Source organism: Mustela nivalis, assembly GCF_964662115.1.
Source record: "Mustela nivalis genome assembly, chromosome: 6".
Taxonomy (NCBI): Eukaryota; Metazoa; Chordata; class Mammalia; order Carnivora; family Mustelidae; genus Mustela; species Mustela nivalis.
This window is the reverse complement of record NC_139025.1, coordinates 75,069,219-75,140,738: the sequence shown is the minus strand read 5'-3', so window position 1 is coordinate 75,140,738 and position 71,520 is coordinate 75,069,219. Positions and strand designations below refer to the sequence as shown.

Genomic DNA, 71,520 nt, shown 5'->3' with positions numbered 1-71,520 from the left:
TCTGTAAATAGAGTGGAGCACTGCGGTTTCAACACTTGAAGCAAATCCTACCAACTATTGATCATTGCATAAAAGATTCATTTGAGCCAGTATTCAAGTTCGAGTATGTACCAATGCCAGTAAGACTACTGAGGCGAAAAACATCAACATATGCCTCCTGGTTTCTGAGTCAATCTTGTGTATCACTTTCAATAAACATGTAACACCTACTTCATCTCTCAATGATAATATCAAATGTTCCAGGGTACCTGACCTTCTTCAGAGGGAAATCAATCAAACTATGACAATACGGGGATTAATCATCTGCCTTTGGGTCATGCCTCAGGTCATGATCTTGGGGTCCTGGGATGGAGCCCTGCATCAGGCTCCATGCCAGGTGGGAAGCCTGCATCTCCCTCCCCCTCTGCTGCTCCCCCTGCTTGTATTCTCTCTCTCTGTGAAATAACTACATAAATAAAATCTTAAAAACAACAACAACAACTACGACAATATGGGATGCCTGGGTGGCTCAGTCAGTTAAGTGTCTGCCGTCAGCTCAGGTCCTGATCCCAGAGTCCTAGGATTGAGCCCCATGTTGGGCTCCCTGCTTGGTGGGAAGTCTGCTTCTCCCTCTCCCTCTGCCCCTCCCTCCTGCTCTTATTTTCTCTCTCTCTTTCCCTCTTTCTCAAATAAATAAATAAAATCTTTAAAAAAAAAAAACTACGACAATATAATAGATATCTTGAAACAAAAATAAGAACAGGAGAAAATTTTAAAAAGTATTTATTATGCTAAGAATTATTTCCTTTCCCAGAATTTTGACCCTCTGATTTATCAGACAAGAGAAGTCTTAGAATAGGCTGTGAAATAAAAACAAAGAATAGTTTCAAAATTCTGAATAAGGAAACATTTATTTTGCACATATTAAAGTATAAAAATCATATTAGAGAGCCAAGACTAGCAACAGGAAATAATTAAAAAACAATGCAAGGTAATATTTAATCAGAGGCCAAACTTAAAAATCAAGAGACCAAAATGGTAGATACGATGCATGGATGGGGGTTTGCAGTTGGAGTTTAACTCGTGATTGAAAGTAAAATAGCAACTATTCATGTTATGATAATTATATGCCAGGTACTGTTTAAATGATTTGAATATATTAACTGATTCAATTCTCATAGCCTACCAATGAGATAAGGTTTTGTTGAACTCATTTTACAGATGAGAAAACTGTGGCACAGATCAGTTAGGTAATTTTATGTCATACCTGAAGTAAAGCTTCAGGCGTGAAGTGAAATACAAATATGCAGTCCCTGGTCTTAGTTTCATGATAAGCCACATCCAGAACATCCAGCTTCCTGTCTCCCAGGCTATAACGGACAGAAGCTATCAGCAGCGGACTCATTAACCATCTCGTGTAGGCAAAACCCCAACTTGTTTGTAGGTCCACAGCCTATTTGCACGCCCACCGCTGCTTCCTCAGAAACCCAGGTTGCATCAGAGGCCTTAATTTGTGCCATGGAGACATGACCCACCACCCCAGGTGCACATCTGCTCGAAGACAGCCATCTGAAGGCTGGCCAGTGACCTATGGCTGGCCTTACCTGAGACCTCTGGCCAGCACTGTGGTGACTGGACCAGTCAGACATTCTCCCTTTGAGACTTTAAATTGAGAGGCAGAGAGGGGATGCTGAATGAGTGAACTGGTGTTGAATGAGACAGAGAAACGGAGAAAAAAGCAAAGAGGAATCATGAGGTGGTAAAAAACAGGAGAAAGCAGGAACTGTGAGATGGATGGGGAAAGTAAGGGGGGGGTCAGTCCACTGGGGGTGGGAGAGAGAGAACAAGTGATGGCAGGCTCTGGGGACCTGTCGCAAACTTGGCCACGGAGGAGGGCTTCAGCTGAGCCCTGAGATGATACTGGATTACGAGAGCCACATTTGAAATGTCATGAGTGACATTTTCGTGAAACCAGGAATGCAGTTACAGAGCTGGTTCCTAGTCCCCTTCAGGTTTCCATGTAGTCTTATAATCTAATTCCATTCATGGAGGTATTTTGATTATTTTCTTGCATTTTGCAACCTGAAAGAATCCCACTAATCCAGGGGTTCATAATCCCAGACTTTTCTTTGTTCCCTCCCCTTTCATAGGCCATTACCAAATCCTGTCAAATTTGTTCTCTGACCCCTCTCTCCATACCTACCTCTTGACTACAGCACCTTAAGTCTCCTACCCACATGGCTGCAGGGGCCTCCTGGCACCGCCTGCTTAAAAAATTCAGAAGCATAATTTTCTAATTTGTTTAAATATGGTTCTGATGAAGAATTTCAATGGGATTTGCACTTGTTTGTTAAAAAAAAAACAAAACAAAGCAAAACCAAAAAAACCCCAACCCTGTAAATCAGCCCCTTCTGATTAGTATGCTATCACCACTGATTGAAATCAGAGAACATGGAAATTTCCTAGCTGAATTTCAATAAAAATGCTTGCATAATGAGTGTGTAGGATTGAAGAAATAATAATTATCATGATTTATAAGCACACTTCTTCCTCAGTCTGCTTTACTTTGGTGAGGGATTTTTTTTTTTTAAGATTTTATTTATTTATCTGACAGAGAGAGACCCAACAAGAGAGGGAGCACAAGCAGGGGGAGCGGGAGAGGGAGAAGCAGGCTCCCTGCTGAGCAGGGAACCCCAGGACGTGGGGCTCAAACCCAGGACCCTGGGATCACGACCTGAGCCACGGCAGATGCTTAAGGGCAGAGCCACCAGGTGCCCCTGAGGTATCTTTTTTATTTTTTTAAATTAAAAAAATTTTTTTTTTATTTTTAAAAGATTTTATTAATTTATTTATTTGACAGAGAGAGAGAGATCACAAGTGGGCAGAGCGGCAGGCAGAGAGAGAGAGAGAGAGAGAGAGAGAGAGGAGATAGAGGAGGAAGCAGGCTCCCCGCTGAGCAGAGAGCCTGGGATCACGACTGGAGCCAAAGGTAGAGGCCCAACCCACTGAGCCACCCAGGCACGCCACCCCCACCCCCAGGTATCTTTTATAAGCCACGACAGCCACTAAAACCAGAGATCAAAATATACCCATCTTGTGTAAGTCCAGCTTATCGCTCACATAAATTTTTTTAATTATTGTTTTTAAGAACAAATATTAAGAACGATTTTTAAGGCATATTTAACTCATCTAGATCAATGCTATCTGGCTCATCAAAAATTCCTTTTGAGTATATGGTTTATAATGTACGAATATTACATACAGGTGTACAAGCTCCAACAATACTAATGGATGATGTGTGTGATGAAAAATCCCGGAACCCCTGTCCTGCGGGATAGAACATTAGGTTTTCAGGGTTCTCCCGCCGCCATCCTCCCCTGCCTTACCTCCAGCCATTCTCAGCCATCGCTCCTTCCCTGCCAGCCAGCTAGCCATTTCTGGAAGCTGGCACTGCTCCAAGCTGTAAGCCCAGCTGCCCTTGCATCAGGTCACCTCTGATAACATACCTTTATCCTCCTCGCATGAAGACAACTGGCTAAATTGTATTCTTTTAAGGAAACTCGGGGTTCCTAACCTTTAATTCCCTCCTCCTAACAGTGAGGCTGACTCTACTGTATACCAGTAGCCACCATGTCAGTCACGTCTGCTCTGTCTCATGTCGAACTATGATGTCGATGCTAATACTCTCATTTTATGCTAACAGCATCTGTCTAGATGGATCCACATGTCATTAGCCTAGCGGCTCATTATTCTTCACAACTTCCCCTTGCACAACTGTAGTGCAGTTTTCCTGCAGTCCATGGGTGGTAGGCTTTGCCAGTGGCCCTTCGGTATCCCCTCAACCAGTCCTGCTTCCAATCCTTGGCATCTGCAGGTCTGCCTACTGCATGCCCTTTGCTCCTGCCGGGTGCAGGCAAGAATGTGGAGGAATAATGCCTCCTGGGAGCAGCACCCCATTCTGAAGGGACGGGTGGATACCCCGGCTCTCCTGCCCTTTGACCTCCTCCATCTGACACTGGCCCCGGGGTTCCTCAGTGGGATGAAGCTTCCGTGGCTCATGGTGGTGACTTGCTTGACAATGCACCTTTTCTGGCCTCCTTTACTTTCTGTCTCACTTCCCTACTTGCCTACAAATATTTCCTGGGATCACCTCTCAAATCAACTTTCATTTAATAAGACTTACTTTGGGGGAGCCCTAGAGAAGACAAGATCATTTTGAAATTCTCTTATTGCAGGCTTAAGGATAGCAAATTCAGTTTGGTTGATCTGAAAACATCTTCATCGCATTCTTATTCTTGGGAAGTGGTTTTGATGGATCCACAGGCCTGGGCTGTCAGCTGTTTTGTCTCGGACTTTGAAAGTGCTATTCTGTGGTCTCCTGTCATTCTAAGTATTATTCCTTTGTAGGTGATCTGCCCTTTCTCTCGGAGAAAAGATTTTTTCTTCATCTCTGGTGTCCTGCAGATTTCACTATGATGTGACTAGGTTTAGATATTTAAGAAATTACTTTTCTTGGCATAGATTGCTTTTACTGTATCTTTAAATTCTTGTCTCCCACCATTCTGGAAAAATCCTCAGCAATCATCTCTTTAAATATTGCCTCTCTTGCATTTTCTCAGACCTCCCCTTTTGAGACTCTAATTAGGCATATGCTAAACATTTTCCTCTTTTCTGTCTTATCTTTGCTCCCTGCACTACATTCTGGTTAATTTCTGACGCTCTTGCTTTCAGTTAGCCAATTTTTGCTTCAGTTGTTTCTAATCTGCTATTTAATCTCTTTATTGAGTTTTTAAAAATTCTGTACTTATATTTTTTATTTTAAAAGTTCTATGTGTTTCTTTTTCCACTCAGCCCCATCATTTTTTATTGTTTTTCCACCCATTTTTGTGATTCCAACATTTATTTATTTACCATGAAGGATAGTTGGAAGAAAGGCAGGCAGAGTCAAGGGCCCCTGCCTTAAGGGGAAACCACCCTAAAAGGATTTTACACCCACCCTGGAAGGACCCCTCCACACGTTCCCACATGACAGGCAGATAACAACCTAACTGGATGCCAGGTGAGGGAGGGTGAGTCAGATTAAAATAGCCCTCCCTCCACAAGCCCATTACAAACTCCTAGACATGGAAACTTTGGTGGCAACCCTGTCAGGGTCCCTCGCGTTTGGGGAGCTTTGTATCTATCACTCATTAAACTTTGTACTTTCTGCTTTGTACTGTCGCTTTTTATCACTCGATCAACTTTGCTTTGCTGCCCACCACTCTTCGTCTGGTCTACCTCTTCGCTCTTCAGAACCGCGTGACCAAGAAGGAAAAGAAATCCTACAGCCCTTAGATGTTTCCTATATTACTATTTTATAGCCTTTATTTGGTAATTCTAGTATTTAAAGTTTGGAGGGTCCTCATTCTTCATAGTGGTGACTTACGAGGAAGGTTTTTGCTGATTCCCACTCATGGTGCCTTTTTTCCTTATTGATCTTTTTGGTAATCAGTGAATATTTGATCTTAACCTATAGGAACCCTCAGGGTCTAAACTGAAGTTGCTTTTTCAGAGGAAACTTTCATTTTTATCTGCAGGCAGGAGCCACTGCCTTCAGGGACCATTTGGCCCCTTCCAGGATCCTTGGCTTAATCTAGAGTTTAAGGTTCACTTTTGTGACACAAGATGTAGGCTCTGTTATGGGCGGAATTGTCTCCCCCAAATTCACGTGATGAAATCCCAATCCCCAGTGCCTCAGATCGAACCCATAACCATATTTAGAGATAAGCTCATTAAAGAGGTGATAGCTTTAAAATTAGGCAGAAGCCCTAATCCAATCAGGGTCAGCCCTTCATCCAATAGGACTGGATCCCTTCCAAGGGAGGCAAGAGCACAGAGATGAACATGTGAAGAGGCAGTGTGATGGTGACAGTCCTCAGGCCAAGGAGAGTGGCCTCAGAGGGATCCAGCCCTGTTGGTGCCTTGATCTTGGAATTTTAGACTTCAGAATTGTGAAAAAATGAAATTCTGTTGTTTTAGCCAGCCAGTGTGTGGTATTTCATGATGGCAGCCTAGTGGACTAATAGAAGCTCCCTAGTGCAGTTCATTAGGATTTGCCCTCAGGGTAAACTTGCCTCCTGCAACTTGCCTCCTGTGTGCTGATTATTCATCACCCTGGTTTCAGCACTCACATTTTAATCTCTGTCCCTGGGAAATGTCCCTCACTTCCTACAAGCTCATTGATGCAAAGAAAATACGTTTCATTGCAGATCTAGCTGTTTTGTGGGGGCATCTAGGCAGGGCCTCTGGTCAGCCAGGCTGTTAGGAATGCTACATATTCTACCGCTTCCTTAAGTACCACTTTAACTCTTCTTTTATGACACTGTCCTGAGTGACCTTCTCCTGTGGCAATCCTTTCCCTCCTTAAGACCTTAGCATTATATAGATGTCATTTACTGCCACTCAGTAATTCATTTAGAATTAGTCACCGACTATTTCCTTGAAAACAGAGGTCAAATCCTACACTTCTCACACAGCTCACAAGGCACCCCAAAGCACCATAGACCCACATTTCATGTTTATGAAATGAGTGTATATAAAATGAAAAACAAAGGACCAAAACTCTTTTAGCTGCCCATACTACACCAAACAGACCGCATGAACCACGGAGTTGAGTGCGACTAGGAAGTGACCCAGATGTGCTTTAGCTACCAAACCCTCACGTCTGAGGCCAGATTCATAGACAGCCTTTGAGGAGTGAGTGAAAAGACCTTCCATTAGAAAACACCGCCGAAAGAAACGAAAACTGAAGTGAATCAGATCAGCCATTCTAATGTACTTTGCAAACCCTGCTCTTCCTGAGAAACAGCAAAAATAATAGAAACTAAATTTATCTGGCAATGCCTCACACCAGAAAGGAAAATACAGTCACCTGTTGTGACTCATGCAGCCTGTTTGGCAATGATTTCCAGATTATCTTCCAAGTAAGAAGCAAGACGGAAGATCTAAGATTGTTTAGTTAAGTCTGTGTAGCTACAGATATTAGACTGCAACCACATGGAGGTACTTACAATATGGGGATTTAATCTGAAAATAAATTCTGATCTCTAAAGATTGTATTTATTTATTTTTGTGAGAGAGACAGGGCATGTGCATGCACACAAGGGAGGGGGAGTAGTATGGGTAGGGGTAGAGGGAGAAGGATGCCAGGACTCTGGGATCATGACCTGAGGCAAAGGCAGCTGCTTAACCAGATGAGCACCCAGCTGCCCTGAATTCTGATTTTTAAATTTACTGAGATTTCAGGTTTCTTCTATTGATTGTGCCATGTTGTGTGTGTGTGTGGGGGGGGTGGCTCCGTCAAAAGAGTGTGTGACTCTTGATCTTGGGGTCATGAATTTGAGCCCCATGTTGGGTGTAGAGATTACAAAAAAATAAATTAAAAAATTTCCATGTCATATACTAATAAAAGGGATTAAGCAGAAAATAAAGATTTAATAGCTATATAACCATATGCTCCCAAATCCTTTGTTATTCTAAAGTTTGATTTTTATTATTTTCTTACAGTAATCTCTACACCCAACATGGGCTCAAACTCACAACCCTGAGATCAAGAGTCACACTCTCTACCAAATGAGCCCACCTTAAGCTCCCCTAAGTCTTGATTTTTAAAACGCTAAGAAAGATGCAAAGGTAGAAGAGGGAGGTGGAGCTGGGAAGGAGAATTGGGTGTGGGATGGAGGGACGTGCATGGCTGAGAGGAGTAAGGAACCAAGGCCACCTTTTGGGGTGACTCAGGAATCTGGATGTGGGTCTCTTCCCTTCCAGTTCTGAGGTGCTCCTGGAGAGGTTCAAAGCAGGCACTTGGAGTCTGGGACAAGAGGGTCAGCTGTAAACTGTATGTTACACGTCCTGTCTTTAACTGGGGGCGTTCTGTGTTAGTGATACGGGACCGGCCACTTCTTCCTTAGCTATGACCTGAAAGAATAATGCTAGGAGCGAGCTGATTCTTAGGTCAGTGCAAACCCCCAAAAAACTGGACTAAATTTGATGTAGATTCTTCAGTGGACTCCATTTTCTGAAAGGCCATGACATTAAAAGATGATGTAGCATTCTAATCAGAATTTTGATGGTCTCTACAGACTTGTCTTCCTATTGTGTGTGTGTGTGTGTGTGTGTGATTGTGTGTATTTGAAACAAACTCACAGGCTGCTTACATTTACCTTCCTTTCTCTTAAGGGAAGGGACAATCATCCACCAACAGGCCCAGACTAGTTGCTTTCTAGCCCAGCACTCGCATAGCCGGTGATATGGAGGGATATCTATTTACTTAAGTGATATGTCTGTATCCCTCTTTTGTTAATAAATCGATATCCCTTTATACTCATTTCATGAAAAAAAAAAAAAAACAAAAATGAAATCCCCGAATTTCCTACAAATTTTTCTGTGTCGCACACATATTTCAACATCTGTCTTCACCTCATGAAAACACGACAATTTCCTGTTGACTTGATTTGTCTCATGCACGTGCTATTAGATCTTATGACTAACGCACGCCACCTTCTGAAGAGGACCTAAATAACCTACCTGTAATTCTAGTTCTTTTGTAATAGACCAACAACTGGTTTCTCTTCCTGGTCTAGTTAAGGCAGGTGATGTGAGGTAATTTTTCTATCCCCTTCCCCATGGGGGTGGGGGAGGTAGTGGGGTGAGCTGCCTGTCCCCACAATGCACGTCTGTGTCAGAAACAAAAAGAAATATGATATCCAAAGGGTTTCTGGGGAACCGTAATAAATAGTTTTCACTTATTACAGCTTTTATAGTCCAATCCTGCAAGGTGCATAAAACCAGCACATTGAGGTAGGGCAAATGAGTCTAAGCGTTGGAGCTCAGCTTTCTTGTCTCATAGAACGCCCCAGAGAATACCTGAACCTCTGTGTAAGCCAACACCAAGGTTAAAAATACCTCTCTCTGCTCTGGCTGAGGGAGAGTGGGGCTTCACCTTGAAGACTAGCAGTTAAGGCCACAGCCACTGCTGCCTGACTTGGGCATTCTGCTTCTGGAAAACTGCTTAAACACAAGGGTGGCCCACCACACACTTTCCCTAGAAGCATAGTGGGGACAGTCTTGAGCTGTCATAGAAATTTCAGACGAATTGAGAAAGGCTTTCTCCTGGGCAAAAATACATTCCCTATTCTAATAAAGAGCCACCTAAAATTCTCTTTCTGGTGGATGCCTATAGACAAGTGAACAAGTAGACAAGTGAAAATGCAAATCCTCCCAAGAATGGTAACATACATCAATGTGTGAAACAAACAGCAGCAACAAAAACCTTGTAGTTGTTGAAAAAGTCCTATGTGCAGGGCACCTGGGTGGCTCAGTGGGTTAAGCCTCTGCCTTCAGCTCAGGTCATGATCCCAGGGTCCTGGAATTGAGCCCCACGTCAAGCTCTCTGCTCAGTGGGGAGCCTGCTTCCCCCTTTCTCTCTCTCTGCTGGCCTCTTTGCCTGCCTGTGATTTCTCTCTCTGTCAAATAAATAAATAAAATCTTAAAAAAAAAAAAAAAAAAGAAAGTCCTACATGCATATGCTTAAAAAAAAAAAAAAAAAAAGCTCTGATGGTACACAAGGCTATACATTAAAATTAGTTTTCTTCCCCCATAGCTTCAGTCTCTCTGCAGTCATACTCATCAGAGTCAGGCAGATGACAGATGGGTGTCCCTCTAGAGCGGTTCCCTTTGTTTCTTACCTAGAGTTGTGGCTCCTCCTGTCCCTCCAATCCCCATTTTTTTTTTTTCTTCCTTGCTTTCGATAGATTGATTTAATCTGAGGGTTACTTAGCACTTGGAGCATTTCCTTCCCAGCTGCTGCTCCATAGTCCATGATCCTAACAACAGGTCAAAGCTAACCTGTCTTAAGGATGATCCTGAGGCTGGGGCGCCTGGTGGGCTCAGCTAGACTAGCATGTGATTCTTGACCCCAGGGTCATGAGGTCAAGCACCACACCTGGCAAAGAGATTTCTTAAATAAAAACTTGGCGCCTGGGTGGCTCAGTGGGTTAAGCCGCTGCCTTCGGCTCAGGTCATGATCTCAGGGTCCTGGGATCGAGTCCCGCATCGGGCTCTCTGCTCAGCAGGGAGACTGCTTCCCTCTCTGTCTCTCTGCCTACTTGTGATCTCTATCTGTCAAATAAATAAATAAAATCTTTAAAAAAAAAAAATTTACCAAAAAACTTGGGAGGGGGTGGGGAAGATGATCCAGAGGTTCTGCATTTCCTTGAACAGAAGAAATAGCTGAGATCACTTTAAAGGGGCTTCTCTGAGTAGGTCACAGGTTCATAGAACAAATTCCTTATTCCACAAAACATGGTAAAATATTTAGGATTTGGGGTCAAGTTTTAAAATTAGTGGCTCTTATAAACTTTGACAACGAGGTAAAACTTCAAAAGTCCCATCTTCTTCTACTTCTTCTACAACTGGATACTCTGTTGTTACTCTTGATTTGTCAGTTATGGGGTTTGGGCAAAGGGAAGGACCAGGCAGAACAGGTAGACTGAGATCAGAACCAGCAGCGGGGGGCAGGCTAGCGCTGTGCTTCAGAAAGTGGAAACAGATCTTGCTCCCAAGGAAAAAAACAGGTGTTTCCTTAAATATCCTAATTTCTTTTATGGGGATTTCTTTTTTTAAATTTAATTTTATTTTTGTTTTATGGGGATTTCTTCCAGGCCGTGTCAGGGCTCCTGTTTGTGACTTATGAGATTCCAAAGGTAGACTTGTAAGTAGACTCGGGTCCATGTAACAAGTAAGTAGGTTTTGGGTTTCATAAGACTAAGATACATGTGTTCAATCAGTTGATATGTGGGCTATATTCTATGCCATTGTCATTTATGTCCTTCAGCCTTTCTGTGAGACGCTTTCTCCATTTTATAAAATACACTAAGAATTCTGGCACTTTAAAAATGTTTAACCCAAATCTCTATTTTAGATCTAATATGCAGGTTACAGGAAACTTAAGGAACAGAGAAACTAGCTAAGCTCCATCCACAGGACGCCATCACCAGGAGGCTGGTATTCTACTAATCAGCCCATCCTAGTCCCCAAAGAGCCAGTAGCAGGAGAAAAGGGAATGTTGCAGATGAAGAGACAATCAAGACTTAAAAAAAAAAAAAAAGGTGTGATGTGTGCTCCTGCTATTAGAGCCTAGTTTCTTTCTCTCTTTATTTTTAAAAAAGATTTTGAAGTAATCTGTACACCCAACGTGCCCCTTGAACTCAAACCCCAAGACCAAAAGTTACATGCTCTACTGACTGAGCCAGCCAGGAAACCTTGGGATCCACTTTCGACGAACAACTATAAAAGGACGTTACTGACAATTTGAGAAATTCTAACTGGGAATTGTATATTCAGGCATGTAATTAGGTAATTTAACTTTGGTTCAATGAGAAAACGTTATTTTGACTGTAAAAAAAGTTCCCATTTTAAAAAAAGGGTACCCCGAAGTTAAGCAAATTGTGTTGTGCTCCCCGCCCGCCAAAACTTTGAGTTCTTAAGATATAAGATGAAGGTTGTCAGGTCAGGGTAGGGTGCAAGGCTGTGCGACATTTTCATTTTCCTTCTGGTTAAAACCAAGTGTCATCCTGGACACCAGTGTGTGTGTTGGGAGGGTGGGGGGGTGGGGGCGGGTAGGTGTGTGGGGAGGAAATTTCAGCAAATGGAAATGTTGACAGCCATGCAGGTCTTTCTGAGTTGCTTCTTTGTGGGCAGTGCGTTCTTGTATGAAGTTTTGCTCCATCAGCTGAGTGGTGCCTGTGTTATGTAAAGCTCCGGGTTTCTGCATCACAGTATTTAAGCCTTCTTACCCACATCCTGTCACATTCAGCCGCAGATGTGGGAAGAAGCTCCAAGCAGCACGAAAGGCCTACCCTGATATACCAAGTTCAAGATGAACTGCAAGGACTCTGGGTTAGGAGGGAAGGCAGAGGTAAAGCCGGTGGGTACCTGGGAGGGCTGGTTTGGATTGGCCCTGTGGCTCGCACACTCATATAGCTGCCTGCAGTGGTCCCCCCTCGCTGCCCCCCCCCCCACCTGGGCCTCTACCAGAAACTCAGGAACAGCTTCCCCTTGGGACTTTTTAAGCTCATCTCTGTCAGTCGTCTATTTCTCAAGGCTGGCACGGGCGAGCCCTGCTGGGCCTGGCTGATGCTGAAGGCCGTGTCCTTCTACACATCCAATCTGCGGCTTTGATGAATGGGCTAGGGGGGCGGGAAGGGGGAAGGGATGTCTGAGGATGCCAGGCCCTGAGTGTTAACTGAGTATTTGAATGTTGCTGGGGAGCTCTCTGAGCCGACACCACAATGCCCATCTGTCCATTAGCAGTAGGCTATGGATTAGAAGTGGTAGAGGGGATATCTTTAAATAGATTTCTTTTTTTGTTTGTTTGGTTTCAGGCCTAGTGATTGAGGTCACTCTGGGAGAAGCTTCAGAAGTAGCAGGAAGCTCTCTGGTCAGAAGCTTGGGGTTTTACATTTCACAACCATTATCCTCCCTCCCACTTCAATGGGAGAAAGAAAAGTTAGGTGGGTGGGGTGGTGGAACGAGGAACAGGAGTCCTCAGTCTAGGAAACTCAGAATTATAAAACATTACAATACATATTTTATACGACCGAACCGCCGTGGGGGAGGGTTCCGCTTAGCACAGCTCACCTTCCTCCGGGCACCCTCGGTACCCACCACTCCCGAAGTCAGCCCGCCTCCCAGGTCCCTTCGAACCCACTCACTTGCTGGAAAAGGCAGGAGCTCAGACCTGGTTTCCGCTCCGTGGAAGGACTGGACTTATCCCAAGTCTTAGCTTTCATTCCTAGCTCCGACGCTTGCTGGCTGTGCTGTTTTAAACATGTCTCTCCCTGGCGCTCAGCAGCTCGCAAAGACCGCTGAGATCAGGGCGTCCGACGTCAGACTTTGCTGGGGGCAGTTCTGGGGTGGGGAGACAGAGGAGGAGAAAGACGGAGAACCGTGTGGAGTTTCTTCCAGGTCTACAGTTCCTCCCCTCCGCCCTCCAAGTTGCTCACAGTCATATTCAAACCTTATTAAACTTCTTATAATATTGATAATTACCGTTTCTTTGTAATTCATTCTTTTGAAAGTTTAAATTTGCAAGTCATCCTTTGTTATTCTTTCAACATTGTGGCATTAGCACCCGGTGGAAGCAGTGCCCTGGGCTCCTTCCTGATGCCCCGGGCTGGGGTGGGGGCGGGGTGGGGATAGGGCGGGGTGGTTAATTTTGCCTCCAAGCCTTACATCACTGTTTACCAATTCTTTCCTCCCTGCCTCATCACTTAAGCGTCCTTAAAAATGGCATCTCTCTTTAGTGACTGTACTTCGAATAATGATGTTGTTACCTTCAGCTCCCGGGTCGGGGAGGTCTGCCTGTTTTCCCTCCCTCTTTGCAATCTCGGGCTTCTTCCGGCGTTTTGCGGAAAAGAACCTGGTTGGGTGCTGCCACCTGCTGGCCAAAGCGCATATAACTAAGGAGCTGTGACCAGGAAAATGTTAAAAACCTGAGGTTTCCAAAGCAATGCGCTGTGATGTCACGGGGTTGCTGCTTTTCACATTATTCTGTTAGCAACCTATAAGGCAAAGAAGGAATCCACAACTGACTTTCAGAGAAAAATAACGTGACTTTCAGAGAAAAAAACTTTAGAAATAGCCGCTTAAATCAGAGTTTTTAAACTTTTTATGTTGAAATAATTTGAGAAAAGTGATAAAACAGTACAGAAAGTTCCATTCACCCTTTATCCAGCCTCCCTTAATTTTAACAGCCTATTTGACCATAGTGCCATTATTGAAACTAGAGAACTAATATTGACATGATACTTTTAGGTACATTACAGACCTAATATGATTTTTGAACGTTGATTTTTGAACATCCGCTCGAATGTTCCTTTCCTTGTCCAGGATCTAACTCAGGAGCTTAACTCAGGAGCTTATGTTGTCACGTTTCTTTAGTTTTCTCTGATAGTGACAGGTCCTCTCCACCTTAACATTTTTTTTTTTTAGGTTTTTTTTTTTTAAGATTTTATTTATTTATTTGACAGAGATCACAAGCAGGCAGAGAGGCAGGCAGAGAGAGGAGGAAGCAGGCCCCCTGCTGAGCAGAGAGTCCGATGCGGGGCTCCATCCCAGGACTCTGAGATCATGACCTGAGCCAAAGGCAGCGGCTTAACCCACTGAGCCACCCAGGTGCCCCTCCACCTTAACATTTTTGAAGAGTACTTGTCAGTTATGTTGTATAATGTCTCTCATTTTGTCTGACAATTTCTTACGATTAGATCAAAGAAACATGTTTTTGTCAGCCCATCATATAAGGGGATACATGATGTTAATATGACTTATGAACAGTGATGCTAACTTTTTTTTTTTAAAGAATTTTTTTTAAGTAATCTCTATACCCACTTGGGGTTCAATCTCATGACCCCCAAAATCAAGAGTCACATGTTCTGGGATACCACTGGCTCAGTTGGTTAAGTGTCTGTCTTTGGCTCAGGTCATGATCCCAGGGTACTGGGATGGAGCCCTCGGGGAGCCTGTTTCTCCCTCTGCCTCTCCCCCACTCATGCACACTTGCTCTCTCTGACAAATAAATAAAATATATATATATATATTTTAAGATTTTATTTATTTATTTGACAGAGAGAAATCACAAAGTAGACGGAGAGGCAGGTAGAGAGAGAGGAAGGGAAGCAGGCTCCCTGCTGAGCAGAGAGCCCAATGCGGGACTCGATCCCAGGACCCTGAGATCATGACCTGAGCTGAAGGCAGCGGCTTAACCCACTGAGCCACCCAGGCACCCAAATAAAATTTTTTTTTTTTTTTAAAAGTCACATATTCTGCTCCCTGAGTTAGCCAGGTGACCTCCCCACCACCCATCCCGTGATGCCAACTTGGACTTCTTACTTAAGGAAGTGTCTGTCAGGTTTTTCTGATGTAGAGTTATTATTTTCCTTTTTTAAGTTGATGGGCATCTTGTGCCAAATACTGTGAGATTTTGCACATGTCCTGTTTACCATACTTTCAACTACTGCTATTAGTATTCATCAGTGGTTCTCACTTGGGATTATTACTGTGATTTTGCCTAGCGGGGACTATTACCATCATTCCTACATTTTGAAATTGGAATTCTACTGTAAGGTAGGGCTGTTTCTACCTCCCTTCCTTCCTTCCCTCTCTCTCTCTCTCTCTTTCTTTCTTCCTGCATATTGGTATGTACTCTTGGATATTTATTCTATTCCATAGGTTAGAATCCAATGCTCTCATTTTTTATTTTGTTGTTCATATGGTCCAAGCTTAGGCCTTTTGGGAGCTTTTAAAAGTCTGCTCCTTTGCTCTTTGGCATGTACCATCAGTTTTTAAATAACAACATTACTGAGATACAATTCACCTGCCATAAAATTCGTGCTTTTAAAGTGTACAGTCCCATGGTTTTTAGTTTATTCATAAGATTGTGCAGCATCACTACTACCTAATCCTAGAACATTCCCATCACTCCCAAAAGGAATGTCATGCCTATTAGCAGTCATTCCCTATTTCCCTTTCCCTCGGACCCTGGCAACACTAATGTCTACTTTTCTTTTTTCTATGGACTTGCCTATTGCGGACATTTCATACAGATGAAATCAAAGGGGAGCAGACACTCGAAAATGTGTCACTTTGGCATGTGGTTTATTTGATTATTCTGAGCTGAAGTCAATCAAGACATTGTAATCTCAAGAAAAACTTTCACCTCTCCCTTAACTACTGAAGAGAATTTAGATCCAGGGCCTGACCCAGAGAGAGAGAGCTATCACCACAGACAACTTGTATGTGAAAGACCTATCCGTATGGCAGGATAAACACCTGATTACCAAACATCTGCTCTGTGAATTACCTTCCTCCCCTTGGAAGCCCCAGGTCCATATCCCATTCCTTTGCTCAGGCTGGTGTACGTGTCTTTGCAAACTCACTTGCCTTTGCGTCTCCTACCTTTGGGGCTCCCTTACATTCAAAATTAAATTTCTTTTTCTCCTGTTCGTCTGTTTTATGTTGATTTAATCATGAGACCAGCCAAAGAACTTAGAAGAGGAGAAGGGATACATTTTCTGGCCCTACAGAATCATACGGTATGTGGCCTTTTGTGTCTGGCTTCCTTCCCTTAGTGTCGTGTTTTTGAGGCTCCTACAATTTGTGGCAGGTATCAGTTCCCCATTCCTTTTTGTAGTTGAATATTCTGTAGATACACCTCATTTTGTTTATCTAACGAACACTTAGCTTTTTCCATTTTTTTGGCTCTCATGACTAATGCTGCTATGAACATTCATGTACAGATTTTTGTGTGAACATGGTTTCACTTCTTTCAGTGATATACCTATGAGTGGAATTGTTGCATCAAATGGTAATGCCATGACTAACTTTTGGAGGAATTACCAACTTGCTTCTAAAGTGGCTGCACCTGTTCACATTCCCACGAGTGACATGTGAGGGTTCCGGTTTCTCTACGTCCTCACCAATACTTGTTCTGGTCTTTATCATAGCCATCCTAGTGGGTATAAAGGAATATTTCCTTATGGTTTTGATTCTCATTTCCTTAATGACTAATGATGTTGAGCATCTTTTCATGTAGCCAGTGCATTGGTCTGATGGAAGGAGACTTAATATACAGAAATAGCCTCCCTGGCCCCTCCTTCTGGGGGGCAGAGCTGTATATGACATCCTTAGATGCTATGGAACTGAGAAAGGATGAGGCAATCCTTGAGTTAGGCATAAACTGAGGAGGCACTCAAATGTTTGTCGAGAAGGCACCTGGCATATAAGGTAGAACTGCAGTTAAGGAAACAAAAAATCCTTTCTTATGATCAGATGGCTCCAGGTTGGTCTTAGCTCTTCCCAAAGAATGATAATGTACTGATAACGCAACTTTTCGGGTGCCTCGAGTGTTCTGGGCATATGGCAGGATATCTTCTGAGCCAGTGGGTTGACTGGGCTCAGCTGGGTTATTACTAGGTGGACCAAGGATGCACTGAAGGTACCAAAATTTGAGAACAAATTTTGGAAAGCCTATGATGTTTGATCTATTAAGAAAAGGATTAAAGTGGCTATCACAGGAAAAACAGAATTTGTCTAACTTCCTTCCATGTTCTCCAGGTTTAGTATTGTCTTGAGTTTGAATCCTGCATCAGGGGTATTGTGGGGAGGAGGTGTAGCATAATCTTTTCAGTGCTGTCTGAGGGATTTATCAGAATGTGTTCTAGTGGGAAGAGCCTCTGAGTCTTAATCTCTGATTTTACAAAAGAGGAAACTGAGGCTCAGAGAAGTTAAATCCTTGCTGTACAAAGTGTGGTCTGTGGACCAGCATCACAGCATTGCCTGGAATCTCAGGTCTCACCTTAGACTTACTGACTCTAAATATGCATTTTTAACAAGAACTCTAGGTGATCTGTGTACAAAGTGGTCTGAAAAGCACTGGGTTGAGAGACTTATTGAGAGTCATAGAGACAGCAAAGCCAAAAGTAGGACCCGCCTCCTACCTGCTATGTATTTATGTTTTTGATGTCACAATTTACTTCTTTTTATATTGTGTATTCATTAATAAATTATTATAGCTATACTTATTTTTGATACATTTGCCCTTTAACCTTTATATTAGAGTTAAGTGATTAACACTGCTGTATGACAGCATTAACACATTCTGAATTTGAATATATACTTACCTTCACCATTGTGTTATATATTCTCGTATGTTTTCATGTTACTAACTAGTGCCCTTTCATTCCAGCTTGAAGAACCCCTTTCAGCATTTCTTGTAAGACAGGTCTAGTGCTGATTTTTCTCAGCTTTTGTTTGTCTGGGAAAGTTTTTATTTCTCATTTCTGAAGGACAACTTTGCTGGACAGAGCATTCTTGCTTAGCAGATTTTTTTTCTTTCAGCACTTTGAATATAACATCTCACTGGATCCTGCCCCTCTGGCTGATAGCCTTCTGGGGTTGCCTTGTACATTACTTCTTTTCTTTTTCTTTAAAGATTTTTATTTATTTATTTGACAGACAGAGATCACAAGTAGGCAGAGAGGCAGGCAGAGAGAGAGAGAGAAGGAAACAGGTGCCCTGCTGAGCAGAGAGCCTGACTCGGGGCTCGATCCCAGCACCCTGGGATCATGGATCATGACCTGAGCAGAGGCTTTAACCCATTGAGCCACCCAGGCGCCCCACTTTACTTCTTTTCTCTTGCTGCTTTTAAGTTTCTCTCTTTGCCTTTGATTTTTGATAGTTTTTATTTTATTGTGTCTTGGTGATCTCTTTAAGCTGAATTTGTTTGGTATCTATGAACTTCATGAACTTAGATATCTAAATCTTTTCCCAGATTTGGGAAGTTCTCAGCCATTTTTTCTTTAAATAAGCTTTCTGTCCCCTTCTTCCCCTCTTCTCTTTCTGGAACTCCAATAATTTCCAGATGGTTTCTCTTGATGGTATCCCAAAGATCACACAAGCTTTCCTCATTCTTTTTTCTCTGTTTTCCCTGGATGATTTCAAAAGTTCCTGTCTTCTTTTTTTTTTTTTTTTTTTAAGATTTTATTTATTTATTTGACAGAGAGAGATCACAAGTAGGCAGAATGGCAGGCAGAGAGAGAGGAGGAAGCAGGCTCCCTGCTGAGCAGAGAGCCCGATGCGGGGCTCGATCCCAGGACCCTGAGATCATGACCTGAGCCGAAGGCAGCGGCTTAACCCACTGAGCCACCCAGGCGCCCCAAAAGTTCCTGTCTTCTAAACACACAGATTTTTTTCTTCTGTCTGATCTGTTCTGCTGTTGATGATCTCTACTGCATTTTTCACAGATTTTTTTCTTCTGTCTGATCTGTTCTGCTGTTGATGATCTCTATTGCATTTTTCATTTCATTCATTATATTCAGCTTCAGAATTTCTGCGTGGTTCTTTTTTTTGTAGGGTTTCCATTTCTTTGTTAAACTTCTCATTTTGTTCATGTATTATTTTCCTGATTACACTGAATTGTTTTTCTATGTTTTCTTACAGCTTCCTAAAAACAGCTATTTAAAATTCTGTCTTGGGTAAATTGCAGATCTCCATGTCTTTGCAGTAGGTTACTGGAGATTTATTGATCCTTTGATGATGTCCTGTTTCCTTGAATTTTCTTCTCCCTTTAAGTCTGACATTGTTGCCTTCAGATTTAAAGTTGCAGTACCCCCTCCAGTCTTTACTGAATAACTGGGAGAGAAAAACCTTCCCTAAGCTCTGCTAGAGATTTTGAGGTTTTCTCCATCTTCTGTGGATACACCTGCTCCATGCTTCTTGCTTCCTCATGTGGCAGAATTCTTGGGCTCTGTGCTCTCTCTTTATCCATCAGCATAGAAGGCTGAGTGCTGATAGCCTCCCTTTTGCTTCCTCAAGGGTGGTTGCTAGAGCTCAAGTTTGTGGTCTCACCCTGAATCAGAGATTTGGGCTGGTGCAGGCCTTCTGTGAGGGCTCCCTAACCATCTGCCAAAGCTCTCTCTCATCTCTGCTGGGGCCACAGGTAGGGAACTGGCCATAGGGTGTGTATAAGAGTGAAGGAGTAAGACTCGAAGGGTGCTGGGGGTGCCTGTGGCCAGCTTGGGGGGGGGGGTGTCTGTAGTTGAAGCATTCCCTAGTAGATCATGGATGAGCTCCTTGATGGAGTCCATGACATGTTTATTAGGATATGGCCCTTTAGTGCCCTCTGAGAGTCCTGTTACTGTGCCAGCCACCTTCCTGTCCCCTAGTGGTGAGCTTACAATTCACTACTCTAGATGGGGTGAAAAAAAAATGGGCTTCTTTGGCGTCCTACACAACTGAGGAAGCTGGGTGCTCACTCACTTGGTTTCACTTTCCACTGTGGAAGAAATCATGCACTAAGGTCTGTCATGGAGAAAGGGTAACGTAGGTGAGGTCAAACTGTTCCTCTTACCCTCTCCGATGCATCCAAATTCATATATATTTTTCTTTTCTTTTTTTTCTTTTCTTTTCTTTTCTCTCCAGTGGTGTTCTGGAACCTCAGCTGCACTCCTGGACTTTCACAGAAGATTTCTTGTTCATGGGTAATTGTCTAAGATAATGTTCTCCAGGGCTTCCTGGGCCATGGGCAAAAGGCACTGGAGTCAGTTCCTGGTCCATTGCAGGGTCCACAACTGGAACTGAGGTCTGTATGTTTACTACCCTGTAAGGGTTGGCAAGACTTCTCCTGAGTCCCTTGGCATATAGTGCTGGATCCCATAGCTCCCAGGAAGGCAGTTGTGATCTAGGGTGGATACCAAGTTGTTGATGGGGGGTAGGGGCAAGGAACATCTTATTTGGCCAACTTACTGATGTCATTCCCTGGGTGTCAGTTTTCAACAGCTGTTTTCTTAGATTGCTTGTTAAGAAAAGATGCCATATCCTATGATTGAAATCCATGTTGTTTTGGAGATTTGGCTTTTGAGATCTAACCATCTCCCCAGCAAAATGAAAAATCTTAAAGAAGAAGCCAAAGACAAAAATACTCCTGCTTAATGTTTTCTAAGGAATTGGCTGATGTCATAAACACTATGTGGTCCCGACCATGGCAGCTTAACTAAAATTCAAGGAGGGGGAAGTCAATGACCTCGGTGTGGAGACTTCTAGTGGTAATATATTAGGGGGTTGGTGGTGGGAGTAAAGTTTTAAACACCCGAAAGGAGAATAAGATGAATCCTTTCCCATCACCTCCTTCATGTTCATGAACATACAGAATGCATCATGTTTCCATGAATGGAGTCCCTGAAAGTAAGGACCCTGCCTAGTAGGGTGGAAATACAGAAAACTTTGGAAATAACTGAAACTGATTATATTTTATAGATATTTATTTGCCATCTGCACTCAGTATGTACACTATTTTCAGCATTTTAATGAAATAGAAGAAAAACACTGACCCCATCTGGAAGACTTCCAATTTCCTTCTGGCTTCCCTTCCCCTGGGCTTCATTTACAAGATCTTCCACAGGTGCTCCTAGTCCCTCTAGGTCCTCCCTGTGAAGCTTTCCAAATCTACCCAAACTAGCTCCACTCTGCCAAAGACTCTTAATAGTTGAATTTCAGGAGATACTGTTTGGGATGCCTCTAAGGAGTCTCTTCCTCTTTGTCAGGGTCAGCGCCCATTTGCCATTCAAAAATTTCTTCTAGACAGGTGCACTCTAAACAGTAGTTGTTTTTCTTTCCTTTCTGGTGTCCTGGTACTTAGGTGTTAAACTGGATATCTTTTCAGGGTCAACCCACTGGACCACTTGGCAAAGCCCATTTCACATTTTATTCTACATCTTTGTTGCATAGCCCCTAATTTTAGAGAACATAAAGTAATTGCTAAAACATGCCAAGAAAACAGTCCTACTCTTATACTGAAAAAACCGGAAAACCTAACTTAGAAGTTCAGTTTATTTAACTAGAAAAAAATCTGCATTTTAAGATATTTAGCAATAATAAAAATAACTTAGATATATCAAGGATTTGACATATGCCAGACACTATACTAAGCTTTATTTACTTTTAATTTCCTATCCTCACAGCAACCCTGTAATATAGATACTTATCTCCATTTGTTAGATGAGGAAACTGAAATTTAGGAAAGTTAAATCCTTAAAGAATGTGCCCAAGGTCACAGATCTAGTGATCAGCACAGCAGGAATTCCAGAACTAGTTTCCTTTTTCCCTGAACCGGTCCTCTTGATCAATCACTACACTCTATTAAAGAAAAAAGATCCTAATTTCTCAGTCTTCCCCTAGCTCCTGAGCGACACACACACACACACACACACACACACACAGTATTTTACTGGTGAGGACTTTTAAAGGCCATTCTCTCTAATAACAATTTTTATTTCTTCTGAAAGTCAATCAGGTTAATATAAATGGCTAACATCTACAAATAGAATGTCCCACTTCCATTTAAAAACAGCCTCCTGCGGCACCTGGCCGGCTTAGTCAGTGGGGCATGGGACTCTTGATCTCGGCGTTATAAGTTTGGGCTCCACAGTGGGTGTAGAGATTACTTAGAAATGAGATATTAAAATAAATAAATAAATAAATAAATAAATAAATAAATAAGCAGCTTCCTGTTCCACTGAGGAACATCATTTTCTTTTTTCTCTTGTGATAATCCTTTAAAGCAGGACACTGGCTTGAGTTCTCAAACACGCCCCACTCTCAGATTCATCCTTCCTCCAGAGAAAATCCATCAGCTACTTGCTGATAATTGCGGAGAATAAAAACAAAAGAAGGCAAGAATTGTCTAAATTTAAAGTGCTGGAAAATCCAACATTTTATTTTACTACATTTTGGTGACTACATAAATGCTGAAACATTTTAACACTGAAAAGCATGATGGCGTCATCACTTGCTTTTTTTTCTTTTTTTCTTTTTTGCTTAGCAAACACAGCAGATGATATTGCACGGCATAAAGTGAGAACAGTAGCGAAGCTTAAAAAAAATGAAAGAAACCTTAATGCAGTACAGGAGATACTCATAAACCAGAATAATGCCTAATGCATTACACTTTTTTGTTGCTACACACAAAAATACAGAAGAAGCATTGGACAGAGAGAAGGAGAGAGAGAGAGAGACAAAATATTAGCGAACAACCATAACTGGGTACAATAATCATTTAGTCTGAAATGTAGATGCAACGTAGAAACTACCACTGCTTTCTAATTGACAAAGAAAATGACAGCAACATTTGTCTTTTATCAAAAATCTTCTAAGCCCCTCATGGTTAGGTTTTAAAATTAATTATTTAATTATGTATTTACCTTTTTTTTTTTTTTTTTTTTTCATTGCTAAGGAAGAACTCCCTCTGCTCTTGGAAGATTTTCTACTCTACTGATCTTTTTAAAATTTAAGTTTTAATTTTTTTTTTTTTTACCTGATGATTGTCTTAGGCACCCTCCTTACATAATAAACCATCAAGCTAACTTGAACAGGGAAACTGAGTCACACTCAAAGGATAGCTAAGGTCAAAAATGTACTAAAAATAGAAGGGGAGGAAGGGACAGGTCTAAGTGAGTGACAGATGGGCTACCTTCTGAAGGGACAAGAAACACAGGAAGATATGAAGACAACTACCCAAGCAAGTGGAAGACAATGTTTGAAAGTTTATTTTGTTAAAAAATACTTGTCACTTGGTTCAGATGGCAAATCTAAAATGAGCCCACAATGATTATGTAATAAATGCAGAACATACCACAAAAAAAAAAAAAAAAAAACTAACACAGAAACAGAAAATATGACCTTGTGAATCCAACTCTGTTCAGCGTTTCATTGCTGATGGTAAAAGTCTACTTCCTCAACCATTTTCCTGGGCTTTCCATAACTCGCTGCTCAGCATTTGTATTAAAAACAATAACTAGTCAATGCTCGCCAATCATCCTGCAGCTCAGAGCAGATTTATTTCCCTACTAACATACGTAACAAGTATAAAAATGTTTCTAAGAAAATGGAACATTTGACCCAAAGTCTAAGCCCTCCCTTTCTTTCCCCACCCCTAAGACCCCTGCAAAAGAAAATAAGATAAAATCCTTGTATTGAGAGGAAACGTATTTACATCTGTGGATTTATGCCATGGAGTTGAAGCAACTTATTTCAGCAATGTAAAACAAAGCAGTGGTCACCGGCATTTCTGAGGATGCCCCTAGCTGGCTGAGAATTATGTCTGTGTGCTGACCTAAAGCAGGACCGAGTATCTGAACAGGCTCGATTCTGGGAGCCTGGGGTAGGGCCCATCTCTGGTGTGGACAAGAGAAGTAGTGGGAAGACGAAGAGTGATAAGAGACCAACTCTAACAGGGCTAGGGGACATTCACTTGGGACTCTTGCCCTTTTGGTTGGGGCGGGGGTGGGGGGAGGCGGTGTTGGGGGAAATTTTAGGTAGCACATTACAAGAAACATATGTGGAGAGGAACATGTAACTGTGAAGCATTTTCCTTGATAACTGGGGCCAAGCAATCAAATGTTGCTTCTTCTATGGGTTGCCAGCCAGGCGGGGAGATGGGCCAGCTGTCTCTCAGCCTTGACTTTCTCTTAGGGCATGAAGCCATTATACTTTCCTTGGCTCTGCAGGAGGAACTGCCCTTCTGACCTGCCTTGAAGCAGTTCAGAAACCTGGTGAAACTTCAGAGGATTTCCAAATTCAAGTTAGCTTGCCTCTTTTGAGTTTTTTTTCACACCCTTTACTTCTCATACCCGTGTGAATGATTTAAAAAAAAAAAAAAAAGTAGCAAAGTATCTCACAAATGCCGGTGCTTTGAAACATGAAACAACTCTTAAATTCTTTGGAATTTCAGGTCTAACCTGCAAAATAATCTTTCTTTAAAAAATTAATAAATTAAAAGAACACAAATAAATGCCTTTCTCCTTTCTAAGGGACAAAAAGGTCTACCTTGAAACACTCATTTTGGCATGTACAAGTTTTGTAAGGGGGGATCCTGGCAGTGTTCACAACACACACTGAAGTGCGTGCTAAGAAAAAGCTAAAGATACACCCTGCAGTTAAGAGAAGCTCTTGCCTTCAGCTTATCTTAGCATCAAGAACAAAAAGATTGTAACGTAAAGCTTTGGCCATTTCAATTCTACTATATACACCATAAAAACTACACAGTCATAAATTAAAGCAGTGATTAAATAAGCTCATATAAAATGTAATTAAATTAAAAAAATCACAGCACATTATAGAGAAAAATAGGAACCAGTTTCACAAAAAGGAGATTATATATATATATATTTTTTTACCCTGTGGAAACAAATTTACTACGAAACACAAAAACTTCATAAGTAACCATCAAAATGAGAATCATTTCTTATTCCATTCTTGCATTTTTACACAACCCTTAACCCACCTGGGGGAACATTTATGGAAATTAAGTCTTCCTTGAGCAACAGAGCAGTTCTGCCAAGAAAATAAACCCCAAACCGAAGGGGGGGGGCCGGGGACATCCCAAACATACAAACTACAAAATAAATAAGAATTATAAAGTTTTTTTTTAAAAGTAACCTTAACAATTATCAAACTAGTAAGTTCTGCCTTATCACATAGACTCTCTATACAACATAACCCTAAAACTTTATTACTATGAGGTATTTGGAGGAATTGGTAAAAGTGATGCACGGCCTGCCTGGTGAAGGGACTCGGTGAAGTTGGGGAACCTCGAGAGGGAACGAGGAGGAGGAGCTTTGGTTTATCAGCAAGAAATTGGGGGGGGGTAAAGTCATCCTTTGGTATCAAAGAAAGTTTCATTGCATGGTTGCACGGAAAAAGCACCACGGTGAATAATTATTCCTTTTTTTTTTTTTTCATTAGTGGCCTTTCTAAGAGGCTGAGGTATTCAAAGAGTATAAGGTGAGAGGTCAACAGCGGTTTAACACTTTGGTTCAAGCAAGGCACTCGTCCTAGGAGTTTACAAAGTTTGCAACATGTTTGCCTAGAGATTTACAAGTAGAACTAGCAGTAGTAAGAGTAGTATTTCCTAATATTGTTGTTATCATTTCGTATCATTATTATTAAGAATGAAGACAAGTTTACACACTGAGTGAAGACTGAGAAAGGGAGGGGAGGTGGGGAGGGGGAAAAGGTGGAGTTCCCTCTGCAGACCAAGGCCGTGCATGAACATATCTTTGGTATTCTTTGGTATCATCAATGTGATTAAAATCACCAATGGAAATCGAGTGAGGTAGCGTCTTTGGTTCACACTATAAATAGTAGATTTTTACACTTTTTTTTCTTTTTTTTTTCCTTTTTTTCCTTTTTTTTTCCTTTTTTTTAACACGTGGAAGTAGCTATTTCTTACCTTCTGCTTCTTTGTCCTTACTATTTAGGAAATAGTTACCAAATGTACTGTAAAGCTAACCACACCACAAGAATAATCCAGAAGGCCAATCGCATCTCAAAATGGCCTCTGGTGTTTGAATGCACCCTAAACAACTAGATAGGAAAGGGAGAAGTGCTTTCTCTTTGTTTGCTAAATGCATAGTTTTCATCCTTTATGTACAAAGAAGGGAGGACCTTTCTTAGGGAAAATGCCTTTAGAGTTCATGTGAAAATGTCCTAGGACTCTTTGGTATAGCGAAGTTTGCATTTAACCTGCAAAGACGGATCATTCACCTGGGGTAGCCATGGGAGTGGCAGGAGTCCAAAAGTAGCGCAGTACTTTCATTTTTGTCCTGGAAAAGTAATTATGCTTTTTTGGGGGGCAGAGTGAGTGACATGTTCAGTTGGAATGTCTGAATTCCTCCACATGCTCTCTGTGTTTGGGGATCTATGCCAGCTGCTTCCATTAGTTCCTGACATCCAGACCTCATTTACCTGAAGACTTACTGAAATCTGGGCTCTTGGGAGTGTCCAGACTTCACATCTCCCACTCTCTCTCTCTCTCTGCCCCCTTTCAGGGAAGCTTCTGGTCACGAGAGGTCCTGAATGATGGATGGTCAAAAATAGTCTAACTTCCTCTACCAAAAAACCCCCAAAACATGTGAGTGTAGCGCTGGAATCAACAAACATACAAATGAAAGACTGAGGTACCTTTTTGGGTGAATTTTGCGAAAGGACTGAGAAATAATGGGTGAGCAAATGGCACGTGATCTGCTCCACTGAATGTGGTAGGTTACGAAACCTGAGCTGGAAATCAATGCTACATGCCAAGTCAGAAGCAATCATCGGTCATGTACGACGTAACGAGTGTATTGCTCATGAGAAGCTGAGTTTGTCTATTATGATTTTGAAAAGCAAAGTTTGTGAGTATGCTTGAACGGTCTAGTAAAAAAATTGCTTTTCAGGCTCTGATTTGTGCATCTGCTTATGAGAAAATATATCTCTAGGCCCTGAAATTGTGTAATGGGTGCAAATTCAATGCTGGTATGAAAATTATCTTTGGTGTTAGCAAATAGGATCACTGGATTATTTTCAAAAAACCATAATGATGGGAATATTAGAAATGTAGCAATATTCTTTGAGGCTGTGTCTGCACAGTACCAAAATAATTGGTCAGAAATGTAAAATGCAATTAGATTAATCTGAAGGGGCAATATAGCAAAAACAAAACAAAAAAACATGGTGTTATAATTCAACTTTTGTTTTTCCTGGGGTGCTGAATTTGGTAAGATTGTGTGTAGACACAGCTTGAGTTTCCCTGAATTTAAAATTCTCGTGTTTTAAATAAATAAGGCTTTCCTCCCTCCTAAATTATAAATATATAGCTGTACTCCTGGCCCCCTCCATTCTGGAGTGAGGCAAAAAGTTAATCATTTTTCTCCTTTTGGTTTATGTCATTGACAAGATTATATGTTAAGCAAATCTCTAGGGAAGGCCATTGAAATGGTCTCTTTAGTAGCTGAAGTGTAATTGTGCCATGTTTGGAAGGGAAAATTTTAAGCTGGAATTTGGTGTGAGATTAAAACAAATACTAAGACAAAATGTGTCAAGGCAAATGCGCTGTTTCATTAAAAGAGAAGCATGTGTTGGCTTGCTTTTCTCATTCTATAGCAGATATGAAGGACAGCCAGATGGCTTGTAGGTATAGCTTTATCTTTCCAGGTGTCTGTCTCTTCTAGACCTAGACAAGATGCTCAGATTTGACCTTAGGGGGTTAGGTTTTTGTGTCAAGATGGTTCAAATTCTTTTTAACATTTTAATGACTCTCAATCAACAACTTGTTGTGGAGATTACATTTCATTTTATATTTCTAATTAGGTGTGGTAATTAACCAAGAGCACCCAATTCTTTACCTAATAGTACAAAGGGATCCTCTGCTATGAAAAGTTATAATTCATTGGCATTCAGAGAGAATTTTTCTGGGAAGCAAGTGATTCACTTGGGTACTACTACTATAACTGTGTCAGCTTTTTTTCTTCCCCCTTGATTTCTCCAGCTGCGGTTAAGTGATTTGGAATAATAGAAATTGAAAATTTTGTATTTAGAAGCTCAGGTCTAGGGTTCTATCTGTCTCCGTTAGAGAGTGAACTCCATGTCATAAAATTTCCAGCTTAATGCAGTAGCAAGAAAGAATGTAGTACACTTTGGAGGCTATGCTTAGTGAAATAAATAGCTTTGTGCCTAGACAACCTAAAATCTTCCACTAGAACTCTGGTGTTTTCTACGCTGTTCCACCATTTCTCAGTTGGATCTGCTATTTCTAGTGATGTCCAAGTCACACGGTATATGTGATTGGCAATGAAATCAATTTGGCTACAAATACTGGATAGTTCGTTTTAATAATAATGTTGGTCTGCTCACTTTGTGTGTTTGCAGAGTATTTTAAAAAGGTATTTGGTGTCAAATGCAAAAAGCAACTTTAAGTCAAATTAATCTAAATGTGATATCCTTTATTCAGTGGTCTTTTACTAAAAAAGCATTACTTAGAACAAATTTTCTAATTTAATTACTTGCTCTGCTAAACTTAGTTTTCTAATTTACAAATGGGTCCTACTATGGAAGAATCCCCAGGTTTTCTCAGCTATAAACAGATTATGGCATCATGTCTACGTGTCTACTTAAGTGTCATTTACGGATCCCGCAAGGGAGTGTGCCATCTGGCTGTACCTGTCCACTACACTGACCTCTCTCTTATGATATTAATTGCTTCCCTGAAGCTACATTCTTTCTTGCCAGTTCTGAAAACTAATATTTCAAATGCGTCAAGAGTCATAAATAATAGTCATGATCCTATGTGGCATGTGTATTACAGCTAGATCAGTTCATACGTATAACTTTACATAGTATCTTGTGTAAAAATAGCTTTGGTTATTAAAATCATTGCAATAAAATACCTGCACTATAATATTAAGTGTGTTCTTTGGTACCTAGGTGATTTTTTTTTTTTAATGGATGGACTCTTGTTTCATTTCTTAAAAAATATCTGAATATTCCTTAACAAACAAAGAGAATGCACTGGTTTAGGTGTCATTCAAATTTTCTTTGCTGGGTTTGAATCTGCATTTAGGTTGTGGGCCTGGCAGGTTCAAACGCTAGGCTAGATGAGCGAAATCACACTCCTATCCAATTAACTCAGACAACCCCACACTATGTTGGTTGCACCCCTATAGCACAACCCTTCCTGAAGACCAGCCCTGCCTAAGTCCATAACCACTGGTGGTGTGTGCATGTGTGTATGTGTGTGTGTGTGTGTGTGTGTGTGTATGTATGCACTCACGTACCCACACACAGTACTGAGACACCATACACCTTCGAGGCATGGTGGAACAGATGAGAAAGTCTGGTCTTAAGAGAGGTCCACTCAATGGCTCAAAATCACTATGCTCCAAACCACGAAACAGCCAAGCACAGCGAGAATGATCATGGATTGAAGATGTGAGATCCAGTGGTGCTTTCCTGCTCATGGTTTTTCTTGCCAAGTCGTTGCCCCGCTGAAGTGTGTGTCTCCGAACAAAGTCAGAATGCAGGTGAGCTAAGTCTTTGGTTTCTTTGGACTATAAATAACACTTTTTTTTTTCTTCAAATATTTCTAAGTATAAACCTGCTATCTTGAGGTCCTGGTCTTTTAAAAATTTTTTTTTATTTAAAGCTTTTCCACCGAGGTTTAGTTTGTGGTTATTCCTTCATGCTTTGGTACAAGTGCTTGATGAAGAAGATGAGTTGCCTGAATTGGAGCTGCCCTCGTCCTGCCACTTGTCCAGACTCCTCCTCCTCGCGTTCATGAAGAAATTGCTGACGGTGCTCAGCTCCAACCCCAGCTGCTGGGAAATAGTGATTTGCAATTCTTTGGATGGGCGCTTATTTTCCTTGAATATTGCATGTAGAGTTCGACGCTGAACATCTGTGAAGACCAACCTGGGCTTTTTGGGTGTGTTGCCTCTATCCTTCCCATGTTCTTGTTCTTTCCTTTTGCATGCTGTAAAAAAAATCACAGTGGATGTTAGAACAAATTGCCCAGGAGATTCAAGAGTAGAAAGGCAGAGCCAGTAACATTTGTTTGCCATTACTCACGGACCACTTTGTGGTTGCTGAGCTCTAATATTAGTACCATGGTGGGATGAGAGGCAAGCGTGATATAAAGATGGAGAGTTTGGAGGAGAGGGGGTTCTGTGAGTCTTGGGTGTGGGTCCTGGCTTTGTAAGCATCTGCTGTTTGTCCATCGTGAGTGGTAAACCAATGAACTCCATCTTGGCCTCAGATACTTCGTCTGCAGAAGATAGAGTTCTGGCAAAACAAACTTGCTGCTTGAATTTTTATATCACCTTCTGCAAAATGGTTATAAGAATAATAGGCCACCTTGGTTAAGTTTCTGCTTTCAGCTCAGGTCATGGTCCTAGCATCAGGGTCCTTGTTCAGCAGGAAGCCTGCTTCTCCCTCTGCCTGCCACTCCCCCTGCTATGCTCTCTCTGTCTCTGACAAAAAAATAAAAACAAATAAAAAATTTGGGTTGTGGTAAGGATGTATGAAATAGTGCACGCAAAATTTATGTTAACTGAAATGCTTTACACATGCAAAATCTTTTTTTTTAAAGATTTTATTTATTTATTTGATAGAGAGAGATCACAAGTAGATGGAGAGGCAGGCAGAGAGAGAGAGAGAGAGAAGCAGGCTCCCCGCTGAGCAGAGAGCCCAATGCGGAACTCGATCCCAGGACCCTGAGATCATGACCCGAGCCGAAGGCAGCAGCTTAACCCACTGAGCCACCCAGGCGCCCCTACATGCAAAATCTTATTAGCCAGAAGTGGCTGTATGCTTCAAAGGGTTTATAGTCTGCTCCTGGTAGAATACTAAGAGCCTAAGAGTCTGAAAACAATATAAAAAGGAATCGCATTTGTTCTCCTTCTGATCTTTTTTGTTTCGCAGGCAACTCCGTATGTAAGGAAACTGTAGATAGCATGCTGTCATACCGGTACATCAAACAGTCTCCAATGTTAGGGAGTGTACACTTGGGGCTTGGAGACCAGAGACCACTCCCAATTCCCCCATCAATCAATCTCTATGGCCATCTCGAAATAACCATATAATCTATGTAAAAATGATGCTCTGGTTATGCTAATGCAACTTAAGACAAAGCGCCTGTGTCCTGACTCCAATCAGATTGCTGCCTTTCATCATCCTACACAGGCACTGTGGAGCAGCCAGTACTATCTTCATTTCTGGCCGGCTATACTCTGACGTGAGCTCCAGTCCCAGTGAGAGGCAGATGGGGCATCTTCTTAGTTGAGGTAGAGACTGTTACTCTTCCTTCCATCCATCTTCCACCTCCCTCTCTCTTCCTCCCACTCTTTCTTCCTTCTTTCCTCTCTCCCTCTTTCTCCCCCCCCTTCCCTTCTTCCTCTCTCTCTCGCCCTTCCCCGCCTCCCCCTTCCTTCCTTCTTTCCCTTCCTTCCTTCTCTTCCTTTCTTGGCCTGAGTGATAAAACAGCCTTTACTGTAGTAGTAACACTGATACAGATGTTCTATTCTGGATCAGGACTACCCCCACCTTGCCCCACCCTACCCCTTGGTCCTCATCAATGTGGAACTTTGGAGAGGAGGGGCAGAATCCCTAAACAGAGCTGGAGAGGGGCAAGTGGGAATGGTGAATGCAGGGGTCACCTGGAACCAAAGGTTCAGCAGGGTCAAGATGCTTGAATCCTCTGTCCTGATGGAGGCTGGGAATATTTGCGTCCTGGGTTCAAGATTTGACAATGCCCTGACCTGCGTTCAAAGCTGGGGTGGGGTGTGGAAAAGCCTTAGTCCAGGGTTCAAGAGAATGCCTTGGTCCCAGATTCCAGCTTTGGGGCTGAGCATGGGAGATGGATAGGTCCCAGGTTAGGGGTGGGGGAATATCCCTGGGTCCAGAGTTTGAGGTTGACCCTGGATGCTCTGGTCTCCAAGCCCCAAGTTCAGGACTGGGCTAGAGTTTGGTCCCTTATGTAATGGGGGTCAGGTAGGAGGGATATCCTCTGCTCCACCTCCAGCCTCTTTGTATTCCAGGCTTTCAGTGTCTTACTAGACGGTGGTTCATTGGCTCTGCGTAGATGCAGTCTCTGTGCTCTCCTCACCTAGCCGTGCTCCCCTGTAGGCCCCTATCTTTCATTCTTAATTGTTCCTGGATTTTAGAGTTTACCTAGGGCCTTGGCTCAGTAGTCAGATCAGCTGAAAAGCTAATGAAAGAAGGCTGAAGAAGACTCCAGGCTTTGGAGTCCAATCTAGGGGTCTCCAATTTTTTTTAAACCATGTGCTACTTAGTAAAAAAATGTTTTTAGTGTATACTTCCTAACATTATTTATTTATAAATTAAATATATGTGCTACCCTACTACTATATGATGTACATTACAAAATATAAAAATTTTGGAAAGGAGAAAAATAAAAATAGACACAGAAATTCTCTTCTACAGATGAATTCCTTTGCCTAGGCCCTAGCATGCATTTACCACAACCAAAGTATCACTGGTCCAATTCCAATCATAGGGAACTATGAGGGCAAGAATTTCAGAATGGAAACGAAGGGAAAGCTCAATCGTAAAAGAGAGATCTTGAGGCCAGTCATACCATACGGTACCTTTTATAACAAATCCTGTAGGTCACTGGCTATCTCCCTTTTCAACATGAGAGACAGCATCAACATAATGGGAAGTATTGTATTAAATGCTCAATCCCTCAGAGCATTGAGCTACCTGTATGGAACCAGCTGAATTTCCCCAAACAGAATCCCTGCCCGTGGGGACTGAGAGTCCTCAATGGGCAACTAGATTAAGTCTCCAAAAGAACAGCTGAGTAGATGGAAGGCACCTCTAGTTAGTCTGAATTAGCCCATGTAGACCAGCTTTATACAATACTGATGTACATGGCTGATGGATTCATTCCTTCATCTTCACAAGTGAATATGACATAGGCTTTGCTCTAAAGGAAGTCAGTCTAATGATCAGAGAAGTAAATGACTGTATCTATATAAAGAATATACAGGATTATTACTCCTGCATGAGGATATTAAAGAAGGTATCATAGAGGAGGGGGTGCTTACAGGGGGCCTGAAAGGGTGAGTAGGAGTTTGCTAACGAGAGACATGGGACAAACTCATGCCCAGCATGGGGAGCAGTGCTCATGAAGGACTGATAAATGTTAGTAGACAAAGATCACAACTAAATTATCTTGTTGGTAAGGAGCATTACTGAAAGATTTTGAGAAGGGGTAGAGTGTGATTAAATTTGGGTCTAGAAAGACCCCTCTGGTGGTGGTGTGGAGATAAAATGGAAAGCAGTAAGATTAGGGACAAGGATGCTGTTACCATCCCAATTCCCTCAGAAGTGAGGCACTCATTCCTCCACCTGCTGCAAGAGTTGGTGGCTGGTGGCCCTCAGCTGAGGGCCATTCTGGGAATTGCCCTGGGGGTGGGGTGGGAGGCTGCCTATATCCAGTGGGGGGTGAGGGGAGTAGGGGAATGCACCCCTCCCCAACCCCTTGCATCATGTTGGGACAATTCTAAGGGATCACCCAGTTCTATAGCACCCCACAGAATTAGTTGAGCTTATTATGGCCACTATCAAAGTTCCACTTCTTCAGCCTGGTCTTTCATCCTCTACTCCCTCAAAAGGGACTATTGTCCATAGCTCCCTCGGATACTCTGGCTACATGCAAGTCTCAGAAACCCAGAGTCTGTTTCCCAGAAAATCTGACCTAAGAAAACCAGCATAGTGAGGACCTCAAATTAGACAATGACAGTTGGGGGTGGAATATGGGATCAAATTCAAGAGCTCCTTAGAAGACAGAATCAGGAGGACTTAATGACAACTTGGCTGAGAGGGTAGAATTCTGAACGAGTCCCAGATTTCTGATTGGAAGGTGGTAATGAGGCCATCAGGGAATGCAGATGGAGAAAAGAATTTTATGAGGACAGTAATCACTTCTATGTGGGACAAATTGCATTTGAAGTGCTTGTTGGACATTCCGTTAAAGATCTTCAATAGGTGGTTGTCCAGCAGACAGCACAATATATGGGCCCTAGAGCTCTTGGGTTAGGGGGAAGGGAGGTCTGGGCTAGGACTATAGACTGGGAAGTCATTAGAGCTCTAGATGGTAAATTACACAATATACTTATGGAAATGTAAGTAATTGAGCAACAGGTGCAGACTGAACTTATTTATTATTTAAAAGACAGAGCTAAGGGAAATCACCAAGAGATGTCCATTTTCCACCTAACCAGGCTGTATATTGAAATCACTTCAGTCTGGTCCTTGGCATTTGGCAGGACTGAGTGGGCTATAGCTACTTCCAAACCAGCATTTCCTCTGACACCAGCATGGTGTCAGAGGAATGATACTGTCTCCAATGGGTTCCTGGAAAAGATGGTTTGCAGGTCAAGTACCTTTGGCAAAACCCACTATATATATAGCTTCTTCTTCAAAATTCACAATATGTGTTAGCACATATAATTATGTTTCCCAAATATTATTTAGCCCTAAAACTGTGTTTAGCAGGAGCTTTCTTTTTTTTTTTTTTTAAAGATTTTATTTATTTATCAGAGAGGGGGGGGGGGAGAGACCGAGCACAGGCACACAGAATGGCAGGCAGAGGCAGAGGGAGAAGCAGGCTCCCTGCTGAGCAAGGAGCCCGATGTGGGACTCGATCCCAGGACGCTAGGATCATGACCTGAGCCGAAGGCAGCTGCTTAACCAACTGAGCCACCCAGGCGTCCCTAGCAGGAGCTTTCTATTAATGTCTCATGCAATACTAATATTGGGGAAATGCAGTTTGGAAGTTTTTGTCCCGAGATCTCAACAGTTGTTCTTACACATGTCATGATGTCAGAGCCTGGGAATCGAGATTCTCCAGCAGCAGGGAGCCTGGGTGACTCACTTCATATCTCCAGGGCATCCTAGCATAGTGCCTGGCTATAAGGGGAGCTCACTACCTGGTGGTGACTATAGAGAGGTGGGTGTGACTCAGTATCTGGGGTCTATCTGGAGGCAGCTCTATGCAGACGTTGGAGTTGCTGAGGAAGAATGCAGAGCTATCAGTAGGATGAAGAGTAGATTAGAGCTTGTTGAAGGTCACTGGGTGACCGTAACAAAGAGGTTAGGAGGAACAACCCACAGCTTACACAGAATGACAGTGGTTAGAACTGTCAAGAGAATATGAACGAGAGCAATGCTTTGGAAATTCCATGGGATACATTTCAGGGTTGAGATTACCCATTAGAAGGTAGGAGACCACCCACTGGAGGTCATGAGAGCCCACAAAGTGTGCAAGGTCGCAGGCGAGAATTCTACCGCTGAACCACCCATGCCGTAGTGTGCAAGGTGGAAAGCAGGAGTAGGGCAGTGGAGTGAGGCATCACATGAGGTACCACTGCTCACAGGAACAACACTGCCTGTGTTTTATGTCAAAGTTATACATTCTGTTTAGGTGTACAGTTACCATTACAAATAGAGGAATATTTATCATACAATGAGAATATAAGAAGGAGGATTTTTATTGTTTGTGGAAGGTAGGGCTGAAAAGGATGACGACCTGTCATGAGTCACCTTTATGAAGATAGGCCAGAGATACATTTGCAATATGCAGTAGCAGAGTGTAGTGGGTGATCTCGGACACAAGACTTTGATCTTCTCTGTGGGCAAGGTCACCCACAGTGAGTGAGTGCTAAGCAAGAGGTAGAAATAGGCATGGGAGACAGTAAAAGGCAGCTAGGACTTTGTGTACCAAAAGAATAAAGATTGTAAAGAATTATTATTTATTTTTAAAAGGAAGCACATGAGGAGATGGGTAAAAGACAAAGGCTTTCCTTTTAGGCATGCCTGGGACCCATGCTTTGCGCATAGCTGGCAAGACTGAGCCAACTGTATTTCCAGAAATACGAATTCTGCAGGATATTGAAAGGTATTGCATGAACAATGAGTTTTGAGGTCAGTTTGGGAAATGCTGAGTTAATTAATGATGAAACTGCAGGACTTCCCAAGCCTTTAATATGTTAAGGTGCTCTGATACTAACACGGTCTCCCAAATTTAATATACTAATGTGCACTGATACTTATGGGGTCTCCCAAACTTCTTTGATTAAGGAGCTCTCTTCAGGGAATTTCTCAAAGGAATGGCGTTGCTTAGAATAGTGTTTCTCAAAATGTGGTTGGCAGACCCATGCTGGTCTGTGAACTGTTAACTGACCTGCAGTAAGATCAGTACAGAAAACTGCGAATAAGCAATTAGAAATGTTTATGGCAGTGAGATACTTCTGTAATAATCAAGTGTGTGATTATTGTTCTAATAATACATTTTTTACTGCATTATCAAAACTATTGTTCTAGGGGTGCCTGGTGGCTCGGTCGGTTGAGCCTCTGACTCTTGGTTTTGGCCCTGGTCATGATCTTGGGGTCATGAGTTCCCGTTGAGATCAAGCCCCCATTGGGCTCCGCACTCAGCGTGGAATCTGCTTGTCCCTCCTCTTCTGCTCCTTCCCCCACTTGTGTTCTTTCTCTAAAATAAGTAAATAAATAAGATCTTTTTTTTTCTAACTTTTTTTTTTTTAAGATTTATTTATTTGACAGAGAGAAATCACAAGTAGACATAGAGGCAGCCAGAGAGAGAGAGAGAGGGAAGCAGGCTCCCTGCTGAGCAGAGAGCCCGATGCGGGACTCGACCCCAGGACCCTGAGATCATGACCTGAGCCGAAGGCAGCGGCTTAATCCACTGAGCCACCCAGGCGCCCCTTTTTCTAAATTTTAAAAAAAGATTTTATTTATTTATTTGACAGAGAGTGGGAGATCACAAGTAGGCAGAGAGAGAGTGGGAAGCAGGCTCCCTGCTGAGCAGAGAGCCTGATGTGAGGCTCGATCCCAGGACCCTGAGATCATGACCTGAGCTGAAGGCAGAGGCTTACCCCACTGAGCCACCCAGGTGCCCCTTTTTTTCTAAATTTTTGAAAAAGATTTTATTTATTTATTTGACATAGAGAGAGAGAGGGAACACAAGCAGAGGGAGTAGGAGTGGGAGAAGCAGTCTCCCTACTAAGCAGAGAGCCTGATACAGGACTCAATTCCAGGACCCTGGGATCATGACTTGAGCTGAAGGCAGACGCTTAAGGACTGAGCCACCCAGGTGCCTAATAAATAAAATCTTTAAAAAAACCCTACTCTTCCAGGACAGATGAAAATTAGAAACAAACAGCTAGTCCTTTTGTACCTAGGGTTTAAGAAACTCCTAGAACATACTTTATAAAACATAGCATACAGTAACATCCAAGAATCAGCTGTCAGCCAAAGATTCCTTCATCAGCTTGTATCCATTTTCCTGATTTCATGACACAAAGGACTTTATAACATCTAAAATACTGATTGATTTAGGCAAAAGTCTGCCAAGACTTGGTCTAGGAACATGTGGGTACAGACATATTGGCTTGGGGGACATTTATAAAGCCAGATAGATTGATAAGACAACTTTATAGATGAACCTGGGCTAAGGACAGAGTTCAAGTCCCAGCTCTGTGGCCCCTAATAGATGTGTGATCTTGAGCAAGTCCCCCACTTTATTTGAGCCTTAGTTCATCCAGCCGCAAAATAGAGGACAATGGTCTTCTTTCATCACAGGATTATAATAAGCATTAAGAAGATAATATCTGGGGGCTCCTGGATGGCTCAGTTGGTTAAGTGTCTGCCTTCAGCTCAGGTCATGATCCCAGAGTCCTGGGATGGAACACCATGTCGGTCTCCCTGCTCACTGGGGAGTCTACTTCTCCCTCTACCCACTGTGTTCTCTCTCTCATATCTCTGTCTCTCTCTCACAAATAAATAAAAAATTTTAAAAAAGAAAAATAAAAAGAAGATCATATATATTGAAGTGATTATTAAAACTACAAGGGATTATTAAAAAGGCTTTATATTAAAATTATAAATGATTATAAAAACTACAGAGTAATGGCTCTGCAGGAATATTTTATTATTAAAACTATTGAAGTGATCATATATATTGAAGTGATTAATATTCCCTTAAGGGAATATTCCAGATGTTGGCAAATTAATTTTTTTACTCCTCCCCCCCTTCTTTGATCACAATGCAAGTATAGACACTGGATTCGCAGAGTAGGCTGGAATAATCTTTGTTCTGACTCTAGCCTGTGGCATGAACTTGGACACACCGTTTGACATTTCTTTCTGCCTTCTTTAAATGAGCAGACTATGTTTCAAGGCCCCTATGGATGCAAAGTCCTGTGAGTCAATGAATAACACACGGTTGCAGTGTCCCTCCTGGTTTCCAAAGTCTATGATCACCTCAAAAAACTTCCAACATAACCTTACTCTCATTTAGGGTATATAGCCTTGATGTTGACTTTCCTTCTTTTTTTAAACATTTTTTAAAGGATCTTATTTATTTATTTGAGACAGAGAGATACAGAGAGAGAGAGAGAGAGAGAGAGAGGCAGAGGGAGAAGCAGGCTCCCTGCCAAGCCAAGAGCCTGATATGGGACTCGATCCCAGGACACCAGGATCATGACCTGAGCTGAAGGCAGACCCTCAACCAGTTGAGCTACCCAAATGCCCCCATGTTGGCTTCCCTTTTCTCCCACTTTATGGCATCTCAAAACAGGTGAGTAATGGCTCTGCAGGAATATCAGCCAGTGCCGCCAATAATCTTGATCCCGATCAGGATACACATAAAATTACATTCCTCATAGTTGCTTCAACTTCTAAAGTTCAGGAGCTCTGGAGATTAAAGCGTTTACAACAACCAGTACTGCAGACGCTGAGAACAGTTAAGCATTTGCCACCTAGGATTCTGAGCCATTAAACAATTGTAGTTTATATTTTTACTGAGTTGCTACCTTTTCATTAAAATTGTAGGGTGATTTATTTAACTTGCTTCCTGACTTTCTGGATCATTTGTCCTAGAGTTGGCTGCTTCACATAAAATGGAAATGTGGAGGAGAGTAAGGCTGTCTTCTTGGGGGCAGTGAAGCTGGGTATGTTTCACTGTGTGCTTGCTGAGAGTACACCGAGGATCCGCGAGACTCAGAGTGTACTCGATATTCCCAGTCTATGAGTGAGGAAGGCATTGTAAAAAGCACTGCATTGGTCGTCAGAAGTTTTGGGTTATGTTTCCTACTCTGTCATTGATTAGATGAAGGACTGGGTTAAATCCCTTAACTAAGCCATACCCAGGTTCCTTTAGTGTATATGTATAATGAAGGAACTGGATTAAATAGCTTATAGTCCCTTCAAGGTGTAGCCGTATGACTTGATATGCGTAAACAGATTTCTACATCACTCCAGGAGGAAGTGGCAGGCAGTACAGACCCTGTTCAGGACTACTGGTTTCTACGTCATTCATGGGCACCTGGACAAGTGTGAGGGTTGGACTGTTTACTTTAGGGAACAGCTGGGCAATCCTTCCAGGACACACCCCATCTTAAAAAATTTTTATTTATTTATTTAAAGATTTTATTTATTTATTTGACAGACAGAGATCACAAGTAGGCAGGCAGAGAGAGGGGGGAAGCAGGCTCCCTGTTGAGCAGAGAGCCCGATTCAGGGCTCAATCCCAGGACCTGGGATCATGAACTGAGCCGAAGGCAGAGGCTTTAACCCACTGAGCCACACAGGGGCTCCAGAACATGCCCATCTTTTGTCAGATTGTCCAAGGACCACTACTACCTCCATCTCATTCCTAGGAGATGGTTGGGGGGGGGGGTTAGAGAGAGAAGATCTTTGGGGCAGGGCACCTTTCAATGAAGTAGGAAGGGGAAAAACACCTGTGTGTACAGTAGACAGTATTATTAGGTAGGAACAGAAAGCTGGACTCCATAAATTGTGTTATTCTTAGTCATAATTTATAAAGATCTTTTAGAAAATTCTAGCTTAACTTCCTTGCCCTAAGGACGACTATGGAGACTATATGATTTTTGGGGGTGGGGGTGAAGGGGACTAGTGGATGCATATGTAGACAAGTGAAAATCAGGGAAATGGGCTCACTTCTAGGCAGTCATACTATCTGATAGAATAAGACAGTTTGGGGGCCAAATGAAGGGTAAAACTTGTGTCTGTCACTCGAGAGGCATTACTGAATCCAGCAACTGCTCTGTGAGGACCACATTTAATGAGCTGAAGGAAATTTAGGGACATATCCTGTGGGGTGGGCAAGTTTGGGCCTTGATGTCTGGAGGGAGAACCCCAGAGAGGCAGGGTAAAATGACTGAGGGATGCAGGGAAGAACCAGACCTGGGTGATTCAAATCAGATTCATCTGGTGGTTTGAACGTAATGGATTGAGAGAGGACTGTACACCTATAGCTTCCCCCTTCATAGGTGGCTTGTGCCCTGTGAGTCCCCATGCTATGGCCAAGTATTTTCTCCCTCCAAACAACTGCCTAAGTGTCTGCTGCCTCAACATGATTCCAGGGGGCCATGAAACTGTGGCATTTTAAATAGGGCCAGCTAGAGACCCAGTGTCTTCGCCCTACAGGCCAGTCCTGGTGGGACGCCTGGGTGGCTCAGTCAGTTAAATGTCTGCCTTTGGCTCAGGTCATGATCTCAGGGTTGTGGGATCAAGCCCTACCTCGGGATCCCTGCTCAGCGAGGAGCCTGCTTCTCTGTCCCTCTGCCCCTCCCCCTGCTCGTTCTCTTTTCAAATAAATAAAATCTTGGGGAGGGGGGAAGGCCAATGCTGGTGCTGAAATCTTCTTGAGTTGGTAAGCCAGTGATGTCCCATGTCATTCAGGGAAGGTCCAGCCTGGAGTGGGAGAAAGAGAGTCCAGGCAGCTGCTAAGGCTCTCAGGTCCTCTACTGTTCCAATGCCTTCAAGGTCAGGTGGGGTGCACTGGTAACATAAAGGCACACCCTAAAATCCTACCCAGATTCCTGATGGGCTTGCCAGAGAGATCCCTGCACACTCTGCTCAGGGTAGTTCGCTTCAGGAGTAGGGAAGAAAGGATAAAAAGGCAGCTGGGCCAGAATAGGTGAATCCACAGGGACAGAGAACAGTTTGGTGGTTACCTATGACTGAGTGGGCAGTGGGAGGAAATGCCAGTGACTCCTCGTGGCTACATGGTTTCTTTTGGGATGAGGTGATGAAACGGTTCTAAAATTGGTTGTGGTGCAGGTTGCACAGCCCTGTGAGTCTACTAAAACCAATGAATGATACACTTTAAATGGGAGAATTGTATAAATGGGTAAATTATATCTTAATAAAATTGTTTACTGAAGAAGTCGCTGGGCATGCACACAGGGTGAGTCCCCAGTGATCACTCAGTCTGCCACTGAGAAGAAACCTCTTCTAAACTGTGCCAAGGAAAAGCAAGGGTCGGCTGGTCATGTCTACTGAGCCCCCAAAGACCTCCTCTTGACAGCTGAAGCTTCTTTTCTTTTCTTTCTTTTCTTCTTAAAAAAAGATTTTATTTATTTGAGAGAGCATGGGAGGGAAGAGCAGAGGGAGAGGGAGAAGCAGACTCCCCACGGAATAGGGAGTTCCATCACAAGACCCTAGATCATGACCTTGGCCAAAGGCAGGTACTTAACTGACAGAGCCACCCAGGGGCCCCAAAGCTGTCTTTCAAAACAAACTCTTTGTGGAGGAGCAAGAATGCAAATAAAACACATTTCAGTAAAAAAGATAGTGGTTGAGAGAGACGTAAAAAGCAAGACCCTGGAAGTGACCATGGCAGGCTCCTGAGCCCATTCTACAGGCCAACCCCTGCACTGTGGGGATCAGACAGCTAGTGAGTGTGTTGCAACAGTTTCTGGATTCTAGCTGTGACTCTGGGAGTGCTGGGTCCATGTCACCTGCTTTGCCTTGCGTTCTTTTGCTACACTGTGGTTTATCTGCCAGGCCCCCGGTTGCTTCTGGAATGAGGCAGTTGCTGAGTGGCAGCTTTAGAGGGCACAGCAGAATACACAATGTACCATTTGAACAGCAACTCCAGTGAGTTTCCCGTGATACGGTCAAGGGCAGCCTCTGCATTGGGAGTGCACCCCTGCACGGATTGTCTGGAAACCTCGAAGCCCAGCAGAGGGAGGTGGAGCGGGTACGACCTGCTGGCCACAAGCTAGCGTCGTGCACATCTGTGAGTTTGTGGATAGCCAGAGCCCCCGTGGAGACTCTCCTGGGCATGCATGGGGCAGGCCTGCTAGAAACCTGCCAACGAACATTCCCAGCCAGAAATGATCCCTACAACTCACCCCTGTATCTTACTCTACAGTGCTTAAAGCATCCCCCTTGAACCTTCCTATAGGATCTCCACAAAACTCAGGTGAGGTAGAAATGGGTATTCCTTCTTTCTCTGTAGATGAGGAAACAGTGTCAGAGAGGTTAGGTGACTTGCCTATGGGTATACAGCTGATTGGGTGGGGACCTCCAACCCGCTGTGCCTGGAGGCAGGTGTCAGCAAAGTGGACACACGTTCATGACACACGTCCTCAAAATGGTTAAATGGGCAGGAGCAGTGGCAGGAAGGGAGCCCAGGGGACCTGCAGCCCCAGTGAGCAGGGCAGGAACAAGGGCCAGTGGGCAGCAGGCTTGTTGTCAGCCGTGATTCTCTGTGGCTGAAAGGGTTACAAGAGACTGTCTAGCAGAGTGGGCACATGGAAATTGAACCGGAGAGAGTTTGGGCAGTGGGGGGACAGCACACACCCCAACTGGCCTGGGAGAGGGAAGCTAGTTCCATAGGGATGCCAAGGAGCAGGAGACAGATATCTCATGGGGATGTGTGCTGAGGAGAGGAGGCTACACAAAACTGAGCTGATCAAGTGGAAAAAGAAAGACAGGAGCAGCTAAAGCTGGGAGAGTGTGCTCCATCAAATTCTGCTGGGAAAAGTCACCCAAACCCCTCACCACCCTGCCTTGTGGGTTTGTTCAACAGAGCCGTTCAGGATGGAGACCTGCCTTCCCATGCATCTGCTGCCTGGACTCCTTCTGGAGTCAGCATATAAAATATTGCCATCAACCTCTCTTCTCTAATGCCTGTTTGAGAAGGAGCTCAACAGTCTGTAGCCCAAGAGGTAAGGCTGTTGGACTTTATGATCCAGAGGGCGGAGGCTGCCTGTGCTTGGGAGGACTGGAACAGGAGCGGTTGAAACGTGTAGCTGCTCCCCCTGTGCTATGCTCCATATGCCTATCACCTTTCAGAGCCTCTCAACAAGTATGGGAGCTAGATATGACTGTTACCTCTAGTTTGCAGATGGGCAGGCTGGGGTTCCAAGGTCCAGGGCCTGGCCCAATGTCACCCTGACAGTAAATGGTGGACCTGGGATGATACCCTGGGGAAGACCTGCTGATGGTTCTGGAGGAGATGACAAGGGTGGCGCAGGTATTCCTTGGGCACAAACCAGAGGGACACCAGAGAATCCTAGGTTACTCTCTGTGACCCTAGACTGTCTTAGTTCTTCTCCCCACAAACTTTGTCTTCTCTCATTTGTTCTGCGTTCCTTCTCATATAGGCTGAACTTGGGCTAGAATGGTGAGCTGAGAATCCTCGTTGAATGAATACATTTTCCTATCCCTAGGATACTTGCATTGTCCTCTCGCTGGTCATTCGCACTCACACACACACATTTTCCTGAGCACAAGCTCAAGCTTTTTGAGGCTCATGGGAAGAAACACCCACTACCAGAACCACCCTTCCATGAAGCTCTTTCCCTGCACTGCAGCTTCAGAGGAACCAGTGGGAAGAGATGCCACTGCCTTGCATCTGCTTGTTTAGTTAGTAACAAAAGGTAATGTGGCTGTTTTCGAAAGCCTGGCGCAGAAAATCTGATTTTTAAAATCCTACATTTCTCTTAATGCCTGATCCTTTGGAGTTTTATCATATCAGTATCCCTCATCTTAAAGAGCCTTTCAATAGTTTAGACCCCAGTAATTGGAAGTGTGATATTGATTTTGATGTTGATTCATCAAAAAATCAAAACAAATGGTAGACCTGATGAATTACATGCTTTTGATGTGCTATTACCTCATTTGGGCCTACTGTGTATTGCAAGTCTTAGTTTGTTGATCCTATTTCTTGAATTACAACGCCATGTATAATAGCCATGTATAATACTTTATAATATTTGTAGCAATTGAAAATTATAAAATATAATTCCTTTATTTTATTTTTTTAAAGATTTTATTTATTTATTTGACAGAGAGAGAGAGAACACAAGGAGGCAGAGAGGCAGGCAGAGAGAGTGGGGGGGAAGCAGGCTCCCTGCTGAGCATAGAGCCTGCTGCGGGCCTCAACCACAGGACCCTGAGCAGAGGCTTAACCCACTGAGCCGTGCAGGTGCCCAAAATAGAATTCCTTTAAAAATAACCTACAATTTTGACTTTTCACAAAATTACCAGAAATTTTCCATAATTAATTACAAATTTCAAACTAGTGGTTTTCCTTATTTGCACTTCTGGAAGGTTGTCCACAGAGTCGAATTGTAAATGTTATTCTCCCAATGGCATGTATAATCAGTCTCACAAGGGCCTCTCAAGAGCCTGAAAGGAAAGCAGCTGGTGGCTATTCTAGGACCCTGACTCTGACTGCAACTGCCTTTCCCATCTTACCACCTACTACTGCCTGTCCACCACCCCTGCTGAGCCACACTGCTCAGAAGTCAGTCCTAGATCCACCATGAATTTTCACACCTCTATTTCTTTCGCTCAAGTTGTTCCCTCACCCAGAATGTCCTTCCTTGTCTTTCTTTTCTTAAAAAATATTTATTTATTTATTTATTTGACAGAGAGAGAGAGAGAGAGAGAGCGCACAAGTAAGCAGAGTGGCAGACAGAGAGAGAGGGAGAAGCAGGCTCCCCACCGAGCAAGCAGGGACCCCGCTGCAGAACTCGATCCCAGGACCCTGGGATCATGACCTAAGCCAAAGGCAGCCGCTTGACCAACTGAGCCACCCAGGTGCCTCTGTCTTTCTTTTCTATACAAAATTTTCCCCGTGTGTTCAAAGCCCAGCTCAAATATCTCATTTTCTGGTAAGGCTTCTCTACCCCCTCTCCCATCCAAACAGAACTGTTTTCTCCTTTGATCAGGTCACCTCCCCACCATTTCTCCAGACAATTATTTACCTACTCATCTCTCTCACTAGACCCAGAGTTCCGTAACAGTAGGCTGTGGACTATTTCTTTGGCATATTCAGCATCCTTGCTGGAAAAATAATTTGGATGTGGCCCAGAAAATAATTTGGATGTGGCCCATTTTCTGTGATACAGAAAATGGATACACCCAAGACAGAAGACTAAACTTTGAGTGTGTACAGAGAATGAAATTCCATGAGATTTCTTTAATCCTTTTCACGGGATAACTGTTTTGAAGCAGTTTAATGGTACTGTAGGGGATATTTCTGAATTGTAACTGTGAAGTCAGTGAAAGGGGGGGTGCTGAGCCCCTGGTAAAGGAAACTGGTGCAGCCACCGCTCCTCTGGTTGAGATGGAAGGGGGTTCGGGGAGGAGGCTGAAGTAACAGAGTGGAAAAGAAGATGCCAAGGGGCTGAATTTGGGCGGGGACATTGAAACAAGCTGGAGGCAGGGCAGTCAGCCTCACCCAGATGAAGTACGTAGGTGGGGTCGCTGGGTTTCAGAGGACAGAAAGATGCTGTGTTTGTCCTTGCTAAGTCTGGGTGGTGACTGGTCCATACATGCTCAGTCAAATACAGGGATGCTATCAAATCAAGGGACACAAATCAAGGCTGGGTGAGAACAGAAAGGAACAGATTCAGGGCTGTGAGCTTTTCAGCACAGATGACACCTCCTCCATCTTGAGGGTACTGGTAACCGCCCAATGCAGAGGGGGGCAGGGGAGGGGCAGATGTGGAGCTGCAGGCCGCCCCCTCTGGCAAGTTATGGTCCTTCACGCTCGCCCACTCTGCTCCTGATTATCCTCCTGGCACCAGGAAGAGAAAATAGAACTGGGGTGTTTATTTGCTTTTACTTTACACCTCCATACCCATGCTGTGACAGAAAAATCCCTATTAGTTTGCACTGGACCAGCTTCATGGCTGTTAGGGTTAGAATACGTTTAAAGCACCACTTTACCTGGGAATAGCCTGTTCTGTGTACATACACATATCATAAACCCATGTTGCAAATTTCCGGCTATGCTTCTCAAACTTCAGCTTTAGAATCACTTCCAGAGCTTGTAAAAATACAGATTCCTGGGCTCCACCTCAGAGTTTCTGAATCAGTAGGACTTCTAACAGGTTCCCAAGTGATATTGGGCATAGGTATGGGGGGAAGAATTGCAAATGAACCTTACCTAAAAATTTTTATAACAGGTTTGTTTATTTTTTGGGTATGGGTGAAGCAATTTTGAAATTATTTTAGATATAAGATTGAGTAAAAGTAAGTATGGGTGGTGGAGAAAGAAAGAAAGAGAGAGATGTTATTATGGATGCCAGGGTTCTTACTGTAGAGCAAAGGGGATACAAATACTGCAATAAAGTTAGACAAATGAACGAGTAGTAGGAGCAACAGAGGGAAAAGCAGGCTCCCTGCTGAGCAAGGACCCCCCCACCCCAATGCGGGACTGGATTCCAGGACCCTGGGATCATGACCAGAGCCAAAGGCAGACGCTTAACCAACTGAGCCACACAGGCGCCTAGCATTAAAGTATTTTTAATTAAGGTATGCACCTTTCATAGACATAATGGTATTCCACACTTAATAGTGTAGTATAAACATAACTTTTATATGCACTGAAACCAAATAATTCATTTGACTCACTTTATTGCTATATTTGTCTTATTGCAGTGGTCTGGGTCTGAACTCACAATAACTCCAAGGTATGCCTGTGCAAATATGGAATAGGAGAAGGCAAGAAAAAATTCAGTGGGTATAGTTTGCAATTGGATACAGAGGTATTCGTGTGAACTCATGATTTTAAAAATATGTACACAAGCATGTTTATGTATATATTTTATATATATATGTGAATATATATGGATATTTGTATGTATGTGTATAAATAAGCACACATATATTTCCTGGATTTTTCTGGGGGATCCCAAAACAAAGTCACCCTGGCAGCTACCCCTAGTGCCCAGGAATTCTTGGTCTCTAACAACATTCCCCACCATAATACATCAGGGCTCATTAAAGTGGTAGATTGAAGAGTTGGACAGAGCAGGTAACAGATGAGCTTGGTACATCTTATTATAACACCAGAAAGTTAAAAAAAAAAAAAAAATGTCCCAAGAACACAGGAGCCAGATTAAAGGGTCCCCCACTGGTCAAATCCCCACTGGGATAATTTGAGCACTGAAGAAGGTGAGTACAGTAATGAATTATAAAGCATTGGGGGGAAAAAGTAATGTCTGAGTTTATATTGATAATAAGTGGAAGAATCAATGAAAGGGAAGGGAGGTCTTGCCAATGAAGAAAGCTGAGAGCTATCTGCTAAACCTGGCAGGACTGCTGGAGATGGAGACTCATTTTGAAACCATGGTGATAAAGACTAGATCAGGTAAGAATCAGTAGATTCTTAATCTAAATCTAAATCCATGGGGAATTTTGAAAAAAATAAAATAAATAATAATAATAATAAATAATAAATAATAAAAATAAATAAAATAAAAATAGGGTTTTGCAGCACCTTAAAGTATCTCCCCACAAATTGCTTATTAGTTGTAAGAAAGGGAAAAAAAAAAATACCAACTCACAAGTGATTATACAGCGGAGAAACTTAGCAACAGCTTGACTGGGTGATCGAAATGAACTCACCAGTCAAGGGAGGGACAGACAGACATTGGGCCTCTAGATGTGATCCTTGAGAAGGACACACCTCACCCATGCAGCTTTCTGGGTAAGAAAGCATCACCTCAATCCTTTCATGTGGAAACATCCATCAAACACAAAATGAGAGGGGCACCTGGGTGGCTCAGTGGGTCAAAGCCTCGGCCTTTGTCTTGGGTCATGATCCCAGGGTCCTGGGATCAAGCCCTGGATCGAGCCTTGCATGGGGCTCTCTGCTCAGCGGGGAGCCTGCTTCTTCCTCTCTCTCTGCCTGCCTCTCTGCCTACTTGAGATCTCTCTCTGTCAAATAAATAAATAAAATATAACAAAACAAAACAGAACAAAAACACAAAATGAGAAATATCTTTTTTTCAAAAAGTGGGGATTGGGGACATGTGGGTGGTTTTTGGTTAAGCATCTGCCTTCGGGTCAAGTCATATCTCAGGGTCCTTGGGATGGAGGCCCCAGTCGGGCTTCCTGCTCATTGGGAAGCCTGCTTCTCTCCCTTTGCCTGCTGATCCCCCTACTGGTGCGCTCTCTTTCTCTCTCTCTCTCTGGTAAATAAATAAAAATTTTAAAAAGTAGGGATCTGATTCACAGACCTGTACCCCTGGGGCTAATAATACAATATATGTTAATAAAAAAATAAAAATAAACAGTGGGGATCATATGCTGCCAACATGTCGGTATTATAAAAGGTAACGAAAGACTGTGGAATTGTTTCAGATCAAAGAAGAAAGGAGATATGACAGCTCACCTCAGGACAGGATCCTGTCTTGGAGGAGAATAATGCTATATAGGACATTACTGGGTAAACTAATGAAAGTGAACTTTAGTTGCATAAGGGAATAGCCTTACTCCTGGAAATACACAAAGGGACCAGATGGATGTAGCTTACCCTCAAATGGTCCATGACAAAAATTTCTCTGTGTGTATGTGTATGTACATGAGAAAGAGAGCAAGCATGAATAGATGACCATGTGTGCACGTATGATAAAGCAAATGGGGTAAAATGCTAACAGCTGGTCAACCAGTCCTGTTAACAGTTGGGAAAATGGTATATGGATGTTCTTTGGATTATTTTTTTAAAAAAACTTGAAATAATTTCCAAAAAAATTTTTTTTTTAAATCAAACTTTTGGATAATAATTAATGACACTGTCAGGCACCTGGGTGGCTCACTGGGTTAAGCCTCTGCCTTTGGCTCAGGTCATGATCTCAGGGTCCTGGGATCAAGCCCCACATCGGGCTCTCTGCTCAGCAGGGAGCACCTTCCCTTCCTCTCTCTCTGCCTGCCTCTCTGCCTACTTGTGATCTCTCTCTCTCTGTCAAAGAAGTAAATAATAAAATTTTAAAAAATATTTAATGACACTGTCAATTGTAAATTCTCTATGAGCTCAATTTTGTGAAAAATAAAAATTTCATGTATCTCTATCTTTGTACTTTTATTTATTTATTTAAAAGATTTTACTTATTTGGTGTGTCCACGAGAGAGAGAACGCACAAGCAGGAGGAGGGGCAGAAGGAGAGGGGGAAGCAGACTCCCTGCTGTGCAGGGAACCCAACACAGGGCTCTATCCCAGGACCCTGGGATCATGACCCCAGTGGAAGGCAGATGCCTAACTGACTGAACCACCCAGACACTCCCCTATTTTTTTTTTCTTTAAACGTCTTTATTTTAGAGAGGGATAGTGTGTGTATGTGTGCGCACGCGTATGCGTGTGTGTGAGCAGCTGGGGGGGGGCGTGTGGTTAAACGTCTTTATTTTAGAGAGGGATAGTGTGTGTGTGTGTGTGTGTGCGCGCACGCGTATGCGTGTGTGTGAGCAGCTGGGGCAGGGAGGGGGGCATGTGGCAAAGGAAAAGGGTGAGAGAAACTCAAGCAGGCTCCACCCTGAGTGCACAGCCCCACCTGGGACTTGATCTGAAGATCCTGAGATCAGGACCTGAGCCGAAACCAAGAGCCAGGTGCTTAACCAACTGTACCACCAGGTGCCCCTATCTTTGTACTTTTAAAAAGCTAGAAGGAAACAAGCCAGAAAATCACAGGTACCATCTCTGGTTTATGGAGTGGATAATTTGAGTTTGTTGTATGGTTTATAATGTTTCATATTTTCCAAAGCTTCTACATCTAGCATGCATTACTTTAATAACTAGAGAAAAATTATTTTTAAAGTAGTAAAACAAATAATCAGTAATGTTTTTTGTATGATGTTTCTGACTGCTGTGTCATTCATTAGAGCAGAGGGAACTGTCTTTGTCCTTCTTTGTCCATCTCTTCTGTCCTGCAAATCACAAACATCTTGTCTATTCGTATCTGCTAAATGAATGCATGCTGGTCATGAGCTGTTTGGGAGGGAGAGGGATGACAGAATTATCAGGGATTTTTATTGTCTCCATTATTCTTTTATGTATTTTCAAATGTTCTACCATAAATTTAATAATATGGGATTTTTAATTTAAAAGTTATAAATTAGTATGTATGTATCATCCCATTGAGGAAAGATTAGAAGGATATTCACGAAAAGGGGGGGTTATCTCTGAGTGGGGGTTTTATGGGTGATTCTTGTCATCCTTTTCCTTGATTAACATTAATCCTTTATTTTTTAAAAGATTTTATTTACTTGACAGAAAGGGGGAGAGAGAGCACAAACAGGGGGAGTGGCAGGCAGAGGGAGAAGCAGGCTTCCCACTGAGCTGAGAGCCCAACTCAGGGCTCAATCCCAGGACCCTGGGATCACAACTTGAGCTGAAGGCAGATGCTTAACTGACTCAGCCACCCAGGTGCTCAAACATTAATACTTTACAAAGGAGTTTTGTTTTATTTTGTTTTTTTTTGAGATAATTGGAATTAAAAAGCATAAGATACAGAGCGCCTGGGTGGCTCAGTCGTGTCTGTCTTCAGCTCAAGTCATGATCCCAGGATCCCGGGATTGAGCTGCATCAGGCTTCTGCTTACCAGGGAGTCTGCTCCTCCCTCTGACCCTCTTCCTGCTTGTGTTTGTTGTCTCTCTCAAATAAATAAATAACATAAAATATTTTAAATAAAATAAGACACAGAGTGATTAGACACAGTAGGAAGGCACCACATCGTAAAAAACATATTTACTGGGGTACCTGAATGGCTCAGTGGGTTAAAGCGTCTGCCTTCAGCTCGGGTCATGATCTCAGGGTCCTGGGATCAAGCCCCACATCCAGCTCTCTGATCAGCAGGGAGCCTGCTTCCTTTTCCTCCTCTCTCTTTCTCTCTCTCTGCCTGCCTCTCTGCCTACTTGTGATCTCTATCTGTCAAATAAATAAATAAAATCTTTAAAAAAACATATTTACTAAAGCTATGTCAGGACAAATGCAGGATCTAAGAATATATATATATATATATATATATATATTCTTATATGTATATATGTGTGTGTGTGTGTATATATACACATATATAGTACAATAACTAACTCACTGAAAAAAAATTTATTGTGTTGAAGGTAGTGTTCTAAAATGATACAATAGTTGTATTTGGGTATTGTATTTTTTTTTTAAGATCTTTTATATATTTGAGAGAGAGAGAGAGAAGTCAGCGGGAGAAGCAGACTCCCTGCCAAGCAGGGAGCCCCATGTGGGACTCGATCCTAGGACTCCAGGATCATGACCCAAGCCGAAGGCAGACATTTAACCAACTGAGCCACCCAGGCGCCCAGGTATTGTATTATTTTAAAGTAGGGAGGCAAGGTGGTAGATAAGCTTAAATTTTGAACAACTTTCCTACATTAAGTTGTCTTTCATGAAAGAGCTGGATTAAAGGAACCTCCACTGAAGCACTTGAGACCACGTTCAACATACCCGGAAGGGTAGTCACCCTGTGCTACTCCTTAATTGCAATATTCAGATAATTTCACTGGGCAGCACCTTGCCGAGTATGTAAATACGTTTCTAGGAAAGCAACTGTCGGTAAACAGAGCAGAATAAAGGAAACAAGAAGCATTCACTCTTCTTCCTAGAAGTTCTTATTTGGAAAAAAAAAATACTTAAGAAACTGGTAACAAGGGTTGCCTCTAGAAAGGGGGGCTGGGTACTGAGGAATAGATGATGAGAACTTCATTTTCTCTATCTACCATTCTATGTTGTTTAACTTTCAAAACATGATGTGCACATAGCACATACTCAAAAATAAACATTAATTTAAAATAATTCTTTAAAAAATTGGGGTTCATGGGGCAACAACTATGTAAACTAGATTAGAGAAAAACAAAATTTGACATTGGAGGGGTTCGTTCTTATCCCAAACTAATGTGAAGTGACAAAATCCAAGACTTGGCAACACCTGCCCGCCCTCCAACATATTTGTGCTTCCATCCCCTGCGTATTGGCTTTGCTGCCCTCCTGTTACAGGGGACTGCTTTTGTTTTTCTGCTAGCAGGAACAGATTGGGCTAACCTTGGACACTGGTTCTTCAAGGCTCATGTGGGCCCAATGCAGGCAGCTGGCTGGAATGAAAGCACTCATCTCTATCCACCGGCACTGGGAATTAAAAACAAGACCCAATGGACTGAACCCACAATCGTCACCTCATTAGCATGATGCTGACATCATGTCTCCCCCACATATACCTTTATGGCTAAAGGTATATCCAAGCACCCAGCTTTCTAAATCAAAACCACAGGAGTCTGTTCCTCTCTCATTTTTGTTCTCCACAATGTCTTCCCAATTTTACTTTAGATAGATCTCTCAAATTTTGCCCACCCATTTTCTCCACCTTTTCTGATAATGACACGCAATCAGACTCTCATAATCTATTTCCACCCCATCCTAGCTAGTTTCTTGTTATTGCTCTTCTATTATCTCACTCAAGTTTTCTTTCAAAAGCATACATCATCTGACAACTTCATTCCACTATATATTATATCAGGATCTATCTATATGTATCTATTTTTCTACCTATAAAGTTATGGAACTATAGATTACTCCAGAAAAATGGTAAAATAACTAAAGGGGCAAAAATAAAGGTCACCTGCCCTTAAATTCTCAATATCAATGTCCTAATTCTCAACTTGGAGTAATATTAGAATCACCTGGGAATTTGTTTATGTGAGAGAAAGAGCAAGAGCTTGCAGGTGGTTATGCTTGTTGGGGGTGGGATGGGGGAAGGGCAGGAGAGAATCCTCAGCAGACTCCCCCAGGAACAAGAAGCCAGGAGCTGAAGGTGGGGTTCCATGTGGGGGGATGGTTGGGGGTACTGGGGGGCTTGATGCTGGGCTTTACTTGGGGCTTGTCAATCTCATGCTCTGTGAGAGCATGACTTGGGTTGAAACCAAGAATTGGACACTCAATTGACTGAGCCATGCAGGCACCCCTCATCTGGCAAGCTTTTTAACCAACACATAATCTTCTTCCCACCCTTCCTCCACCAATCTGATTTGCACTCTTAGAGGAATAGAAAACCCTCTTCTCTCTCCTCCCCAGCACTGAAACCCTGGAGAACACTTTTGCTGTTGTTGTTTTTAAGATTTTATTTATTTTCGAGAGAAAGAGAGCGTGCTCATGAGCCAGGGGAAGGGGCAGAGGGAGAAGCAGACTCTCCACTGAGCAGGGAGCCTGATGAGAGACTTGATCCTAGGACCCTGGGATCAGGGACAGAGCCGAAGGCAGACACTTAACCCACTGAGCCACCCAGGTGCCTGAGAACACCTTTGTTATCGACGGAAAAGTATTATGTCACTTAGCTATGCTAGGGAAGAAACAAGCTTTCAGCTATATAGTAATTCAGATTCTAGAAATCTTCAGCAGAACATATTTCAACCAGGGCCTCCACACATACTGCTGTTCCTTCTGTCTGTGGACCTCTTCTTCCATTTCTGACTCAAGTCCTATTCATTTTCCAGATCTTCAAAACTGTCCTTTCGTCACACCCCAAACTTCTCTTTATTGGCACACACACACATACACACACAAAACAATCAAGAAGGAAATGAACAGCTATTTGTCTCTCTTCCCCACTAGACAGTGAATCTTAAGGGACAAGTCGGCTGTATATACCTTCTCCAGTACTGAGCACATCAGTGTTGTAGCTGGAACTCGAATGAAAAACAAACCTCTCTTTCCATATCTAATGAAATTTCTTCTCTCACTTCTTTTTCAAAGTTTTTATTTAAATTCCAATTAGTTACATACAGTGTAATACTAGTTTCAGGTATACAATAGAGTGATTGAACACTTGCATACATCACCCTGTGCTCATCACGGCAAGTGCACTCCTCCATCCCCATCGCCTACTTCATCCTTTCCTGGCTCGCTCCCCTCCGATAACCAGCATTTGTTCTCTATAGTTAAGGGTCTGTTTCTTGATTTGTCCCTCTTTTTTCCCCGTTGCTCATTTGTTTTGTTTCTTAAATTCCACATAGGAGTGAAATCATATGGTATTTGTGTTTCTCTGACTGACTTATCTCACTTAGCATAATATGCTCTGGCTCCAACCAGGTCATTGCAAATGGCAAGATTTCATTCTTTTTTATGGCTGAGTAATATTCCATTGTATGTGCGTACCACATCTTCCTTTAAAAAATATTTTATTATTTATTTTTAGAAAGAGAGAAAGAGTGTGCAAGTGGGTGGGGGATGGGTAGAGGGAGAGAGAGTATGCTAAGCAGGTTCCATGCCCAGTGTGGAGCCTGATGCAGGGCTCAATCTCGTGATCCTGAGATCATGGACCTGAGATGAAATCAAGAGTCAGATGCTTAACTAACTGAGCCACCCAGGCGCCCTCATGTCGCTTCTTTGTTGTCCATTCATCAGTTGATGGACACTTGGGTTGTTTCCCTAATTTGGCTCTTGTAGAAAGTGCTGTGACAAACTCCTCTTTTCACTTCTTATGTCCTGTCCACAACTGGCAGAACATAATTTCGAGGAGGGCTGATGTTTAGTATGTGGCTAGGAACTGTGTACAAATGCTGCTGGGTTTGTCTGGTCCAAGCTGTTTGGGTTGGAGAGCCAAGAAAAAAAATCTTTTCCTCCCCAATGTTAAAATTAAAAATATTTACCTCCAGGAACAATACTGGATATTTAAGATAGGAAGCCTAGTAACAAAATGAACATTTGTGAGGGCAGCATCCAACAAAAGAACAGCAACATCACTGGCTTTTCAAGCTACTTATCTTCTAACCTTCCCCAACCGGGAATAACTCTGGAATCTGAGTTTATTATTCATTTGTTTTTTGAAAATAGCTTTACCACATTTTTAAGTATCTCCAAACAATAAATTGTTCAGCACTGTTTGCTTTTGAGCTTTGGAAAAGTGGTATTGTTTTGATGTGTGACTGTCCATGGCTTTTCTTTTAATTCAACTATGTTCCTAAGACTTGTATATAGCTGTGGTCCATTCATTTGCATTGCAGTATACTACTGCATTACACGAATATATCACAATTTATATGTCCTTGTCAGTGAATGCTTGGGATGTTTCTGGCTTCTTTGCTCTTATGACCAATTCTGCTACAGTCTTGTACACATCTCCAGCAGCATCTGTGAGTTTACCTAGGGTATATGCCAAAGAGTAAAACCACTGGATAGGTGTAGGTTCAGGGTTATGAAACAATGTCGAATTATCTTTTGAAGCAATGGTCCAAATTTACATTCCCAACCAGCCAGCAGTGTACAAATTCCTGTTGATTCAAATCCTCACCAATAGCTTGTATTATTAGGACATGGGAATTGGAATGTCAGACTGTAGCATTTTTGTGCCAGAAGGTGGCACTCCTGACGGGACGGGCTGCTTTCTCTTGACCATGTGACAGTAGAGCCTGACCTGAGACCTTGCCCAAGAGATGAGCCCCTGAAGCTTACACTTCATTGAATCCTGACTTTGGGACAGTGCACTAAATAGAGACAAAAGACTTTGCAGTGGATACACAGGCATCCCAGAAGGCAATCAATCATAGAATGTGGGACCTGGAAGGGCCCTAAGGCCAAATCCTTCATTCTATATTTAAGGAGACTAAGGGCCCAGACAGGGTAAATGACAAGTTCTCTGAGCTAATTAGCCTGAGAACTTGTCTCTGGGGCTTTTGGTTCTTAGTCCAGGGTTTTTAACTTTAATTTGTTTGTTTATTTTAGTAATATAAAATGCCATAACCTGATTAAATTAATAATAACTGTAAGTATCCAAGTAATTGCCAATTTATTTATTTATTTTAAAATATTTTATTTATTTGACAGACAAAGGTCACAAGTAGGCAGAGAAGCAGGCAGAGAGAGAGGGGATGCAGGCTCTTTACTGAGCAGAGAGCCCGATGTGGGGCTCGATCCCAGGACTCTGAGATCATGACCTAAGCTGAAGTCAGAGGGTTAACCCACTGAGCCACCCAGGCGCCCCGCCAATTTATTTTTTAAACGTAGTGGTTTGACTTTTGTAACTGATGAATATAGTAACTTTAAAGTCTTTGCTTATGAGGCAAACAGGGATAATATTTAAGTCCAATGAGATAAATAGGGGAAAGATGTAATCTCCACAATTATGATTTTCAGTATGCAAATTTAACAGGGCTAAAAGACACCTATCTCCTGGTGAAAATAATCTTCAGTTTTATGACTGACCATCTTCATCCTTGATCATCCTCCCCACCCTGGACAAATGCTGAGCACCACCTTAGGAAGCCATTTTTATGAGGAAGGCAAGCTTCAGATCCAGTTGTTTCAATTCATCTCTCTCTAATGAGCTCTCATTATCAAGCTACCATAAGAGGCTGGGAATTATTTGTGGACGTTATGGTAAAATAGCCTTAGTAACTGGAGGGTTTATAATCTTAGATGACTTTACATGAGAATGTAGAAAAATACTGAAAAAAGGCCGATTTGCATCTGAGGTATACTTAGCAATCTTCAGAGTGTGCATAACAATCAAACGTGGCAGGATTCCATGCAGAGGAATTTGTCCTCTGGAGTCAAAGGCAGTAAAAGTGGATTTAGGAAAGGGGAGAAGGACTGCTTACTTGGAAGGGAGCTTCTGTGAAGGGATGTGGCCTCAGAATCCTTCAGAAGACATTTTCATTCTGGAGCTGCTGACTTCAGGAATTCCCTCCCCAGCCCCACCCTGCCTAGCTCCTCATGCTGAGACTCCATTTACCACGTAAAAATATCTTTTGGTTTAACAATGTCTGTAGGCTGGCAATAAAGGCTTTCTGTGAGGTGTCCTTTTTAAATGGGGGAGCTGCTTACTATTTTGGGGTGGGGGGCTTAGAAGGAAAGAAGACCAAGAAATTTTGCTGGGACTGCAGACCGAACTACTGAGGTGATCTTGGTTCCGGTTTTCCTCCTAGCAGTCATTTTAATCAGCACTTCCCCTACTTAATGAGCTTGCAATGCCATTACATAATCACCCGGCTCGTTGGATTAATGATGAAAAGAGGAACTGATTTTTCCAGTTGCATCATTTGAAGTAAATGTTAACTTTCTTTCTGAGTCCTTAGTTAACCGCATTAGTGTGACAAATATGTCTTTGTCTAGCATAAGTAATTAGAATTTAATCACTTTAACTGCATCTTAATTATCCTAAATGAATTGGAAGGACATTTAATAGCAAAGATTAAATTGCCTTAATGAACGATTTTTGTGACTCCATCAATACTTGAATCCCGTTAGCCACTCCTCTCACGAACTTCACCTGCAGTGAGCATGGAGGTCACTAGGTGGCGCGCTTCGCTCGTTTATTTATTTAATTTCCGGGGCCATTGATCTGTTTCAGGAGACAACAGGAAAGAAAGCGAAAATCTCATAGTTTATTGTGTTCTTTTGATAACCTCTCTTTGGGACTATGAGATCATCACCAGATGCAAAAACGAAAGTAGTGATTTCAGAAACTGTCCACTCTGAGTACCCTATGGCATATGCAAAGGAAGATGAGAGACACCGGATAACTGGAAACACCTAGTGTTTGAGGGAAATTCTAAGTTGTCCTCTGGATGACTGCCAATTTATACACAGAGTTTTAGTTAATTTATTATTTTTTGTGTACAAAGTCCTAAAACGTGAGTAGCAGGCAAGCTTGGGATAGCAAGAAAGGCAATGATCTGAAGCAAAGAAATCTAACTGTTGTGCAAATGAAGATCTCAGAACACCAATGCCTGAAAATATGGGAGATTTGGGTCTTTGGGCCCTCCTCCAGGCAGGAGTTCCAATGGGCCAGTCCTACCCAGAGAACACATCCAATGATTGGGTCTTGCCCACCAATAATTGTTTAAGTGAACAAATGGAGACCTCGGTTGCATGTCTAGCTCTCATACTGCCCTACATTGCCTCTGGCTGCTTCTTCAAAAGACAGCAATAAAAGTTCTCTCTTATGAGTCTTGAGTAAAAAACAAATAAGTTTCCATAAGTAACCTTCCTTGTGAGTCGCAAAGGAATATACACACTCTCCACTAGCAAGACCTTTACTATGCAGACACTTTCTAGATCAGGTGTTTATGACAATAAATCGGACACCTCCACATTCTAGGTCCACTGACCTGGTAGACCCGTACTAGTAGGCACAGGGTGGAAAGTAAGAGCGTTCTGTGCTTTGAGCTGGGCAAGCTAACTTCAGGGTATCACTGCTTTCCAGTTGTGTAACCAGAGATAAGTTATGTAACCTTAATGAACATAGAAAGAGGGAAAATAATAGTAACTACCACATAAACTAGTGGTTCCCCAACTTTGCTGCTCAATTAAATCACCTCAGAGCTTTTAAAAATCCCAATGCCTAGGTCAGGCCCTGGATTTTAGCTAGAAATCATATTTGTAAAGGTCCCTAAGTGATTCAAAAGTGGAGCAAGATTTGGGAGCCACTGAAATAGAATATTAAATTAGATCATATATGTCCCAGTACAGTACCCGACTAATAGGATGTACAGAACAGATATAAGTTCTTTCCTTATCAATTGCCATGACAAACTGGATAGGTAGTATTTCAGGGACTGGTTCCATTCAGCTGGGAGGTTTACCAGATTGTCTCATCTAAAGGAGAAGAAAGATTCTAGAAGCTAGTATTTTTCCAACTTTATGATAATGTAACACTTTTTGGGAGAAACACAAAGTAGATGATTCTATAGCAAGACTCAGTAATAAAACATAAGTTCCTATGTTTGCATCAAATCATTAGACTGCCTTGTGATTGGTCTAGTCACAGAATCCAATCCTATCACTTTAGGAGGAAATTAAACCTCTTAGTATTAAGTTATTTGTCACAAAATAAAAACCCGTGAAAATCTATTGATAGAAGACAGGAATTTATGATTGTGCAATAAATTCACAAACATAAGAAATCAGTTTTTTCGTTTTACTGAACATTATGAGGCTGACACTTCTCATGTAGAAATAATGTGGTTTTCTTCTCCCAAAGGTGCTTATTCATCTTATTTAAATAGAGACATAAAGAAAATAGCATTTAATGAATACTTGTTGAATGCTTTTGTCAGAATTATGAGAAATCTATCCTAACTACCATGAGTTCTATAAGACCCTTCTTCTATTGCTACCATAGGCTGGGGACCATTCCATTTTATCAAGAGTGTGGAAATTCTGCTGTTTTAACTGAAATGAAACTATTCATTTCTCATCAAGGCTTCTTGGCTGAATTAAAGCATTAATCTGGTGTTTATTCTAATATTCAGAGTTTACAAAGAGCACTGAGCACTTAATTGAAGGGCAAGGCTTCTAACAATGGATTTTGAGGAGCAAGACAGAACCGTTTTTTAAATTACCCAACTCCATCAGATTTGAGGATTTTCTTTTGTACAAGGAAATCAAGAATAAATTTTACCAATACACCCTGTAAGAACTATTTTTTCTGAGAACTTTGAGTAGCAATGTCCTTTTGATTAGCTGAATTTGCCACGAAGGTGGAAATGATGACATCAAAACAGCTCATGTAACAACCTTCTTAAAGACCTCATAGATTAGAGATGACTATAGATTTTCCCCAGCACAGATCAAAGGGACTGAATTGAACGTTTTAGCTTAATGATCCAACCCCTGTCACACCCATAGGGACTCGAATTCCGATTTTATAAGCAGGTGTGCACGTGTACTCAGACATACACAGAAAAGCTGTAGGGGAGGGAGGAAAAGATCAATTATCGACAAAGATAGGTTTGATCTTTTTGATTACTTGACTGTGCTGGTGAATGTTCCTGGCGGGGCCTCGAGATTTCTCATGAACTTCAGAATATTAGCTGTTAGTTCTCGCTTCCTTACTACAACTCTTCAAAGGCATTCTACCCACTTTCCAGCAGGAAAACGGGGCCAGCCTGGGGCTGGTGGGGTCTTGTCCAGGGTCCTGACGCTGCACCAGAGCTCCAGGCCAGTCGGCCTCCGCAGGCCCTTTTCACCCACCCCACTCAAGAGGAAACAAAGCCCTCGGAGCTCAAAGCCTCAGGGCTGCCTCCTGACTCCTGTCAGTTAGCTAGAAGGGGAAACAACAAAACAAAGGAACCACTAATCCACGCTCCTAGGACTATATCCTCCAGCCCCAACCTCCTACTCGAGTCCCACCAGGGTCACCTTCTCTACTCTGACCCTGCTTTCCTCAAATAAAAACGTGCCAGCAAAAGTATAATTTGGATAGAAAGTCCAAACACGTATCTTGTTTAGAGAAGTCAGAGCTGGGGTGTAATGTGGGGGTTGGCAATTTTGTCTCATCACTGGGGTAATAACCAGACATTGTTGGAGACCAAGATATATTCCTCCTCCACATCCCTTTCGTACCAGAAAATAATTGTTGTTTTTTAAATCAGCAGTAGAGCGACGTAAAAACAAAGCCACAGCAAGCATCCCTTTCCTCTCCACAGCTCACTGAACCAAGGGCTTCTCTGGTGGCAGGCGGCAGCCCGCAGGGGGCGTGCGGAGCTATCGCACCACACAGCCCATCAGACTTCCCTATGGAGGGAATCTGGGAGGGCAGGATGCCAGCTCCCTGAAGGGCACTGAGGATCAAAGCATGAAGATGAAGTAAGATGCAGCCTGGGCTTTCAGTTATTTTGTTGCTAAAATTGGTATGTTTGGCACAGTCTATCCCAAGTGCCAGTTGTCAAATAGCTATGGCAGCGCCTGGGTCTTTAGTGACCACTACAACCCTGGGGCCAGCGGGTTGTTCTGACTGATCCTAATCACCCTTTGGGCATTTCCAAGGGGCCTGTAGCTTGGGGCTGCACCCACTGGTGGGACCATCAGAATGGGGTTATTTGTCTCAGGTGGCCAGCCTGCTTGTGCTGACAATAGGGTCACCACACAATAACTACAAGACGACCTCAAGACTCAGAAGCAGGGGGCGCCTGGGTGGCTCAGTGGGTTAAGCCGCTGCCTTCGGCTCAGGTCATGATCTCAGGGTCCTGGGATCGAGTCCCGCATCGGGCTCTCTGCTCAGCAGGGAGCCTGCTTCCTTCTCTCTCTCTCTGCCTGCCTCTCCATCTACTTGTGATTTCTCTCTGTCAAATAAATAAATAAAAAAAAAAAAAAAAAAAAGACTCAGAAGCAGGTCTTCCTACCGTTGTCAAACAGTGGGCTCCAATCTTCACCATATGCACATTTCTTAACACTAGGCATTCCTTTCCTCCCTTCCCTGGGGAGTGCAAGAAGGATCCCCAAACCCTCAAGGGATCAGGCGCAGGTGCAAAGGTCCATGGGGAACTTTTTGGTGACTGGGGTGAGAAATTTTGGTTTCCTGCTGTGCTGCTGTGTGTGTGTTTGGTGGGGGGGTCCCCAGCCGACTCCCTGGGCACATGGCCACCATTCACCCTGAGGGGGTGGGGGTTCTTTTTGACTTCTCCTGACAACTGGCCACCCCCACCACAGCGTGTTGGGAGAAGGCCACACCAAGCCTTTTGGAGGCACCCCCTTCCCTCTGTTCTAACCCCCTCCCAGTCAGTCTCACTGGCTCAGGGGCTGTGAGGCTGGCTGCAGTTGGCCGCGCCTTACAGGCCCTTTGTTTGAACCAGAGCCGCTGGGAGCAGCTGCACCCTGTGAGAAGTGGGGCGAGAGGCAACCAGTCTGCTTGGGGCCTTCTCTTGGGCCCAGGAACCCTTCCAGTTTCTGAGTCCCAGTCCCAGTTTTCCTCCTGGTCCAGGAGTCTTTGAGATTTGGGAAAATGAGGTTCCCAATGCCCAACACTGCACTGCTACTTCTTGGATAACTTGGCCCAGGGAATTGGGGGGGGGGGCAGTTGAAATGTCACCCGCCGGGATAAATATTAACAAAAAGCAAATGGACTTGCGTGGAGGCCAGTTATCAATCAACCAGACCGCAAGGCCACTTATGGCAAACACAACCCAGGTTGGTCCCTGTGAGACTTTCTCATGGCCACCTCCTGGCCGAACATCCCTCCTCTACCCCCACTCTCTCCCAGGCTCCAGCTCTCCTCCAGGTCTTTCCGGGGCAAATTCTAGACGGGAAAGGGGCGAAGTCCCGGGTGTGGGAGACTGGGCAGTCTCCCCAGGGCTGTTTGGAGGTACCCTTCCTTCAGGTACCTCAGAGTCGGAGGGGCCCAGCACCCACCTCTGCCCAACCCTCTGGGCCTTGCCTCCTCCGTATGCGGTGCTCTGCCCTCTGGTGGGTGCGTGTTGCAGCCTCTTCAGATGCTGACAGCTCCCCTACTGGGGCCAAAGCCTTCTGAAATCTTTAATTGGAAACTAATCTCTTCAAGTCTTAATAGGCGCCCACGTCAGAGGCGGAGGAGCCCACCCACCCGTAGAGTGCGGCCCGCCCACCCCACCTCAGATGAGATGCGGGCCCCCAGCCTAGCTGCACTGTACTTTAATGGGGCAGCAGCAAGATTACATTGAGGGAACACGTATTGATTTTTTTAAAGGTAGTTAATTTGATGAGAATTTCCTCCCATCTCCCACCAAGCCGATGTAATTTTGTAAGGAGAAGGCGCCTCCCCAAACATGCTGCCAAGTGTGGAGGTTTTGACTCTCCGCAACAGACTTCATGGAATCTCGGGTACAGGGAAGGGCATGGAGAAGCCACTCTGCCAGTGAGCGAAGGAGCCACCCGGAGGGGTAAGGACAAGGTGGAGGGGTCTTTAGAGCAGCAGCAAGCCAAACTGCAAGGGACACCTCTGTGCATGGAGACTGGTGGTGGGAACCCCCCTCCTCCAAGCAACGTCCCACAGCCTTGGCAAAAGTGCCCTGCAATGCGTTTGTTTAAGTCTGCGATCGAGCCTCCGAGGATCATCTGGAGAGTCTGGAAATGGCCTGATTCCCTCCTTACCCCATCTCTGAAATGAAAATATTAAAGGGACAGCTCATGATTTTTCAGTGATTTTAAAATAGGTTGTGGTTCCTGAAGTGTAATGGGATTGATTCCGGTTGGGCTTGCTCTGCAAGTGCCCCCAACCCAGCCTTTCCCACCCGTTTAATTAATTAAAGAGAAGAAAATGAAACACTCGAAGCTCCATCTGGGTCCTAGGATGCAACTCCACCTGGGGGTGGGTGCCAAGTTTTGTGCTGCCAGAGTCTCCGATTTTCCTTTTATTATTATTTTCTTTTTTCCAAAGAAAAAGGCCGAGTGCCTCAGGCAAGCATGACTAGTCTTAGGCGGCTGGGTGCCAGACTTGTCACCCCTTCCATAGCCTCCTGGCTAGGGTGAGCACTGGCTGGCATGCCCACGCCTCCCACAGGAGGGTCACAGTGCTAGTGCTCCCACTTCAACAGCACCAAGGTGCCCACTCGTGTAGGTCAGACTGCAAGGCCGAGTTTCCAGGGTTGGGGGTCATCTCTGAACAGAACCTGTCAGTCTGATTTTCCAGGGAGCGACAGGGGCACTGGGGAGAGGCGGTCATTGAAGTCTCCAGCAAGCACCTTCGGGGTGCAGGGGGTGGGTCATGCTTCCCTGGGGGGATCGCTTTTCATTTCCAATCCTTTCCTCCATTTCTCCACACCCCACTGACAGGCCTATGTGAGCACTGCCTGGGTACAAGATTCTGAAGCTGGGTGTGAGGCTGACATGGGCTTGTAAAAAGCCGCTAGTTTGGGGCCGGCAGAGGCTGAGCAGTCAGGGAGAAGGGTATCCCTTTCTTCCACCCCTTCCTGAACCTGAGCTGCCCTCTGGTCTCCGTCAGCTTACGGGGGTGGGAGGCGATATGGTGGATGCACACAGGGCAGGGAATGGATTTGTGGGAGCCCCAGAGGACACCTTGTCAATCTCTCCCTTGCCTTCCTGTCCTCCTATCTCCACCTCGCCTAACTTCAGGCACAAGCTGCAATAGCCTGCTGGGGATTTTGCTTGGAACCAGTGAGCACAGGGCTGGGCTGGAAAACCCTGGCCGGGCAGAGGCTCATGAACTCGACCCGCGGGAGGGAGGCCACCAGTGCCCAGACCCAAAGAGTGCTTTGGGCTTGGTTCCAGATCCAGCGGCAGGCTCCCTGGCACGCTGGCACCTGCCTCCCTCTAGCTTCTCATTGGCCCGCATGAGGTGGGGGAGGGGGTTTCGGCCTTTCGCTTTGATTTTAGACTGTGAAACGGCTCAGTGCCCCCGGCTCTGATCGGATTGACTGTCTCTCATTCTCCAGGGACGAATTAATGGAGAACGATCAGTTAATTAACAAACCCTCATTCCGGCTTTTACCTTTCTCTTGGCCAGGACTCAGGCCAGGGCACCAGGCTGAGACTGGGGCGGGGGTTGGGGGGGGAGTAGCACGGACCCAGGAGTCAATCAAGTCGGCAGGGTCTCATCAAACCGTGTCCGCCCTCAGCTGCCCTTGGCTCTACCTCCCCGTGTGTCCTTTGCCCTCAGGGGTCTCGGAATCAGCTTGAAATATCTGGTGTGATTCAGACTGGGCTAAGCTGTCCCCTAGACCAGCTTCCCGGAGCCGTCCACGCACCTTGGCTTAGAGAGGCTAAGAAGGATAGGCGCTGTCTGTGCCGAGCCGCGGAGACCTTCCAGCTTAACTCCCGGGTTTTGGGGCCGGAAGACCTCTGCTCCAAGACTTGGGGGTCATGTTCACACTCCCACCCCCATACATGGAGATACATTCAAAACATAATGCAGAGAAATAAAACGAAATATGAAGTCGTAAATGAGTCGGCAGCAAAAGCGGTCCTTGGGCTCAGCTGCAAGCTCCCTTGCTGCCCCTTCGCCCTCACCCTTACCTCGGCACCATCTGCCTTCCTCTCTTTTCCACAGCCGGTTACCAGGGCAGATTGCTTGCTAACTCTTAAACAGCTTCGCCGCCAAACACACACCTTCCCGGGGGCTTCAGAACCTTCTGCCGGAACTCTCAGAGAGGTTCCCCATCCCTCCCATTATTGCCTCGCGCCAAAAAAGTGTGTGTGGGGGGTGTCACCGCACCAAGTTCAGCCAAACATAGGCGTGCAGCTCCAGCACGCTCCAAACCAACTCCCGGGAATGTGCCGAGGGTAGGAGCGGGCAGTATCTGCGCACAGTTCCATGCTAGAATCGCCTCCCTCTTCCCAAACCGGGAGTGCCCAACTGAGAAGCGATGCACAGACCGTGTCCGGCCAGGTCCGGGGGTTTCTCTTAGTCTCTGGTGGCAACCGCTTCCAACACAGTCTCCGAGCACAAATGCGTCCCCGCATTCGCTCAGGCAGTACCGGCGAGCTCCCGGAGCCTACCACAGCCCAATGTACAGAATCCTGGAGGAGACGGTCTGCTCCCAGGAGCCGTCGCTAGGTCTACCAGGCCCAGGGAACTAGCCACCTCCCCTTGGGGAAAGGAGGATGGGATGATGCGTGCCTAGCTCTCTCTTTTTCCTTCTCTCTTTCAGTCTCTTTAGCCTCCCCAATCCCTTATCTCCCCACGCGCCCAGCTCACCTGCTAAGCGGAGTGCAGACATCCGCTGGAACTCCGGCTCTTGCAGCCACTTCCACATCCTCCGGAAGGTCTCCCGGCCGGACTTGAGTTTGCTCCAGGGTTTGGGGTTGCGCAGCAGGTCCGAGAGGGTCCCTTGGGAGCGGCAGAGCACCCTTTGCGCGAAGATGGCCTGTGGGATGCTGTAGCGCTTGAGCTCGGTGGTGATACGCTGCGCCACCTCTTTGGTATTGATCTCTTCCATCTGCCCTGAATTACTTCCATTGCTGACCTGTGCGCCGGTCACCGAAGGGTTGGGCTCCCGGGCTGTGCCCAGGAGCTGCCCGTGGCCTTGGGCGTTCAGATGGGCGTGGGGATGGTGCGGAGGAAGGCCGTTGATGGGCACCATGCCGGCCGAGGTGGGCGTGAGGTGCTGCTCGCCGTGGCGGCCGAGCATGGCCGGATGATGGGCTTCAAAGCCGTTCGGGGTGAGCATTTTGTCAGTGGGCATGGCGGCGCCCGGGTGGGCATAGTGAGGGAGCCCTTGCTGGGAGTTGTGGATGCCGCCGAGACCGGAGCTGGAGAGGGGCGAGAGGCTCTGGCCCATGCCGGCCACGTCCTTGTGGTAGGGGGTATACAGGTTATTCATGGAGGCCAGCCCGCGCTCGTCCCGCATGAGCGTGAAGCTACCGCTCACATTGCCCGCCAGGCGCTGGTGGTGGTGCGGGTGGTGGTGGTGATGGTGGTGGTGGTGATGGTGAGGGAACTTGTCCGAGACGGTGGAGATGGGCGGCAGCGGCTGCAGAGGGGTTAAGGTGGTGTAGGTGGTGGGCATGCTCATACCTGGGGGAGTCTCGCAGGCCATGGTCATGGTCGGGTGCAGGGGGCCGGCCAGGCTGTGCTCGGGGGCCCGGTGGTGGTGGTGGTAATCGCCGCCGCCGCCACCGCCGTCCAGCAAGGACGCCATGCCCATGGAACGCGGGTGCGCGGGGGGCAGGTGGCTGCCACGGTGCGCCACGGAGCTTCGCGCGTGGGGACTGCCGCCCAGGAGGTCGGCAGGAGCGGGCACCGGCTCATGGCTCACCCCGTGCAGCTCGCCGATCGCCTCCATGGTCAGCTGCGCGTTCATCGTGATCCGGGCGAGCGGGCGACGGACACAACATCGATGAGGCCGGGCAGAGGCGGCGAAGGGCGCACGCAGTCCGGTCTTCACATCGGCTGCCGGCGACTGTTGCCTGCCTTCCTTCCTTCCTCTCTCTGTGGGGTTCTGTCTCCCTCTCTGTGTGTCTCGCCTTCCCTCTTGCCCCCACCTTCCCCTCTGCGTCCTCGGCTTTTTTTTAAATATTAATTTCCAAAAAGGATCCGTGCCGTTGGGCGAGCGCGGAGCCCCCAGCCCGCCCGCCCCTGGGCCCCTCTCGCCCTTCTCCTTCTTAGAATTCTGAGGCCCCCGGCTGCCCTGACGCAGTCCGCGCGTCTTCCGCGGCTGCTGCTTGCCCGCGCCGCTGGCCAGCTCCAGCCATGGCTCGTTTACTGTTGCAGACTCTGTGGCCGCGGTTCCGCCGCCGCCGCCGCCGCCGATGCCGCCGCTGCCGCCGCCGCCGCCGCGGCCCGCCCTCACTCCCGCCGGGCTCAGCGCGCAAGCGCGCGGCTCGGCCCCGCCCCCTCCGCCCCCGCGCGCGCGGCCCGTGACGTCCCTGTACAAATGATGAAGGGGGGTGCGGCGCCTTAACAGCGGCGCCGGATGGCCCTGGAGCGGCGCGCACGTGCGAAGGCCTGGCGTGGAGCGCGACCTGGGGCAGCCAACGCAGCCCCAGGAGACTTGGCGCCCCTCTCGGCTCTAAGGCTCGGGTGGGCTCTCACCCAGTAGCACTTGTCGGGCTCCCGTCCCGGGTGGTGCGCCAAGACTGGAAAGTCCTCACCTTTCTCTCCAGCTGCTACCTCTTGGTGTAGATTGCCCTCAGAGCCTCAGCCTGTGTCGTTACTCCTTCCACTTTGACCCACCGAGCTGTATTTCCCAGAGGGCTTCTGGGAGCCCGCCTTCTCCCCATCCTCAGGTGCTTGGCAGTTTTGGAGGGAGGAGAAGTAATTATCTTAAATGCCTTGGTCAGCTTGGTGACTGTTGACCCTCTGCCCACCCTTCCTCTTCCTCGGGCCAGAGAAGGGAACGCTCAAGCCAAGAATTCTGGCCCTGGCCATACCTCGTTGTCCCCCGCCGCCTGGGTCCTTCTTGATCTCAGCTGATAATAAGACGGGGTGTTGCTCCGCGAATGACTGTGTGTATGTGTGTGCGTGTGTGTGTGTTGGGGGGTGGGGAGTGCCCTGGTGGGTTCCCACTTCAATTTCTGGGTGCTGGTGGGGTTGCCGAGTCTTGGGCTCTTCCTGCGGTTCCTCTACGGCCCTCCTGGTAAAGCACCTGGAGGCCGCTGCTTGCGGGAAGGACTGACGCCGGCAGAGTGGAACAGGCGCGCCGGTCTCCGCTTGGCCCTTAGGGACGCCCTCTTCCCGGCGTCCCCGCGAGAAGCCTCCAGATTTGAAAATCAATTCAGCTTCGGGCATAATTGTCCGCTTCCTACAATCACGCTCCAATCTGGAATCGAACCCGGTCCTTGGGCTCGGCGGGGACGCGTGGGGAGGCCCCCAGTGTGGGACGTACACCCGGCTACCACATGCCGAGGCTTTCTTTCACTTACAAAAGAAAGGGGGAAAAAATCCGTAACAAAAGGCAGAGCCTTGTCTGCTTAGGTGCTTTCATCCCTCAGAGAAAGGACAGATGTGCCCATTGTCCAGCCCTTGGCAGTTACGACCGGGTCAGCACAGAGCCTCAGCCCGGGGCGAGCTGTGGTCACAATGGGGGACAGCCTCTCAGAGCCTGGGTATCTGGATCTGATGTGGAACAAAGTGTGTGCAGCCTTTGCTGGGCCAAACTTAAGACTGTATGTTCCTTTCCTGGGGCACGTACTGAATCAGAGCCCACCAACAGTGTCTCTGCTAAAAATGTTCTTAGATCCTAGGAAAGGCCGGCACTGGGGTGGTGGGAGTAGTGGTGACTGTGTACCCTAGGCAGACACTTGGGCCAACCAATCCTTGGGGGAAATTTCCCACCAGCTAAAGCATGAGCAGGCTCATCTCTTTATCCAGTTCCCTGGCACAATCAGGGCAACATCATGATCCAAGTAGGTCAAGGCCAGTGAGTACAGTCCAACCTGACTTCCTTGAAAGCGGTGGCCATGTGCTGGGATTGGCTAATCTGGCTGGCTTCATCACCAGAGGCACTCCTATCTTGTCCAAATAATGCCCACAGAGGCCCAGGAAATGAGAATCCATCTCTGTAGACTTGGTGTCTACCTGCACAGTGAACATTCAGGAATTTAAGGCCCCCAGAGAAGAAAAATTGTGTGTGTGTGTGTGTGTGTGTGTGTGTGGAATACACTGACACAAAGGAGCTCAGAAAACAAAATTACTCTATTTGAACTTATATCTACATCTAACTATTCATACACATAGACACAAAAGCATAGAACATATTTTCTGCCTAGTGGATTACAGTATATTGGTGGGAAGCTGCATCCTTGGTTCCTTCTTATTTTTTGGTTCTCTTTTCTTGTTAACACAGAGCATGTAGCTCTCATATAAGACCGAACAGTGGGTTTCAGTAGCAGGCTACCTTGAGCTAAACTGTCGCGTCTCCCCCACACGCCCCATTTTAATCACATCTGAAAGGATTGATTTGCCCTTATGACAACTCTCTTTCCAAAAGACAGTTTGTTAAAAGAAAGAAGTAAATACCACTAAGTGCACAAATTGTTCATGGTTTTCTCTTTGTGTAAGTTATTAGGGACTTGATTCTGGAAACCTCCTTCATGTATGGTTCCCAGCAGGGCCCCTGGAGCCTACCTAAAGACGGCTGAGTTCAGGTGAGTTCAACACTGCCCCCACAAGCCCCATGAAAAGAGGGTCTGGTTCAGTGTTGATCCCTAAAGGAGAAGCCAAAGGAAAGATCTATGTTAAGTTAATATGTGTGCAGGACTTGCTTTGGTTTGTAAATCTCCCTAATCTTTCTTGGCTTTTCATGCCTTTCATTACCATTGTTTACCTGTAGTTGACTAAATTGCAGTGATTTTTAAGTAAACATTGTATTCTTATTTGACCTTTTGGAAAATTTTCCCTTTACTAAGGCTGTGCCTTGAGTGGGGAGGATGCTCTTAGGCCTAGTTAAAGGTGAATGTACTTGTGTGTATGTGTGGGAAGGAGAGTAGGTGGATTGCCAACTGCTGGAGGTGTGGGATAGCTTTTCATCATTTTGTCCCTCCCTTCCTTTCCTCTTTCCAGTGCCAGCACAATGCCTGGTATCCAGTAGGTGCATTATGAGGAATTAGAGAATTAGAGCCCAAGGAGGAGTCCTTTAAAACTACTTGGTTGGTCAGTGTCTGCAATTACAGGATGCTGTTCAATTTTTTAAAAAAGCCAAGATGTCTGAGGGGAGGGCTTACTCTCAGCTGGTTAGATTTTGAGTAGCTGCAGGAAAATTAAAGAAAGAAAAATAGGGTCAATCACCACCACAAAATTACATTTGTGTATATATTTAAGAAAAAAGGAAATATGACTATGGACTGGATGCTTGTTACTGGCAATATTTTTAATGTGGAAACAAGGATTTCAGACCGCTTATTTTGTAAATGTCAGGTAGTGGTGCCTGGGCAGGTATAATCCTTCCTCTACTGAGTGGACCAGAGCTTGCCAAGCAACTCCACCATATTTAGAATAGAGACTGAGAATAAGGCCATTTTTTTCCAAATGCTAGCCACACAAGTTTCTCTCAGAATCTTCAGTCAGTTTCAGAGTTCCTGCCTTAGTTTTTTTGGTAATAGAGGTGTAATATACCCCCCAGTCCCAATTTTCAGGACTATTCCAAAGAAATGAGCCATGAAATGTTTACTTCCCATTTGTTGACCGCACAAACAGCAAACCTGGTGTCAGGGCAGAGTCCCCCTCCAGGGCTCTAAAGGGAGACTGACTCCTCGGCCAGAGTCTCAGAATGGAACTCACCAGAATTTCTGATGCCTGTAGCATGTCTAGAACTAACCTCCTGGTGAGGAATCATTTCTTTGGTGTCTGGCAATGGTAGGGAACTTGATAACTGTGAGATGAAGGATTTGATCCTGGGTGCTTCCTGCCAGCTTCTCCTGTCCTTCTTCATACCTCTGCAAAAATTTTATTCAGAAAATTGTTGTTAGCTTAGAATAGAACACCCATAAAATTCAAAGTGCCCTGGTGATTCACTATTGAAAAAAAAATTTTTTTTTTTTAATTAGTCAATGGCTTCTTCCTACTCTCTGGGGGCCGAGGAAGTGGTAACCAATTATTCTAGCTCTCTTTGGTAATCTCTTTGGTAATCTCTGATCTTCTATTTAGCGTGTAGTTTATATTCATCTGTTAGGTTAAACTTTTATGGCTTTTGCCCATGACATAAGTATGTATGTATATGAAAAATATATACATATATATAACTCTGTACTTTTGCGCTCTCTTTGTTTCATTTCTTACCCACCCTCTCTAAATCCCAAAGAGATGATGGCTGGTGAAGGGCTCTCTGGGTTTCTTACCCAACCCCTCCTGACTCTGGGTTCTAGAGGATTCTCGAAGATTGCCTTCTGGGAGATGTAAGAGGCAGCAGTCTCAGGATGTTAGACCATTCCTTGAGCGTCTCTGATTACTTCTTCTCCTGGGCCATTTTATAAACTAGAGGTGGCTTCTTTCGGGCTTAAATCCATTTCACATTGGTGAGGGTTTTTTAAGGCCTCAGGCTCAGAGCGCTGAAGAGATGGTGTGTTCTGAGGATAATGTCCAAAGCTTCCGGGAGGTGCTCCAGCCAGAGGACCCGGCGTTGGACGCAGTCAGCTAGCTCTATTCTGGGAGAGTTGGCCTTCTCTCACTAACCCTTCAGTGGATTTTCTTTCCTGATCTTATCTCTATATGGTTGAAGTATATTACAAAGGAGACCTATAATGGCTGTGGAGGAGCGATGAATTTTTTCAGTTCTGGGGCGATGGTTGAGGCTTCTCTTCGGTCTCACCCGTCTGGGGCTCCGTTCTGGATTAGCTACACCAGGGTAGAAGGTACAAGGGCCAGTGGCTAGGGAGGA

At 44.4% G+C, this 71,520-nt stretch overlaps 2 protein-coding genes across 7 annotated transcripts in view; both read right to left on the bottom strand.

The window, feature by feature from the left end:
- ATOSA (atos homolog A) overlaps positions 1-13,420 on the bottom strand; it is a 141,530-nt gene extending 128,110 nt beyond the window's left edge. For all 3 annotated transcript variants that reach the window (XM_082734722.1, XM_082734726.1, XM_082734718.1), the window contains exons 1-2: positions 13,353-13,420; positions 12,732-12,927 (exon numbers count right to left, since the gene is read on the bottom strand). The gene's annotated coding sequence lies outside the window, so the exon portion shown is untranslated. The remainder of the gene's footprint in view (positions 1-12,731; positions 12,928-13,352) is intronic.
- A 9,674-nt stretch (positions 13,421-23,094) lies between these two features.
- ONECUT1 (one cut homeobox 1) lies at positions 23,095-66,986 on the bottom strand. Of its 4 annotated transcripts, XM_082734730.1 has the most exons (3): positions 65,403-66,986; positions 52,043-52,126; positions 44,017-45,769 (listed from the first exon to the last, which is right to left on the bottom strand). In XM_082734730.1, the coding sequence occupies exons 1-2, from the start codon at positions 66,505-66,507 to the stop codon at positions 52,059-52,061; spliced, it is 1,173 nt and encodes a 390-aa protein (XP_082590856.1). In that variant the 5' UTR covers positions 66,508-66,986; the 3' UTR covers positions 44,017-45,769; positions 52,043-52,058. The 4 variants fall into 4 exon arrangements, with proteins under 4 accessions (XP_082590854.1, XP_082590856.1, XP_082590855.1 ...); XM_082734728.1 differs by lacking the exons at positions 44,017-45,769; positions 52,043-52,126 and adding an exon at positions 23,095-29,857; XM_082734729.1 differs by lacking the exons at positions 44,017-45,769; positions 52,043-52,126 and adding an exon at positions 53,754-55,135.
- Between the last annotated feature and the right edge of the window lie 4,534 nt (positions 66,987-71,520).

What these genes read in the sequence shown, in the direction of transcription:
- ONECUT1 (XM_082734728.1), bottom strand. Translation starts at nt 66,507, where the DNA reads ATGAACGCGCAGCTGACCATGGAGGCGATCGGCGAGCTGCACGGGGTG. An exon ending in GTCTGCACTCCGCTTAGCAG is followed by an intron (nt 29,858 to 65,402) that starts GTGAGCTGGGCG and finishes TTTTTTTTACAG; the next exon opens with CATGCAAAAGGAAAGAACAA.